The 72089-nt window shown below is 43.5% G+C and overlaps 1 protein-coding gene across 1 annotated transcript; it reads left to right on the top strand.

The window, feature by feature from the left end:
* The first annotated feature begins 31515 nt into the window (after positions 1 to 31515).
* Positions 31516 to 60775, top strand: LOC143963098 (uncharacterized). Its single transcript, XM_077472662.1, has 10 exons — positions 31516 to 31524; positions 34677 to 34765; positions 35927 to 35989; positions 48385 to 48441; positions 49974 to 50024; positions 50812 to 50877; positions 52622 to 52672; positions 58516 to 58548; positions 60080 to 60180; positions 60614 to 60775. The coding sequence occupies exons 3-9, from the start codon at positions 35963 to 35965 to the stop codon at positions 60161 to 60163; spliced, it is 369 nt and encodes a 122-aa protein (XP_077328788.1). The 5' UTR covers positions 31516 to 31524; positions 34677 to 34765; positions 35927 to 35962; the 3' UTR covers positions 60164 to 60180; positions 60614 to 60775.
* The last annotated feature ends 11314 nt before the right edge of the window (positions 60776 to 72089 follow it).

The raw sequence follows: 72089 nt of genomic DNA, 5'->3' as shown, positions 1-72089 counted from the left end.
ACCCTCACCCCTTGGAGTCATCTTACCCGCCACTGGGAATGATCTGGTCTTAGGGTGGAAAGTCCGTGAGTCCCTGGAAGAGGTGGTCAGGTTCTCTGTAGCCAAGTACCTCTCAACCAGATCCACAAGTTTATCTGCATTTTCTGTGTCTCCATGGCTTACCCATTTTTGGATGGCAGTAGGAAGAGCTCTCAGGAAACCATCCATAACAACATGTTCCACAATATTTGGTGCGGTCAAAATCTCTGGCTGCAGCCACTTCCAGGTGAATGAGATCATACATTTGAGACCTGGGGGGTTTTCCAACCTGAAAAGTCCAATTATGCACACGCTGAGCCCGGACGGCCAGGGTGACACCCAGCCGTGCCAATATTTCTGTTTTTAGCACCACATAGTCTTTTGCTTGGTCAGGCTCTAGGTCATAATAAGCTTTCTGCGATTCCCCAGTTAACAGAGGGGCCACCAGTCCAGCCCACTGCTCCTTAGGCCACTTTTCCTTTTCAGCAGTCCTTTCAAATGTGGTCAAAAACACCTCCGGATCATCCTCTCCAGTCATTTTTGTCAATAAACGGCTCACACCAAAGGATGCGGTATTAGTGTAACCACTTGCCTCATTGGTCTGCGGACGTTGCTGTATTAATGTCTTTATTTGCTGTCGAAAAACTCTGCTCTTGCTTCTGCAACAGGTCTATGAAGCGGGCTTCAGATTGCTGCTGGGCTTGTTGCTGAGCTTCCATACTCTGCAGGTGAGCTTTCTGCTGAGCTTCCAGACTCTGCTGCAAAGTTGCATTTGTCTGCTGCTGGGCTTGTTGCTGGGCTGCAAGGCTCTTTTGTAAACCCGCATTTGTTTGCTGCTGATTTGCATTTGCTAGAGCCAGCTGTCTCAGTATCTCCTCCATGCTGGCCTTTAAAAAAAAAAAATTCTCCACCAACTGTGAGGGGTTAGCTCGGCAGCGGGTGTGTGTGACCCCCTGGATGGGTTCACAACACAAAATCAGGCACAGCAGACAGCGTTGTAGGTGCAAAAAAACAAAAGATGCAGTTTATTTATGCTACATGCAGTGAAACATATAACAGCCAAACAAAAATAAAACATGAAAATAAATCCTGGTCAGCTTGACCTCTAATTACACACTTAGATTCCCTGTCTAACAACTGAGTGCAGCCTTGTGCTGCACCAGTCCCTGTCTCTGTTGTAGAGGTTTGCCACACAGGCGTTAACTCACCGCACAGAACAGGTGTCACACTCCCCAGTCTATACAAACACAAAACTGGTTCCAGGATGAAGCATCTCCCTAAGCATGCTGGGGTTTTTTGTAGAGGTCTTCATGAGCCCACTTACTTCAGCTGGGCTCATTAACTCTTCCCCTCTAGTTGTATAAGTCCGCATAAAGCCTGAATCTAGGGCATACATATTTTCCATCCTGGATACAACCAGGTGATTTTACCTGCCTGCTGCCACAATATATATATATATATATATATATATATATATATATATATATATATACTTCAGGTGGTGTACACAGAATATAATACAGTGCAGCCGTTGTACACTTTCTAATACAGTGCAGGCGGTGTATACAGTATCTAATACAGTATGTACAGTATCTAATACATGTGAGGTGGTGTATTAATAATTAATTTATATTATATATATATATATATACACACACCACCTGACGTGTATTAGAAACTGTACACACTGGATATATATATATATATATATATACTCTGCATTCAGTGTAGCCTATATCTACAGTGCAATCTGTGGTGTATACTTTTTAATACACTTCAGGTGGTGTACACAGTATCTAATACAGTGTGTATAGTTTCTACTACACTTCTGGTGGTGTACACAGTATACAATACAGTGCAGCCATACAGTTTCAATATATATATATATATATATATATATATATATATATATATATATATATATACATATATATATATATATACAGTGCATTCGGGGGTGTATACTTTCTAATACACTTCAGGTGGTGTACACAGTATCTAATACAGTGGGTACAGTTTCTACTACACTTCTGGTGGGGTACACAGTATATAATACAATGCAGCTGTTGTACAGTTTCTAATACAGTGCAGGCAGTGTACACAGTATCTAATACAGTGTGTACAGTTTCTAATACATGTCAGGTGGTTTGTATACATATATATATATATATATATATATATATATATATATATATATATATATATATATATACTCTGCATTCAGTGTAGCCTATGTATACAGTGCATTCGGTGGTGTATACTTTATAATACACTTCAGGTGGTATACATAATACAGTGCAGCCGTTGTACAGTTTCTAATACAGTGCAGGCGATGGACACAGTATCTGATACAGTGTGGGTAGTTTCTAATACACTTCTAGTGGTGTATACAATACAATACAGTGAAGTCGCTGTACAGTTTCTAATACAGTGCAAGCGGTGTACACCGTATCTAACACAGTGTGTACGGTCTCTGATATACTTCTGGTGGTGTACACAGTATACAATACAATTCAGCTGTTGTACAGTCTCTAATACAGTGCAAGCGGTGTACCCAGTATCTAATACAGTGTGTACAGTTTCTACTACACTTCTGTTGGTGTAAACAGTATATAATACAGTGCACCCATTGTACAATTTCTAATTCAGTGCTAGCATGTACACACAATCTAATACAGTGTGTACAGTTTCTAATACATATATCAGGTGGTGTATTATATATATATATATATATATATATATATATATATATATATATATATATATATATATATATATACAGTCTACAGTATCTAATACAGTGTGTACAGTTTCTACTACACTTCTGGTGGTGTACAAAGTACACAATACAGTGCAGCCGTTGTACAGTATTGAATACAGTACGAGCGGTGTACACAGTATCTGATGCAGTGTGTGCAGTTTCTAATACACTTCTAGTGGTGTACACAATACAATACAGTGAAGCCCTTGCACAGTTTCTAATACAGTGCAGGCAGTGTACACAGTATTTAATACAGTGTGAACAGTTTATAATATATTTCTGGTGGTGTACACAGTATACAATACTGTGCAGCTGTTGTACAATTTCATTAGGGAGGAGCCGAACACCCCCCGATTCGGTTTGCGGCAAAACATGCGAACAGACTGAAAGTTTGAGCGAACACTGTAAAGCCTCACAGATATTCTTGTTGAGCGCAGGAACGGGTCCTGCTGGGAAATATTAGAGCAACTATTGTAATTACATGTCCCTGTTAAACAGGGGCAGAAAAATTGGGTGTTATGCACTGGCGGGGGTACCTTAGCACTGAAACGCCTCATAGATACTTTAGTTGAGTGCAGGAACAAGCCCTGCTGTTAAATACTTGATAAAAAATTGTAATTACACGCCACTGTTAAACAGGGGCAGAACAATTGGGCCTCAGGCACTGGTGGTGGTGCCAGAACACTGCAACCGCTCACAGACACTGTAGTTGAGCGCAAGAACGAGCCCTGCTGCAAAATATTACAGCAAAAATTGTAATTACATGCTACCGTTAAATGGGCAGAAAAATTGGGCCATAGACAATGGTCGTGGTGCCCTGAAACAAAAATGTTCTTAGAAGCTATCAACATGAACATTGAGGAGAAATAGGATAGTCACTCAGCATAACAGGATAGTCACTCAGCATAGGCTGTCTTCAAGGGTTATAGAAAAATTAATCGGTTACATCAGCATCAGGTGCTTGGTAGCTGGTGATCCAAGACTGATTCATTTTTATGAAGGTGAGCCGAACAACTGAGTCTGTGGACAGGCACACTCTGTGATCAGTTACAAAGCCTTCAGCAGCACTGAATGTGCATTCAGAAAGAATGCTGGATGCAGGACAGGCCAGTAGCTCAATTGCATATTGTGCAAGCTCTGGCCAGTGATCCAGTAACTCAGTGTATTTTCGGTTGGAAAGGCTGCGGACTAAAGAATTGTCTGAACGCTTCAGTCAGACAGCCACCTTCGCCTGAGCAACACGATGTCCAGGAGGACCAGGAAATTGTAATCTCCCAGGCTCTGGAAATGCATTGCACAAACCTTTCTGCGAGGCCTCCTGAAGATGTTTCATCCTCATGCTCCCTCTGCGAAGGCTGGATAAGTTCCGCAACCTTACCCTTGTAACGTGGATCAAGAAGGGTTGCCAGCCTGCTAATGATCCCTCTCCTTGATACCACAAATCCAAGAGTCCTTTTGCAGGCTTTGCAGGATCAGGGAGGCCATGCAGCGAAGGTTTGCTGAGGCATTCAATCCGGAGTCCTCTGGGCCACTAAGGATGACATGATCTACAGCCACCTCCTCCCAGCCACATAAAGTCCATGGATTTCTAGGGACTGAAAATTATCCTGTGAAGACTGCTGCTGATGCTGAGTGCTAGGCTCTACTTCCATGCTGACACAATCTTCATCCTCCTCCTCCTCCTCTTCCTGTGTGTTATCGGCGGGCTTGCAGGAATACTGTCTGGACAAAGGGGGCCTTGAGAGGTGAGGAAGTCCTCCTCTTCCTCCCTCTGTTCTGCCTGAATTGCCCTGTCCATTATTCCATGAAGCGTGTGCTCCAACAGGAAGACTAGAGGGACAGTATCACTGATGCATGCACTGTCACTGCTCACCATCCTAGTGGCCTCCTCAAATGGTAACAGAACAGTGCATGCATCCTTGATCAGTAGCCACTGGCGTGGCAAAAAAAAATCAGAGCTCCCCTGACCCTGTCCTGGTGCCATACTCACACAGGTACTCATTGATGGCATGTGCAGCCGCTTCAGCATGGCCAGCGTTGAGTTCCACCTGGTGGGCATGTCACAAATGAGGCGGTTCTTGGGCAAGTTGCATTCCTTTTGAAGGTCAGCCAGCCAAGCACTGGCATTATATGACCGGCAAAAATGCCCACAGACTTTCCTGGCCTGGCCCTGGAGATCCTGTAAGCCCAGGTACCCGCACAAGAACCACTGCACCACCAAATTAAGGATGTGAGCCAAACAGGGAACATAGGTCAAGTGTCCCTGTCGGAGAGTGGAGAGGAGGTTGGTGCCATTGTCGCAAACCACCATTTCTGGCTGAAGCTGGCGTCAACCACTTCTGAGTCTGCCCCTGCAGAGCTGACAGAATATCTGCCCCAGTGTGGCTCTTGTCCCCTAAGCAGACCAACTCAAACACTGCATTGCATCTTTTTGCCTGAGTGCTTGCGTAGCCCCTTGAACGCCTACAGAGCCCCGCTGGTTCTGAGGAGAAATCTGCAGAGGAAGAGGCCATAGACGAAGAAGAAGAGGAGGGGGTGGAGGAGGGATGTGTGGCAGAATCACTACTTTTAGCATTTTGGAGGCGTGGTGGCGGAACAAGCTCCAACAATACCGCACCCTGTCCTGCATCCTTCCCAGCTGCCAGCAGAGTTACCCAGTGCACCGTAAAAGAAAAGTAATGTCCTTGTTCATGCCTGCTGGACCATGAGTCAGTGGTAATATGCACCTTACCACTGACCGCCGAGGCCAAGACATTGCCTTCCACATGCCGGTAGAGAGCCAGACTGGCCTTCCATGAAAAGAAATGGTGTTTGGGAACCTGCCACTGAGGTACTGCACATTCCACAAATTCACGAAAGGGGGTCGAGTCTATCAGCTGAAAAGGCAGCAGTTGGAGTGCTAGAAATTTAGCCAAGTTAGCATTCAGCCGCTGAGCATGTGGTTGGCTGGGACCAAATTTCTTTTGATGGTTTAGCAACTGGGGTAGGGAAAATTGCCTGCTACAGTCGGATGTTGGTGTAGTGATAGCAGATTGCCCACAAGTACTTGGCACACCTAATTCTACACCTTCAGTCCTCTCAGTGCAGCTTTCTGAGAGGACTGAAGGTATAGTGGGGTTGGAGATCTCAGCTGATGAGAAGCAAGGAGAGGTCCTCCTTGTTCTTTGGTGTAGGTCTTTTAAGTACTGTTGCCAATGGACTGCATGGGAGGTCGACATATGTCTGGTCAGGCGGCTGCTGTTTTGGCCATGCTTGATACGCTTCAAACATATGTTGCAAAGAGCAATGGTACGATCTGCTGCACATGTATTGAAAAGGGCCCACACCAAATAACTTTTCAAACTACGCGGGGAGTCAGCAATGCCCTGCACATGCGGAGCTCTGTGAGTGTTGCAGTCGGGTGGCTGCCCTTAAGCTGGCCCCTGGAGGACATCCTGCCTCATTGGAGATGTACCACCTCCTCCTCCTTTCTCCTATCCGGCACCCATGTAGAGTCAGTGACCTCATCATTCCCTCCCTCCTCATCACTGGAGCAAACCTGGCAGTATGCTGCAGCTGGGAGAACATGGCTGTCAGTTTCTTGTCCTTCTTGGGCACCTCCTCTCTCTGGGCTCACGTTTCTGCCTTCCTCAACCTGGGTACCATCATCGGAGCCTTCAAAAAGCTGCACATCCTCCTGCAGCATGTACCCGCCACTGTGGTCGAACAGTTCGGGGGACTCCTCCATGCATGATAGTAGGGCTAGGGAAGGAGTGACTGATGACATTGAGCCGATGGAATAGGCCGCTTTGGCAGCTGCATTGGCAGGCAAACTACTCTGAGCCTGGGTGACAGAGGATGAGGAGGATGAAGACGGCTTAGTTATCCACTCTACCAACTCTTCTGAATGTTGTGGATCAACACGGCCAGATGCCGAAAAAAAGGACAAGCATGTCCCACGCCCATGTGCTGAGGATGCACCGTGTCCATGACCAGCACTGTTGGCTATAGACACAGAGCCAACTTGCCCACTTTTAGTGGCCTGTGAGCATCTGCCTCTCCTTGGTGGCCTTCCAGACATGCTTTAAAATTTTATTAGCAAAACACCACCTTAAGTTCTGAAGTTTACTAGAAAAAATACACAAGGAATGGCATGCAGTCAGATATAGGCTTGGCTAGACTAGAATGCAGTGGATATATATATGTAGGAGACTGTATATATATTTAATGCACTGCAGATCACTGAATCGCCTGCCTGCCTGCCTGAAAGTATATTTGAAAACGTACACCAGGAATGGCCTGCAGTCAGATATAGGCTTGGCTAGACTGGAATGCAGTGGATATATATATGTAGGAGACTGTATATATATATTTAATGCACTGCAGATCACTGAATCGCCTGCCTGCCTGCCTGAAAGTATATTTGAAAACGTACACCAGGAATGGCCTGCAGTCAGATATAGGCTTGGCTAGACTGGAATGCAGTGGATATATATATATGTAGGAGACTGTATGTTAGAAGGCTGGCCTGTAGGTGGGTGTGGGCAGGTGGCATCAATGGAGGGCCCGCATTGGATGCCACCTGTCCTGCTCAGGTGCCGGTCTGAGCTCAGTGCGGGGGGTCGTCCCGATTGCAGGGGAACGTTGGCTCAAGGGGGGCTGTCCTGGACGTTACTTCAGGCTGTTTGCTGCCCCAATCGCTCCCTCTTGTGCTGCAGAGGCAGCGGATAGGGGTGTCCACATGTCGCAACATTTAGCAGGCAGTACTGCCTGCTTAAGCGTTGCCCATTCACCTGCATGGAGCCACACCGCTAGTGCTCTGACACTGGGTCTTCAGGGGTTAAACAGGCAGACATAACACCTTCCCATTGCCTGTCACCCATTTTCATTCTATTCTGTGTCCTTGGGGGGCTGTGTGGTTCCAGAAACATTCATCAGCAAGCCTGTAATTTCTGAATGCCGTTCTGTGAGCACTTGCATTGGTTGTTCATGGATTCCTTCCTCTTTCCGCCCGCTTCTCTCTCCTTGTGCAGTTCCGGCTCCATGAGGGGGGCCGCCCAAACGATTCTCCCTCTTATGGAGCTCCTTACTTCAGTTTGGTCATCTGCTGATCAGAGCCAATCGTGCACAGGTCAGGGGTCAGGACACTGCAATACTTCACTGGCCGCATGCTTGTTTCTGCTCATTGACCCGACAGGTAGTGACAGAGCAGCAAATGGCCCCCGGGCCCTTCCCTTCAAAGACAAGTCAGCAGAGACTGTCCCCTGGATCTTTCTGGGGGGGGGGGGGTTATTTTCCATACTTGCCCACCATTCCTTCAGTGCCTGAAACATGTTGCGCTGGCAGAAGGTGAGAGCAGGCTGATCCTGCTGAAGTCATACTACAGACATGCCCACCGCCAGCATGATCTCTGGTGTGCTGGGGATTCTGGGTAACACAGATGGTGCTGCTCCTTAAATATCAGTAGGTGCTGTCACGTGTTGAGTCATAGCTTCCTGTCATAGTGTGTCACTGCCATAGCGGGTGCTGTCACACATGTTCAGTCATAACGTTCCAGTCTAGCTGGTTCAGTCTAGTGGGGTCAGGCAGCACATCCATCCTCAGCATCTTAGAGTTCCTGTCGGGGACCGTCATTTAGGTGCTGGCAGCAAGCGCTGTCATTAGGCATTCAGTCTCAGTGTTCCTGTCGCTGCATGTTCAGTCATAACCAGTGCTGTCACAAGCAGATTCCAGTCTCAGCAGGTCAGGCACAGTGGTTCAGTCATGGCATTTTCCTGTCATAGCCGATCGCCCAAAGCAGTTCTTGTCAGCATGGTCTGCAGTCCTGTCATAGCAGTTCTGTCACAGTGGGTTTGTAACAGCATTTCGGTGACAGCGTTCCTGTCTCAGCATTTTCTGTCACAGCATTTTTCTGCCATTTCCTGATGTAGTTTTTCGTTTGTAGCGATTTTTTCTGTCGTATCGTTCTTCCTGTCACAGCATTTTCCATGGTAGCTTCAGTCGTAGTATTTCCTGTCGTAGCATTTCATTTCTAGTGTTTTCCTGTCATATCAATTTTTCTGTGTTGCTTTCATTCGTAGCATTTAGTTTGTAGCGTGATCTCCTGTTGTAGCGTGATTTCCTGTCGTGGGTTTCATTCAGCATTTCCTGTCATACCGATTCTCCCGACGTAGCGATTTTCCCTTGTAGCTTTCATTTATAGCATTTCCTGTCCTAGTATTTTGTTCATAGTGTTTTCCTGTCACAGCATTCTCCCGTGTAGCTCTCATTCATAGCGATTTCCTGTCATAGCTTTCCTGTCCTAGCTTTTTTCCTGTAGTAGCATTTTCCGTGTAGGTCTCATTCATAGCGATTTCCTGTCATAGCATTTTTTCCGTAGTAGCATTTTTCTGTGTAGGTTTCAGTTGTAGCATTTTTCTGTCGTCATTTTTCCCCATGTTAGTATCCATTCATTACATTTCCTGTTGTAGCATTTCATTCGTAGCGTTTTCCTGTCATAGCAGTTCCTGTGTAGCTTTCATTCGTATCGATTTTCCTGTCGTAGCAGTTTCCTGTGTAGCTTCAGTTGTAGTGATTTTCCTGTAATAGCAATTTTCCTGTCTAGAATTTTGTTGTTTGTTGCATTCCGGTCAGCTAGTGCTCAAATCCAGGGTCTGTCATGTCTATGGATCCATACGGGCTGAGGTTTAGTTTTTTAAATGTTTGGCCACAATCTTCTCGCCCATATACATACGTCATACAAGGCACGTTCATTTCATTACAACTGTATGACTACCCACCACGGTCTGTGGGTACGCTAGCCCTGAGGGTTTCAGTTTGCTACCTGTCATTGTTTTCTGTCGTAGCCTTTCATTTCGTAGCATTTCTGTTAGCTAGTGCTCACATCCAGGGCCTGTCATATCTACAGGTCCATACGGGCTGAGGTTTCGTTTTTAATTGATTGTCGTCCCTCAATCTTCTCGCCCGTATACCATACGTCATACATGTACATTCACCTTTACACCTTTACTACTACCCACTACGGTCTGAGGGTACCTCAGCCCTGAGTGTTTGTTTTTAATTACCTGTCTTGGCGCTGCAGGTTGCTCGGGCCTCACTTACTGCATACACTAGTGTGGTTGTCATTTTGGTCTTGTCATTCCTGCACCTACATCCTCATACTTGTCAGGTACAAAGGGGTGTTGTTGTCATGGGTTGGTTGTTTGTTCTCTTTTTTCTAGTTTGTGTTTCCTTAGATCAGGGCGTGATGGGCGTTCCTGGAATTGAAAAATCCCCTTCATCGCTCCATCATCGCATGGGGGTTCAGTGCATGGTAGCACCCCATCAGATAGGGGTGGGACCATACCAAACTCATAGCTGAGTTTGTCACTGGTGTACCCCTTTCCTGGCCTCAGCTGGGGGGGGCAGTATTCCCAACTTCGTCCCAGCCTCTACCATCCATCAGCACAGAACATGTTTCATGCATGGTTCTTAACCCAGTTTCATGCGGTACTTAATGCGCTCTTTACGTCCATGCTATCATTGTTAGACAGGATGAAGGGGATGCAGCCCGTTCGACTAGAGCGGAGGTGTCAGCTGTGACCCCGGCTCCTGCTCTTCTCAGTGATGTTGGTATTTCTTCACAGTGGCATGTGGAACTAGGGGCTAGCTTCGTCTCAGGTGATCAATCTGGCCAATGGTTCTTTATCCAGAGTATTCCGAGGGCTTCTACCAAGGGTGGGAAGGTTTCACAGGTTCATGTCGCACACTTTTGCTGCATATTGCCTCTACAATTTGCCCATCTGCCAACACTATCAAGTATCTATCAGGTGACCAGCATTTTAGGCCCCTACAAACTCATGTCAGTCTGTCCATTTTTGCAGCTCACCCTCTCTAAGCCATGAGAAGGGTAGTCAGGGATGTTCTCTTGGCACGGCTACAGTTACCAGCCAGGGTTTCGTGGTGTTTGTCTTCCTGTCTCCTACCCTTGACACAGTTACCAGTTAGTGCTCTAGGCAATTCCCTTTTGCTACACTTACAACTTCTCCACATTAGTATAAAGGAACAAGCCAGGGGTTTCGTGGTCATTACCGTACCACTGGAATGGTATCGGATTTAAGTATACGTCCTTCTCTGTAATATTCCTCTGGTCAGCTCTTTCTCCCTTCCCCATGCATCCTCTTACCATGAACAGTTTGTTCTCATGTCCAGGTTTACCTTCCATATTAGGTTCATATGCTAAACCTTTTTCTGGATATTCGTCGGGATCAGAGGCAACTTTTGTGGGTCCCGAACAAGGGGTCCCTTCTTTCATCATCAGGTACATGGGGCGCTGGAGTTCCTCCTGTTTTATCTGTTACATACTTAATCCCCTTTTGTAGTCATCCAGGCTTTCGCTATTTTATGGACGGATGGCTGTTGCTGGCCCTTTATTGAAGCTTTCACATCATACCTACTTTGTGTCTCTTTTTGCCCTCTTTTAGGCATACTGACCAGCCAGGCCAAGGCACACCTCAGGTCTTGGTAGTTAGGATTATAGCATTTCCAAGTGAAGATTCTGACTACAAGCTAAAAGACTGGCCGCAGGCTAGCCTGAATTTGTAGGAGGAGTCTGAGGCCTATATATCCCTCCTCCTCCTCCATGAGATCCTTTGTCGGATCATTTCCGGGTTCCCATCCATCCGTTCCCCATACTTTTATTATTTCATTTACATTTCATTTATATTCACTCAGGGTATGTCCTCTTTTAGGCATACTGACCAGCCAGGCCAAAGCACACCTCAGGTCTTGGTAGTTAGGATTATCGCATTTTCAATCTCTGACTACAAATATATTTTATGCACTGCAGCTCACTGAATCACCTGCCTGCCAGAAGTATATTAGAAACAGTACACCAGGAACGGCCTGCAGTGAGATATAGCTAAACTGTATGTAGTGGATATATATATATATATATATATATATATATATATATGAGATTGACTGTATACATATATATATATATATATATATATATATATATATATATATATATATATATATATATATATATAAACAAAAAGGGATTGCTGCACAATCAAGAGTAAATTTATTGATAAAAATTTACATTACATCAGGTATAATTCAGGTGATGTTTCGGGCTAAACATGATATCGCCCTTCCTCATGACCACATACCTGCAATGAAAAATTTAACAAACTCCGTATATAAAACCTTATGGCTAACATATGCCACTAATCAATTAATTAAATTCAGCTGGAATCGTTCTCCATAATAAACCCTTTGTGTTTCTTATACATCATTTTATATCTATAGGTATAGAACAACAGCTGAAAAATGGGGACGAGATCTTTTACTAATGCACAGAGGGGTACTTTTTTGGAGCAAGGTCTCCCAAAATCAAAAGCAGGAGGCGAGGAGGCAAGAAACGCTGAAGGTACCAGGAACACCAGATCAATTGCTACCAGAACCAGGAACCGACAGAGGACTTGAATGAGGACATGGTACATAATATTTCCTCTGTTTCTTTGAATGCCACAGAGATTCGGGTCTTAAATAAGGGCCTGAGTTTCTAGCCTAAGGAGAGGATGGATGTATTTAGGCTAAAACAGGATTTGTATCATTTTTACAGAAATATACTGTTGAAAGCCTTTTATTCATCTCGCCCTATGATGAGCAATAGCAGTTCCTCAGCACTATCTATTTCCAATTTGCGTTTGAGAAATCAAAGTATGTTTGTACCTCCAACTTCATGTGCTTCCGCGGAATTGTTCATCAATAGGGTTAAGACTGATATTAAATTGTTTTTGAGTGATCACACAAAGAGAGACCATATAAAATCCAATCTCAATCGAGAGGAGATTGATGCATTGTCTTTGCTCTCTAATAGGAAGGAGATTGTAATAAAACTGCCCGATAAAGGCGGATCAATAGTGGTGATGGATACTTCTCAATATGAAAAGGAGATTTTTAGGCAGCTTAACGATATTAAAACCTATAGACGATTGGACAGTAATCCAACTTAACAGGTTTCTAATAAAATAAAAAAGGTAGTAAAACATGCGGTACAGACAGGCATTATAGATAATAATACGCAGACATTTCTCGTTTCAGAATTTTCTTCCACTCCCATATTCTATGTATTGCCTAAAATCCATAAGGATTAAAAAAATCCTCCTGGACATCCCATTGTCTCTAGCATAAATTCTATTACCACACCATTAGCAAAATATGTAGACAAGTGTTTATCTCCTTTGGTCTCTAATACCCGTTCTTATATTCGTGACACTAGGGATTTCCTAGAAAAGGTTGAGAAGCTCAATGTACCTCTGGTGGCTATATTAGTCACCTAGGATGTATCAAAGTTGTACACAGCTATCCCACATAAGCTATGAATTGAAGCATGTAAGAGCCTTTTAAATCGATCGGGAATGTATGGTTCTGCCCAAGTAGAATTCATTCTAAAATTATTGCGGATTGTATTGGAAGAGAATTTTTTTCTGTTTAAGGATAAATATTATTTACAATTAACAGGCACAGCGATGGGTTCTAATGTGCCCCCCCCCCCCCCCCATATGCCAATGCATTTACAGATATGTTTGAAAACGCATTTGTTTATCATTGAAAATTGTTTAAAGATAATTGCTTGGCATATTTTAGATTTATTGACGCATTACGCATTTGGCATATGGGTGGGCGACAGTGAATCACTATGGCTATTCAATGAATACCTTAACCGTTTGGTTCCTGGTCTAAAATTTAACATGTCGTTTGCAGATGAAAATGTTCCTTTTCTGGACACTTTATTATATGTTCAGGAAGGGGGGATTGTTAGCGATATTTATCGCAAACCAACAGACTGTAATCAATTACTACACTATTCTAGTTTGCACCCCCCAGGTGTATTTAAATCCATTCCAAGAAGTCAGTTAAAAAGAGTTGCTAGGATCGCTGATAAATCTATCCATAAGGAGGACAGACTGAGTGAGATGGAGGTGAGGTTCCGACAGCGTGGTTATCCTGGTGATATAGTACATCTTGAATGTACTAATTTAGATAAAGAAAAATAAAAATAAAATCCTGTCTCAGGCTTCCCTTTATCTCTCAGATTCATCCTTTTTCTAATAAAGTTAATAATATTATCAGAAAGTATTGGTCCATACTAAGTAAAAATTATCCTTCTGTCCCTGAGTTTCGTTTCTCCCCTTTAACATCATATCGTAAGGGTAGGACCATATACAATCGATTGGTCAGATCTGACCAATATAGGGCACCTAATTCGCGGGTCACATTTTTGGGACCCCCTAATTTTGGTTAATTTCCTTGTTTATTATGCATTCAATGCACTAGTATGATTAAGGAGAAATCCTTTAATCATCCCACTCAAGGTTATAATATCCCTATAAAAGATCATTTTACATGTCAATCGACATATGTTATATACATAATTAAATGTGCGTGTGGTTTAATCTACGTAGGTGAAACTACACAAAAGGTTAAAGCTAGAATAGCTAGACATAAATATTCTATTAGGGATATAAATGATAAATTACCTCTTTCTAGACATTTTTTTAGAAATGAACCATACAGTTTCTCAATTAAGATACATGGTAAGCAAAGGTATTCCAAGTAACAGACGAGGGAGTAACAGAGAATTGGAATTGAGAAAAAGAGAAGTTTACTGGATAAATCGCTTAGATTCTTTGTATCCTAAGGAGTTAAACACGGATTTTGATCTTTATTTATTTTTATGATTATTTGATATTGACTGATACGATCCCACATTGTGAGATTGTTTTGGACATTTTTTTTGTTTTTTTGTACATATTTTATTGTTTTTTCTATAGTATGTAGATATATAAATTAATCTTGATCATGAATTGATTATGTTTTTGTGTATATTTTTTATAGATGAACTATATTATCAAGTATATTATCATCTAGGGAAGGATCCTTTTGTCCCATTTTTCAACTGTTGTTCTAAATACCTATAGATAAAAAATTATGTTTCTTGATCATACATCACGGGACACAGGAGCTCATTACATAGTAGGTTATATAGTCACCTCTGGTGATTGGACACTGGTTAACCCCAATTAAGGAGAATTCCCCCCCTATATAACCCCTCCCATATGGGAGGCACCTCAGTTTTGTCGCCAGTGTCTATGGTGGTTGGTCACGTAAAACATGTGCTATGAAGAAAGCTCTGTGCAGGTTCCTGCGGGGACCTAAGGGCTACAACAAACCGGATCCATATCTCGGGCCGATATTTGACTCCCAAGATAGTATGGTACCCGGGCCTCGTCAGCCGAAGAAACGAGGTTTGGCCTGTAAGTCCTCTCCTATTGGAAGACTGGGCTCTGGGAAAACCAGACTTGGTGTACTGTTTACACAGAGCGCATGAAAGTTTCTGGCAGAGTCTTTTACAAGGTCCAGGTAGGAGGCTCTTCTGAGAAAGAGCCCCAGATAAACCAGAAGGTTGGCTAACACTGTCCGCCGTGATGGGTGAAGGCTGGAATTTGTCTGTTTCAGCAATTCCTGCGGCGAGGACAGGTAAGGGAAGTTAATCCTATATATAATTATATGATGGATTTCTTCATTTTGAGTAGTTGTATGTCTTACCTGGTTTCCACCACTAGAGGGAGTAAGAGCAGCCTGATGCATACTTACATGCCTTTCAGTACACACGCTCAGTGAAGCCTGGTTCTCCAGAGGTCTCACGTCTCCACTGCAGTCCCTGCCACAACAAGGTAATACAGGGCTCCCTCGTAGTCTGGGGGTCCCACGCAGCTCTGATGAGACTCCTTTTCCCCCCCTGGATTCCGGCGGTCCTCGTGCATGCACGCAGGCGCGTGCATGCGTGCTCCTGGGCTAATGGAGGAGGGGGAGTGTGGTTGTGAGCCGTGCATGTTGGTGTGCACGGCGCTGTACTGCGCAGGCGCCAGGCGGCAGTTTTTAAAAGCCAAGAGCGTCAGGGGACTGTAAGTGAGAGACACATGAGCTGTGGGCAGTAAGCATCCCAGGGGATTGGATCCAGGCAAACCTTAGACACCTACTCAGCATCAGGTTGTGCAGTATTAAGCATATATATGTTATTGTGAGACTTTTAGCACAACAGTGATTGCACTTTGTACTAGTACCTCTGCTTTGTAGCTTAGGACTATGTCTCCTCGTAAGAGGGTCTCAGGGGGAGGTAACAAAGGCACTGGTAAATCACCGCCTAGGTCCAGGGGTTCTAAAAATGCCTGTAAGTTACCATCCCCCCCTGCAAGACTGGAGCCAGCCTCACAGGACGAATCAGTGCCCCTGTCAGGTTTTGCAGCCTCTCCTAATGTCCCAGTCCCGGTATATGTCACTGAGGACTCCCTTAGGGCTACATTGGAGGGTTTTGAAGGGAGAATCATGAATTTTATTTCTGCTTCCCTGAAAGATAGCAGGAAATAGGGTAGATCCCCTCCCTCTGCTGAGATTCCTCTCTCAGATGATTCTTCTGACAATGAGGAGAGATCCCTATCTTGGGACAGGGATCTTGAGCAGTTGGAGGAATCAGAGGAAGAGGAGAGAGTCCCCTCCTCCCAGGCGCTCAGAAAACAGGTGTAGTATTATACTGAATTGGTGCGTACCACATTCAGAATGCCTGCTGCTGAAGTCGCTATGTCCTCTGTTTCTTCCCTAGGAGTCAGGAAAATCCCACAGACTGCTTTTTCCTTCCCAATTCATCCCTTAATGGATAAATTGATGTATGAGGATTGGGGACATCCCGATAAACTGTTTACTCCTCCTAAAAGGTTTTCTATGCATTATCCTCTGGAGGAAAGTTTCACCAAGAAATGGGGGGTCCTATCTGTCGATGTGGCTGTTTCTTGTGTGAATAAAAACCTGACCTGTCCTTTGGATAATGCTCCGGTATTTAAAGATCCAACTGATAAAAGGTTGGAAACATTATTAAAAGCCTCCTTTTCCATGACTGGCGCTGTAGTGCAACCTACAGTCGCAGCCATGGGGTTGTGTCAGTTCCTCAAGGAACAGGTTAAGCGGATGCTTGGCCTCCTTCCCAGTGAGGAAGTGGAGAATTATGCAGAAATACCTCAAATTCTGTGTTTCATGATTGATGCGATTTTGGATTCTGTCCAACAAGCATCTCGTTTATCTCTCCTGTTGGTACACATGCGAAGGGCCCTATGGCTAAAGAATTGGGCAGCTGAGCTATCGTGCAAGAAGCATTTGATTGGGTTCCCATTTAAAGGGGAACGCCTGTTTGGAAAAGAATTGGACAAATTCGTCCAAAAAATTTCAGGGGGTAAATCTATTCTCCTTCCAGTCAAAAAGAGCAAACGTCTGTCATTTAGGCGTTCTCTCTCTCCCGGAGCATCAAGCTCTAAGCAATGGCGACGGCCTTCTCAACCCTCCTCTACAGGAAAGGCTCAGGGCCGGGCCCAAGGGCAGAAAAAGACTTGGGGGCGGAAGCCTGCCAAGCAGAGCCCGAAAGCTTCCTTGTGAAGGGGCGCCCCCCCTCGGCCGAGCGGGGGGAAGGCTTCGGCAGTTTGCGGAAGCCTGGCGGGAAGAGATCCGGGACAAGTGGGTGATCTCTTCGGTGTCTCTGGGCTACAAGCTAGAGTTTCAGGAGATTCCACCTTCTCGCTTTCTAAGGTCAAGGATCCCCAGGGATCCAGTAAAGCAAAAACCGCTATTTCTGGCCTTGGATCATTTACTATCCCAAGGGGTGATAGTAGAAGTGGACCCAAAGAACAGGGTTCAGGGTTTTACTCGAATCTCTTCACCGTTCTGAAGCCAAATGGAAGTGTCAGACCTATACTGGATCTGAAGGATCTGAACAGTTTTTTACGCATCCGGTCCTTCCGAATGCAGTCAATTCGCACTGTGGTCTCCTCCCTGCAAGGGGGAGAGTTTATGGCATCAATAGACATCAAGGATGCATATCTCCATGTACCATTTTTTTTCTCACCAAAGGAATCTAAGGTTTGCGGTAGAGCGGCGCCATTTTCAATTTGTGGCCTTGCCGTTCGGGCTCGCTACGGCCCCTCGAGTCTTCACAACGATTCTGGACCCTCTCTTGGCAAACCTAAGAGCTCAGGGTATAGCCGTCATGGCTTATCTAGACGACTTGCTTCTCATGGAGAAAACAGTAGCATTCCTGAACCACAGTGTTTCCAGAACACTAGAACACCTGAAACGCCTAGGTTGGATTATAAACCTAGAAATGTCGTCCCTACAGCCTGCTACCAGTTTGGAATACCTGGGTATGTTTATCGACACCGCTCAGGGCAAGGTGTTTCTTCCAAGGCCAAAAGCCTTGGCCATCGGGGATCTGGTGTGCCTAATTCTGGGCAGGAGATCTTCCCCCATTCGGTTATGCATGAGACTGTTAGGGAAAATGGTCGCCTCCTTCGAGACCATTCCATTTGCCCAGTTCCACTCAAGGCTTCTGCAAAGATGCATCCTTGTGGCCTGGAACAGGAAGCCCCAATCCTTGGATCTTCCTATGCGTCTATCCCCAGGGACATGCAGGAGTCTCGTCTGGTGGTTACAAACCGAGAATTTGCTGAAAGGCAAAACCTTTCTTCCTCTTCCATGGAAGGTTATTACGACAGATGCCAGCCTGACAAGCTGGGGAGCAGTGTTAGAGGAGACATGCTCGCAGGGGAAATGGTCTGCGATCGAGAGGCTGCGATGTTCCATGCCTTTCTGCAGTCTTCATTCCAGGAGTGGAAAATTGGGAGGCGGATTTTCTGAGCCACCAGCAGTGGTGCCCAGGAGAATGGGCTCTGCACCCCGACGTGTTTTGGGACATATGTCGCAGGTGGGGTACTCCAGACGTAGATCTGTTTGCGTCCAGGTTCAACAGAAAACTGGACAATTTTGTGTCAAGGACAAGAGATGCACTTGCTCAGGGGTCAGATGCTCTGACAGTTCCCTGGGATCAGTACAATCTGATTTATGCTTTCACCCCGTGCCTGCTTCTGTCGCAGTTCCTGGGAAGTCAAGAGGGAAACAAAGTCGGTCCTTTTGGTAGCCCCGGCTTGGCCCAGGCGACCGTGGTACGCAGAGATCAAGAAGTTGGCCGTAGGCAGGCCATGGATCTTCCCTCTCTGGCCAGATCTGCTCTCACAGGGTCCAATCTACCATCCTGCTTTACACAGTCTGAATTTGACGGTTTGGCTGCTGAGACCCACATTCTAAAAGACCGTGGGCTTTCGGGGCCAGTGCTTTCTACTCTCGTTAATGCCAGAAAGCCGGCCTCCAGGCTTATTTACTAAAAAATCTGGAGAGCATATGTTTCCTGGTGTGAACTCAGGGGATGGCATCCTAGAAAGTATGTCATTAGCAGGATCTTGGCCTTTCTCCAGTCAGGCCTAGAAATTAATTTGGCCGTAAGCACTATCAAGGTGCAGATTTGGGCCTTGTAAGTATTTTTTCAGAAGCCACTTGCATCGCATTGCCGGGTGTGGGCTTTCATCCAGGGGGCTATGCGGATAAGGCCGCCAGTCAAACCTCCGGTATGCCCATGGGATCTAAATTTGGTTCTCTCGGCTTTGCAGGGGCAACCTTTTGAACCTTTGCATCTGGCTTCATTAGTTCTTTTGACCAAAAAATTGTTTTTCTTGGTTGCCATTTCCACGGCTAGAAGAATGTCAGAACTAGCAGCTCTCTCCAGCAAAGAGCCGCATCTAATTGTAAGGACCGGGTGGCCATGCGCCCCAACAGGTCCTTTCTACCTAAGGTGGTTTCGAGATTCCATTTGAATCAAGATGTAATCCTACCATCCTTTTTTCCGGACCCACAGTCCGCAGAAGAAGAATCCTTGCACACTTTGGATGTGGTTAGGGCAATCAGTATCTATCTTCAAGCAACGGCTCAGATAAGGAAAACTGATTGCTTATTTATTTTGCCGGAAGGCCCTAGGAAGGGCCAGGCTGCATCAAAATCCACTCTCTCAAGGTGGATCAGACAGATTATTTCTCAGGCCTATAGTGTTAGAGGGAAAATCCCTCCTTTTCAAGTGAAAGCGCACTCTACTAGGGCTGTAAGTGCTTCTTGGGCAGTGCACCACCAGGCCTCCCTGGCTCAGATCTGTAAGGCTGCAACTTGGTCATCAGTCCACACATTCACCAGATTCTATCAGGGGCAAGAGGATATCGCCTTTGGGCGCAGTGTACTGCAGGCTGCAGTTTAGATCCTCCGGCCCATGGTGGTCTATAATTATGATCTGTGTCTCCCTCCCCTCAATCTGAGCATTGCTTTGGGACATCCCACTATGTAATGAGCTCCTGTGTCCCGTGATGTATGATCAAGAAAATAGGATTTTTATATACAGCTTACCTGTAAAATCCTTTTCTTGAGAGTACATCACGGGACACAGGGCTCCTGCCCCTCTTGGGTTTTACGTGGTTTCCTATTGCTTTGCTACAAAACTGAGGTGCCTCCCATATGGGAGGGGTTATATAGGGGAGGAATTCTCCTTAATTGGGGTTAACCAGTATCCAATCACCAGACTATATAACCCACTATGTAATGAGCTCCTGTGTCCCGTGATGTACTCTCAAGAAAAGGATTTTACAGGTAAGCTGTATATAAAAATCCTATTATAAGAAACACAAAGGGTTTATTATGGAGAATGAATCCAGCTGAATTTAATTAATTGATTAGTGGCATATGTTAGCCATAAGCCTTTATATATGGAGATTGTTAAATTTTTCATTGTAGGTATGTGGTCATGAGGAAGGGCGATATCATGTTTAGCCCAAAATTTCACCTGAATTATACCTGATGTAATGTAAATTTTTATCAATAAATTTACTCTTGTTTGTGCAGCAATCCCTTTTTTTTTTTTTTTATATTGAGTTTCTGGGAAGGACTTGATTGCTGGCACATTTGTTTGACTGATCGTTTGTGCATCTTTCCCACCACCTTTTTTATATATATATATATATATATATATATATATATATATATATATATATATATATATATATATATATATATATAAATTAAATACACTGCAGCTAACTGAATCACCTGCCTGCCTGAAGTATATTAGAAACAGTACACAGGGAATGGCCTGCAGTCAGATCTAGCTAAACTATATATATATATATATATATATATATATATATGTATATATATATGTATATATATATGTATATATATATATATATATATATATATATATATATATATGTATATATATATATATATATATATATATATATATATATATATATATATATATATATATATATATATATATATATATATATATATATATATGTATATATATATATGTATATATATATATATATATATATATATGTATATATATATATATATATGTATATATATATATATATATGTATATATATATATATATATATATATATATATATATATATATATATATATATATATATATATATATATATATATATATAAAAGCCTGGATGAATATACAAGAATGGATGAATACTTTCTCTCGGTCAACGGCAGCAATGCACTACACAGGGCCGGCATACAGGTGGCCTTATATAGTGTGGGGTGTGGACTTAACCCCCTGAGCCATAATTCAATATACATACATACATATACTCTGCATTCAGTGTAGCCTATACATACAGTGCATCCCTGATCATGCCGCACTGGCATGGTGAGAAACAACTGAGCTCCCCTGACCCTGTCCTGGTGCTGTAGTTGCACAGGTACTCATTGATGGCCCTCTGCTGCATGTGCAGCCACTGCAGCATGGCCAACGTTGAGTTCCACCTGGTGGGCATGTCACATATAAGGCAGTTCTTGGGCAGGTTCAACTTCTTTTGGAGCTCAGCCAGCCAAGCACAGGCAATAAATGATCAGCGGAAATGCACACAGACTTTCCTGGCCTGCTTCAGGACATCCTGTAAGCCTGGGTACCTGCCCAAGAACCGCTGCACCACCAGGTTAAGGACGTGAGCCACACAGGGCACATGGGTCAGTTGTCCCTGTCAGAGGGCGAAGAGGAGGTTGGTGCCATTGTCACAAACCACCAATCCTGGCTTAAGCTGGCGTGGCATCAACCACCTCTCGGCCTGCCCCTGCAGAGCTGACAAAATATCTGCCCCAGTGTGGCTCCTATCCCCCAAACAAACCAACGCAAGCACAGCATGGCATCGTTTTGCCTGCGTACTTGCATAGCCCCTTGAACGCCTATGGAGCACCGCTGGTTTAGAGGACAGAGCACTGGAAGAGGCCATGGAGGAAGAAGAAGTGGAGGGGGTGGAGGAGAGAGGTGTGTCACAACCAGTAGTAGCATTTTGGAGGCGTGGTGGCGGAACAACCTCCAACACTACTGCACCTTGTCCTGCATCCTTCCCAGCTGGCAGAAGAGTCACCCAATGGGCCGTGAAAGACAGGTAATGTCCCTGTCCATGCCTGCTGGACCATGAGTCAGCGGTAATATGCACCTTACCACTGACCGCCCTGTCTAGCGAGGCAAGGACATTGCCTTCCACATGCCGGTAGAGAGCCGGAATCGCCTTCCGTGAGAAAAAGTGGCGTTTGGGGACCTGCCACTGAGGAACCGCACATTGCACAAACTCACAGAAGGGGGCCGAGTCTACCAACTGAAAAAGTAGCAGTTGAAGTGCTAGCAATTTAGCCAAGCTAGCATTCAACCCCTGGGCATGTGGATGGCTGGGAGTGAACTTCTTTCTACGGTCCAGCAGCTGGGGCAGGGAAATTTGCCTGCTACAATCGGACATGGGTGTACTGCTAGCAGAGTCCCCGCAAGCACTTCGCTGTGACACACCTAATTCTACACCTTCATTCCTCTCAGTGCAGGTTTCAGAGAGGACTGAAGGTCTAGTGGGGTTGGAGATCCCAGCTGATGAGGAGCAAGGAGAGGTCCGCTTTGTTCTTTGGTGTGGGCCTTTGAGGTAAGCTTGCCAACGGGCTGCATGGCAGGTCAACATATGTCTGGTCAAGCATGTGGTCCCCAAGTGGCTAATGTTTTGGCCACGCGAGATATGCTTGAGACATATGTTGCAAATAGCAGCGGTGCGATCTGATGCACTCATCTCAAAAAAGGCCCACACCAAAGAACTTTTAGAATAACGTGTAGAGGCAACGCCCTGCACAGGCGGAGCTCTGCGGTGTGATAATAAATAATTGTTAAACATATATTTATTTGTTCCTTTGACAATAGTGATTTTACAGATCTATGACGGTAAGTAAATGCATAGTTACAAATTTTAATAAAACATAGTTATGACATAAATAACATGACACATAGCATAACATGATATGGATGAATGATCTCCATGACAGAATTCCCTATAGGACTATATAACATGTAGGGTCTAAAATATATTGCATTAAAAGCATGGTAGACCGTCTGTAGGGCAAGGTGCATCTGTGTAAGCCCGATGCATTTTGTGGGACAATGCCGACTCTTCAGGGGCTGATGCAGCATCATTCTATAGAAATACAAATGTATATAAGTAGCTGAGTGTAATGAGTATACCTTTTTCCTCTCCCATAGACAAAAATTAGAAGTTAACCGTTAAGCAGTGTATTTATTATAGTTGTGTTATGCATATGAGCTGAAGTATTAGGAATAGTTAAGTTTAATCATTCTGCTGCATCTGCTCCGTTGTAGTTTTACTGCGGCAGGTTGGCTCGGCTGGGTAAATTGACGTTACCTTACGTCGCTTTGCCTTTTTGGTCACTAGGGGCATGCCCGCAGCATGTGCCTGGAGCCGCTGCGAGTGCCTAGCGGGGACGCAATGACTGCCGGGCACCAGTGATCGCTCATGATAGAGCGAGAACCAGGATCTGTGTGTGTAAACACACAAATCCCAGTTCTTTCACGGGAGTAGAAACAGATTGTGTGTTCATATTAAGTATGAACACCAATCTCTCTCTCCTCCTAGACAGTCCCACCCCCCCCCCCCACATTTAGATCACAGTGAGGGAACACAGTTAACCCATTGATTGCCCCCTAGTGTTAACACCTTCCCTGCCAGTGACATTTATACAGTAATCAATGCATTTTTATAGCATTGTCACTGGTCCCAAAAATTTGGCAAATGTGTTCAATTTGTCCGCCGCAATATCACAGTCCCAATAAAAATCACAGATCACCGTCATTACTAGGAAAAAAATAATAATATTCATTTGAAGCACATAGTCACCTTTAGATTTTGTTTTTATTTTTTCATTCTCAGATATATTTACGATATGATTTTAAAAGAGTGCTGCACTGATATTTACTGGTTGTTTGCATTACCGTGTTTTAGTGATCCCTCAGAAGTGTTTAGCAGATCTTGATACAGTATATAAGCATTAGTATTTTTTCTGTTATTTTTCACGATTCTAGTAGTGCAGGGGTACATATTTTATTACATTTAATATTATTTATGTGTATTGCCTGGACCGATCCTTAGCCTTTTTGCTGACCATGTCTTTGCCTGCCATCTGAACTGACCCCTCAGCTCACCTCCTAGTGACTACTTTCCTGCAAGACACCAGTTACAGTCATTCCTTGTGGACAATTGCACAAGTGTAGAAGAATACATTTTGGCCCACATTCACAAAGAAGGAGTATCTATTTGCAAAGTTTTATAACAGAATTTTTTTTTCCAATATATAGCACAAATTAGAATAATTTTAAAATGATTAAATACCACACCAAAATAAATCTCTATCTATCTGCATCAAAAATGATATCAAAATAATTTGGGTACAGTGTTGTATCATTTTCATTTAAGGTATGACAGCACAGAAATCGAAAAAAATGCCTTGGGCAGGAGGGAAGTGAAACAGTCAGAAATTGAAGTGGTTAATAATTTAAAGAGGAGCTGCACCTAAAAAAAAAATATTAAAAGCCAGCAGCTACTAATATTGCAGCTGCTGACTTTTAATAAAATCACACTTACCTGTCCCAGGTTCCAGCGATGTCGGCGGCAGATGACGAGCGATCGCTCGTCTCGCTGCTGCCACCGCCGCCATCCTCTGTCAGGGAATTGGGAAGTGAAGCATGACGGCTTCACTGCCCGGTTCCCTACTGCGCATGCGCGAGTCGCGCTGCGCGTCTCTTATGGTCCCCCGCTGTGTCTCTGGGAACTGTGTGTTTCCCAGAACACAACGGGGGGGGGGCGGAGCGTCTGCGGGGGTCTGCGGCGGTCTGGCCGGAAGTGGGTGCAGTTACCTGGATTATCCAGGTAACTGCACCCCCCTCCCCCCTGAAAGGTGCCGATTGTGGCACCGGAGGGGGGGAGGGATAAGATTAGCGGAACTTCCCCTTTAGGGTGAAGAACCGCTTTAAGTTAGCCAACAAAGAGTATCTAAACATTCTGTATGAATAAATGTCTAACATGGTGCAACTCTCTACTACTGTCATCCTAGGCCTTGCATAGACAGCTTTAGGTGATCATATGCTGGTGTTTTAATTTCAGTCATTCATTTTGAATTAGGATAACAATGTGAAATGCTTCTCTAATAAGGCTGGGAGTGTAACAAGTTGCAGGAAACTTACAGAAACATTATGCAATAGTAAAAATCTTTTCAAGGGACCCCTTGTAGGTTAGTTAACCTCCCTGGTGGTATGATTAGTTCTGGTTTTAGGTGCTGAAAGCGGTACAATTATTTTGCATGGAAATTTGGCGTTTTATATTGTAGTCCTGTAATTCTTACGAATAACTCTCTTAAATCTGTTCAAACCAGAGTCTAGCAGACATCCCAGGTATGATAAAGTTTATAATATAATAAATAATAATAAAAATTATTCAATAATGTAATCAAATCCAAAAACACTGAAATTTGCTCATTTGCAGAATTGTCGCTGTCATTAGATTTAGTGTTTGATGACGAATTTCTCCACAAATCGCTATCGCTCAATTCTGCAAGTGATTATAATTTAAAATCACTGTTTTCTAGTTGGTCTAAAATCACTTTTGACATAAAGGGACACTTTTTGGTTGCTATGGACAGTCTCCAAATTCCAGGCAGAAAAAACAGTATTTATAATATAAAAGTGCATGCAGGGCACTGCACAGACCACTAGGGACAAAGGGGGTGTGTCATTTTTTTATACAGTACTGCAATCTTACAGATTACAGTACTGTGTGTGTTTTGTGTGTTTTTACTTTTTTTTATTTGGCGCCGATCTCCGCTCCCGTGCACCGTAACGTCGCAGAGAATGGAGCTCGGTGGCATTCAGGCACTGTGTGAATCGAGCGGAGGACAGCTCAATCACATCGCTGGATCCAGGGGACAAGGTAAGTAACTTCTCCCTGTGTCCTCCCTGTATCCAGCGATGCGATCCCGAGTCTGGCTCGGGGTTACCGCTTATGTTGCTAAAATCACAACCCGAGCCAGGGAGGTTAAGATGCAATTTTTCTTATAAACATAATGGAGCCTTTTAAATGCTGCGCTACAGACTGTCTAGACATTAATCTTTCCATCTCCTCAGGTAAAGTCTGGGTGTCACCCTCAATAGCACAATATCTTTCCAAGCCCACATCAGTATGTCACTCAGTCAGCATATTTCCATCCGTTTCTCACACCCAACATAAACAGCACTGCCATTCTCATTCACAATCTGGTTACGTCTCACATAGATTACTGTAATTCCCTTCTTTTTGGTCTCAATTTCAAGTCCCATCATAAACTGCAAATGTTTCAGAACTCTGCTGTTTGCATCATCACTAGGATCCCCTGTTACTTACTTTAAGCCTGGGTTAACACTGATGCAAATTTACAACGTGTTTGATGTGTTTAGAAACACACAGATGCACAGGTCATGTAAAAAGCATTGTATTCCATTTTTCTTTCATTAACATCTATGCGTTGCAAATTTGGTGTGAGGAAAAAAAGGGTCCTGTGCGTGTTGATGCAAATTCCTATGGTGCAGTGTGAATTTTATCTTCATAGGCTTCAATTGAACTTGCAGTAAACTTGCAGCACACAGTTCACATCTCTGTGAATTGTTTACTGTCTGCCTCCTGAAATTTACAGTAAAATAGTGGTAAATTTGCAGTAAATTTGCACCTGTCCACTTCAAAATGCAAGGCAAATTCGCACCTCACACAGGACAAAAAAAAATATCAAATTTGCAGTAAATCGCATCTCAGTAGTGTGAACCTAGGCTTAAGGTCATTCATAACCTCACTTCTCCGTACCTTTCTAAACTCCTGCATATCAACATACCCACTTGCACTCTTAGGTCTTCTTCTTCCATTCATCTCAATTATCCATCTGCCTGCTTGACCACTTTGGGATTAAGAGCCTTTAGGTGCTCTGCCCCTCGACTTTGGAATACCCTGCCACCTGACATCCGCAAGCATTGATTTCCTACCCATCTTCAAATTATATTTTTAAATCCTTCTTTTTAATCTAATATACTCTGACTTAATCAATTTGGCTTTGTAATTCAGTGGTTATGTAATGTATTTTATTTCCTTTATTTATGTTTTAGTTGCTTTGTTTTTATCTTTGTAAGGTGATCTTGGGTGTTCTGAAAGGCATCTATGAATAAAATGTATTATTATTATTGTTATTATTATTATTATTAATAATCAATCTGGTTGAATTACTAAAGACAAATTGTTGGTGCACTTTGCAAGTACAGTTGCACTTTGCAAAGGCATTTGCTCCAAATCTTAGTAAATGACGGGAAGCTATGCTGACTTCCAACATCCAATTATGCGCAAGCAAAAATGCTGTTTATTTATTTATTTATTTTTTTATTTTTTTTTTATTTTTAAGTTTAAAAGATGTTTATTGAAACCAAGACAATACATATATCAAATTGCTCTCACGTAGGAGAGACAGCAGTAAGGCACGTAGTAAACAACAAAAGACAATATGCCAAAGGACAATGAAAAGGGGGATGATGGCGCCCGCGAACCAAAACTACAAGAATACTGGTCAAAAATGCGGGGCACATGTGAATTGGGGGGGAGCGAGTGATGCACACGGGAGTCCCCAGCTAAAAAGAAGTCCAGGGAAGGGGGAGAGGGGAACGGTTTCAGTGGTAAAGGGAGAATTCAATTTCTTTTGGGGAGCCCGGCTTCCAGACACCCCACATGGGCTCAGACTGTGCCCGGAGCTCTGAGCCCCCCAAACCCCTAACCCCCTAGGACTACCGCGTGCATCAAACCTGACATAGAACAACTTAACAAGAATAATGTCAACCAAACGAACTCAGGGACTGAAAACGTAGTAAAAAATGCGATCCGACTCTGAACCCTCCAAACAAGAAACAATGGGAGGGGCCAGAGTAGGGAAGGCCCTATGGGCCACAAGATAACAGTGTCTATGCAGGCCAAAAGGTAGGTCAATCTTGCTCAGTCCAGGCTCCAAACTTGTGCCGCATATCCAACACCTCCCGACGAAAGATTTCGAGGGGAGGGACGGAGTAGAGAGAAGAAGAAAGACAGGACAGAAACAGAGGGGACAGAATAGGGAAAGGGAGAAGGGAAAGGAATGGGTAGGGGAGGTACCCGTGCCAGGGGGAGCTCCTAGGGGAAGGCAGGGATCTCGTTGTGATACAGGTTGTCATGCTGTTTATTTATTTATTTATTTTTCTTGCACGTGATTGGATATTCTTTGCACAGTGAAGTTTCACTTCATTTACTACACTCTGGAGCAACTGCACTTGCAAAGTGATCAGTCTATTTGCCTTTAGTAAATCCAACTCACAGAATCATGTAAATTAGGGTTGCTTTAGTAATGGAGTAGTAATTGTTCTCTTCACTCTTTACGGTAAAGGTCTGTTCACTTCAATCAACCAATTATATATAAAGCAAAATCATGTTTTTCCTGTTTTTTATTTTGTTTAATTTCGCCTGGGCAAAGTTAACACAATTGACCTTTTTTTTTTATCTAAGCTTAATGAGCATTCACTAATTTTAAGTAAACATTTTTTCTTTTAGTAAACTTTATTGCTTCAGCAGATTTATATTATACAGTTCATATTTATTGCCAAGAGGCATTAGACTGATAAAAAGTTCAAAAGAATGTAGTATCAATGTATTATATGAAATTACCCACTTACACCATCTCTATTTGTCCTAGTGAAAATTGTCAGTTCAAGAGATTCATGATAGATTCTAAAATGTTTGCTTTGTCTCCGAAACAAGATTTGAGGATAAATCTTTTTCCTTTGATTTTAGTTGCATCTTTGGGACAGGGACAAGGAAATCTCTATAACACCACACAGACAACAGATAATAATAATCTGTGGGTAAACACGGGCCGAATGTTGGGACACATTGGCTGGATAAAAAAAAATTTGTCCGACCTCCGGCTCGTCTATGTTGGTCTGTCCGACAGAAGCTGGCTGTCCAGCCGGCTTCTGTCGGATGTGCATACTGAAAAACCAGCATCTGACCAGCTCCCGATCAGTGCTCTCCACCAGTGAGAGAGAGCACTGATTGGAGTGTTCTGGTGGGGGGCCGTCTCCCTTTCAGAACACAACAGCTCAGCAGGGGAGATCACTGAACTAACCTTGCATGGCTAGTGCAGTGGCTCCAACCAGAGTTGACAGTTTTTTTTTTCATTTAACCTGCTTGGTTGAGTGAAATTGCTCCTCTAGCACGCACATGCGCTGTGTGCATGTCCATGGCCGTGCAAGCGCGTGGTGTGGGCGGACGGACCCCCGTGACGTCAGACGCCGTTGTTTAGCAGTGTGCGCCTGACGCCGGAAGGGTTGGGAGCTTAAATAGTGGTCTGTGTTAGACCACTGTTGAGCAGTTTCCAGGACTCCACATGCCGGGTTGTGTTGTTGCACATGTTTATACAGATTAGTGTATTGCTGTTTTGGTACCCGATTACTAGGACCTCTAGTACCCTAGGTCTCCTAGTCTTATCTTACTTTATCACTTTTTTCATATGTGCTTAAGGTGATTGCTCTGTGTGTACCCCCAGAGATGGCGATCAATGCCCAGGTTCTTGTTTGTTTCCTGGCTACTGAATTACCATATCAATTATCAGGATTACCTGGTGTGCTAACCTGCAATACACCTGCGGTGTCCATCTACAACAGCAACCTGTGCATACATGCTTACCAGTTCCTCTCTTTGGTGAGTGTATCATATATATAGTAGGTGATACTTGCCCTGCAAACTATTACATTTGTATTATTTGGCTACTATGGTGTTGCCCTGTTTTATCTACTTCTATGAACATGGGTGGTGTGCACTGGATAATATAGTCCAAATGGTATGTTTGGCTTTCATTTTCACTTTTATCTCACTTATATCCCTTTCCCCATATCCTTTGTGGTGGTTTCCCTTTTTCCCCAGATTCTTTATTTCTTTTTCCTCCTCTTCTTCCTAACTTGGTTAGGTTTTTTGGTATTTTTTTGTATGTTTAGGACACCTTAGGATGTACAATTAAGCACCCCTTTTTAATAGGCTCTTTTTATAGCCCTTATGCACACAGTCTATTTTTCACCTCTTTCCACCTATATATCGCTCTTTAGGTGTGTATAGGTTAATGTCTCATCTTACTTTAACTCTCATATCATATATATCTGTTTAAATTTGAAGAGTCCTTTACAATCCCCCACGTCTGCCGTGGGAGGAAACCGATGGGTCCTGTGATCTACTGCTTCCTCCTTTGTGGGTGAGCTGATCCCCTCACTATTTAAATTATTGTGAATCTTCTGTTATGTCATTATATGATTCGCTGCTATTTGATTATTTGCAAATATTTTTATCTATTCTGTAGACTAACCTCCTGAAGAAGCAGTTTGCCGTGAAACCGGTAGAGGAAACATTTCTATACCCGTCTTTAATAGATACCTTACGGGGTTACCCATCGATAGTTTATTAAATTGTGGTGTATACGATTTTAGCAATATGGAAGTTTTGATGGATTTAATTTTTTTGCCCTTATTAAATTATTTGTAATTTTTTATCATAAAGTCTTCTGTGAATCTTGTATTTAGTACCGCAATAGTCCCCTTAACAAACATTTTTGGGTGTGGATATCAAGGGAGCAGCCTCAGCAACTGCCCCGATATCCTTAGAATTCCAAATTCTTGACAATTATCAATTGGGATGATGGTATTGTTATATGTATTACGTATATTTTGTAGTTGAGGCTATACTCAGTCTATGGCTGCTTGGTTGATTGAAAAAAAATCTAATAGTGTGTACCTGGCTTTAATCTAAAAAGTCCTTTAAAAGAGCTCATCTTTTCACTAAAGCTTTGAATGGCACAGGGAGGCTCAAATTACCAAAATTGTAAATGGTTTTAGTTGTTCATTTTAGTTTAAAAAAGCACCACATTATGTGATCATATGTAATAAGTAGAATGGTAAATATCACAAATAATGTATTTATATTGCTTGTTATTTGCAGATCTATAAACACAATTTATTCCATAACATTTGGCAAATAGTAATGTAAGGATAATCTGGCATCGCTAAGTGGTGTGGCTTGGAAACTTTTCAGAAGTGCACTGCTGACAAAATGTTATGTGGAATGTCACCTGATGATATAACTACTTCTTCCTAATATTATAATAATAATAATAACAAAAAAATATCATTTATATTAATATTGGTTCATGAAATCTAAGGCAATCCCTACATATTCGTCAAGAACCCCAATACCCACTGTCACCATGAAAACAGCAGTTGTCATTCTATTAGTTACTCTAAGATGTTGCTTTGGTAAACCAACATGAATGCAAAATTGGCAATCTCTAGGTATACATTAAGAACCCACAAAGCCACTGTCATAAAACCGCAATTAGCTTTTTATGGGTTATTTTAAGCTGTTGCTTTGGTAAGCCAAAATTAATATTGATTCCATAACATTTGGTAAATTGTAATTTAAGAATAATCTTTGCTGTGGCTTGGAAACCTTAAGTACTGACAAAATGTCATGTGAAAGGTCACCTGATGATATAAGCATCTTCCTACAATATAAATACCATCTAATTTAGCATTGGCTCATCAGATCTTGTGGCAATCTCTAAGGCCGCGTACACACGGGCGGACTGTTCGCCCAACTTTGTTTGTCAAACAATCCGACAAACAGTCCGCTCAAAATTTGCATGAACGGACTTGACCACACACGATGAACGAACAGTCCGCTGAAAGCGTGCGCGATGACGTGAACGGCACGTACGACGGGACGAGAAATTCGATGTCCAATACACTGCAATGCAACCTTCGCCGTGTAAATCCTTTCTGAGCATGCGCGAAACTTAGTTTGTCGAACAAGCCTACACACGAGCGGACTGTCCGCTGAAACCAAGTTTCAGCGGACTGTCTTACGGAAATTCCGAAAAACTTTGTTCGTCAGACTGTCCGCTGAAACTGTCCGCTGAAGCCCACACACGAGCGGACTGTCCGCTGAAACACTGTTCAGCGGACAAAGTTGGGCGAACAGTCCGCCCGTGTGTACGCGGCCCAAGGCCGCGTACACACGGGCGGACTGTCTGCCCAACTTAGTCCGCCGAAACACATTTGAGCGGACAGTCCGCTCGTGTGTGGGCTTCAGCGGACTTTTTCAGCGGACTGTCTGACGAACAAAGTCTTACGGAATTTCCGTAAAAGTGTCCGTCCAAACTTGGTTTGAGCGGACAGTCCGCCCGTGTGTGTGCCAGTCCGCTGTACTTTCGAAATGAGTGGACTTTTCCCGCCCGGAGAAAAGTCTGCTCATTTCGAGCGCGTCTCCAGGTAGGCGGGGCCCGCGAAGGAGACGTCGCGGGCCCCGCCGCCTGGTATGGACTTAAAGGGGAACCCCAACGCCGAAAAAAAAATCTAAAATATTTCTCTTAAGAATAACTTTTAATAATTATGTTTAACTTGATGTTACCCACGTGGCAAAATCAGATTTTAGAAATGAATGTATTGCATAAGCGGTCTTAGTTATTCAACTAAAATATTTTATTTTAATTTAATCTGTTCTGATTTTAACTTTTAACAATTATGTTCTAGTTTTAAATTATTAGATTGTCAGATCTCATATGTTTTTATGATGATCTTCATAAAAGTATTATTTGACGTTTCTCATTTGTGTAAAAATATTATTCTAGATTGGTTGGTTTATTCAATCTAAATAATTCATTAGTAAACTCTGAAAATTCAATGCTCTACTATTTGTGAGGCATATCTTTTATTGAAAATATAAAAACGTGTTTAATTCATTATTATGCATACATTTTGATGCATCTATCCCCATTCCAGTTAAAGGTTGTAGAAATCACTGACATAGAGTGAAGATCAGAGATGTCTTTGCATGTGTTATGATTTACTGCAAGTAACATAATTTTCATTAAACTAGTTGTTGGATATGTCTGTCACATTCTTGTAAACTTCAATTCATGCATTGACACCTAAAACTGTAGAAGCCTACAGGAAATGCTAGTGACAAGTTCTTTTTTTCTCGATTTACTTTTTTGATAACAGCTTCTATGGTTTAGATCCTCTTTAAATGTGTTTCTGCATTATATCCATTGTGTCAATACTAAAAGGCAGCTGGGGGACATAAATAACTCATGCTCAAGGACAACATTTGATGTAAGAGTCTTTACTTGCATTTCAATGCAAGAGAAAGGCCCTGGTCAGATGTTGCTTGATTACACATTAATATGACATTATCAAACCGTTCAACACAGTGGTGGACAAAGTCACCAGGGTGCCCCACATTCAAACACTGTCCATATACAAACTCTTATGTATTGTGAATAGATAGATAGATAGAATATGAAAAGTAGCCTTTGCTACCAAGAACCCTCTCATAATATTCTACTAGGGTTGAAGAATGAACACTCCTTCTAGAACAAGGGGAAATGGGAGAAGTCTCCTGCATATCTCAGTGCCCATTAGACAGTAATGAATGTGTTTGCTATGCTACAACATTTGGTCATTGCAAACCAGGAACACAGTTGGAGAATATGAAGAATGATTTCCATGCCTCACCTTTCTAGACAGGAGGAGACACCAGATCCAAATCTCATAGATGAGGCCCTAAGTTTCAGAAACCTTTGTACAGTTGCTCAGTCTTCACAAATTGTATATCTAACCCAGGGGCCAGAGAAGAATGCATTACAACAATGCCCATCTAGCCTGTTGATGTTAAGTAAACAGTACTAATAATATACATGATACACAATCATTTGTTAACCTTGCAAATCTTTTGGGGGTTGTACTTTACAATTATTTAAAAGCTAAGTGCTTTGAATAGTATCTATGAGGGATTGTGCTTCACAATTAATGGAAAACTGAGTGTTTTTTATGAATTAATGTTTTCCAATGCAGATTTATTTGAAAATATAGATTACTAATAGGGGAAAATATTGTCCTTGGCATACTGCATTCAAGACTAATAAATCTACAGAAGCATGCAGTAATAATAAATTGCTTTTGCTTATCATTTACCATAAAGCCCAGTTGAACCTTCCTGTTTAATTATGTCAACAAAATAAGGTTACATAAGAAATGCAAGTGCTTAAGCTTTTGTTTACAAAGCACCTCCAGCTCTCATAAACAGTCTGTCCCCCATCAGTGGTCTGCAGAGCAGGACTGTGCAAGAACAGATGTCTCTCTGCAGAGGTCCAACACACCCCCTGTGAAACAGTTAGATATCTCCAATCAGCAGGAAGTGTGAGCTTTGCTAATTGCACAACTTTAGCTCAAACACACAGGGGACATGGAAGACTGCTGCAGAAAGTCTCACAGACTGTATAAGTTCTTCTATGAAAACTATGGGTGAGAGACAGTTTTAAGACAGCTGTATCAGCTTTACAAACAAAAAAAAAAGTGAGGCTTGCACACTTGTTATTTACATAATTTATTAGGAGGATTTAATTGAGCTCTAAATTAACAATAGCACAAAATAGAAATGTGAAATAGCAGTAATAATTATAATAATAATAATAATGAAAATGACATCACCCTTATCCTTGTCATTATCTATTTGTTTTGCAGACATCCCTGCTGCTTCTAAAACTCATGGAAAACATACTCACCCTGCTCCCAGTCCCGTTTCACCTGACTGCATAGTAAGATTATTAAAGGTATGTCAGATTAAGATCGTATGAGAAATGGCTTGGTTGGTTGGCTGTTTGATAATGCCAAAATTAAGATAATACCCAAAGATATCTGTGTTAATAGCTACAGTTAAAAATCAATAGTTCTATTAAATTCACAATCAATAAATCTTTATGAGAAAAATAATCACTTGTTGACTGACTTCCTGTGTCAGTTCAACTTTCAGTATGCATCTGCTTAAAGTCCAACTTTACGCACCTTTTAAACAGTTACCCAACCAGAGTAAAAAAAAATAAATCAGCTCTAGCTGCAATATTTACCTCCTTATCTGTTGCAGCCCCCCACAGGACATCTCAGTCTTGTGGACTAAATGACACCCAGGTATTTAGCCTGAAAGACTGAAGGTAACCCGTGAGAGCAGAGCATCATGAATCACCTACCAAGGTGCCCTGAACTCATGTATAATGATGCAGAGATTGGTGGTGACATCATCACATAGTGCTGTTCTCTGCATCACTGGGGACCACCCACCACTGTAGAGGATCAGAAAAAGATGAAGACCCAGCCCATCGGACCAATTAGAAAGCAGTAGGGAATGGGCTGTAGGGAGTGAAGTCGAAAGGCTTCACTGCCGGATTCCCTTACCAGGAATGGCATATATAAAAAGTCAGCAGCTGCAGTATTTGTAGCTGCTAACTTTTAATTTGTACATGGGGGGGGGGGGGGGGCTGGACCTCCTCTTTAACAAGAAGCATGCTGATAGAAAGATTAAGCAACAAACAAACGAGTTTAACACTGTGCTGCTTCTCCATTTACTGTCCAATGCCCAATGTTAAGTGATGCTGGCCATCAGACTGGGGACATCTAGTGGCAAAAAAGTTCTATGGGGACATTTCTGGATTGAAGGTGAATAACACAACAAAAGCTGTTTTTTATTTTTATTTTTTTATTTTAATGGGTTATTGATTTTGTCTTGTTATTTTTGGCTGAAGTGTATTACACGTATATCATCTTCCATTCAGGTGAAATCGAATGAAACTAGTGCATGCGTTTCGGTGATGTGAAACCTCATTGAAAACAGTTTTTTAATTTGGCAGAATATAGATCAAAGTGTCAGTATTGTTATATAACTTCTATCATGCCATTCAGCAAAATGCATTAAAATAAATCATTTTATATATTTACAGAGTTCTCTCCCCGACACTCTTATCAGACTCCAGGAAATGTTGTGCTGGTTTTCGCAAGCTGAGGTAAGGGTTTTTTTTTCTTTTCTGTTACGGTACACTGACCATTAAGAAATATAATTTCAAAATACACTGCATATTGAATAATAATATTAGCAATAATAATAATAATAAAAGTTATCAGTATCATTAGGATTAAGGAAACATATAACTGCTTCAAGTTATCTTAAACCTGATCTTCAGTGAGGAGCTTAGAACTAGCGAAAGGCATATACTGTACTTTCTTTTTAATGTGCTCATCCTGGAAAAAGTATATGTCAGGGACTGACTGCTGGACTACAGAACTCTTTTCCCCCTCCATATTGATTTCTTGCCAGTGAATCTTTACTGCTTTGCAGGCCACACACAGGGGATGATTTACTAAAACTGGACAGTGAAAAATCTGGTGCAGGTGTGCACGATAGGCAATCAGCTTCGAACTTCAGCTTGTTCAAGCAAGATTGACAAAAAAAAAATGGAAACTGATTGGTTTCTATGCAGAGCTGCACCAGATTTTGCACTTTCCAGTTTTTGTTTTCAAAAATCATCTTATTATACCCTTTTATATGTGCACAAGCCTGTCTAAATTTTGTCATCTTTGCTATTTTATGTACTTCTCAATCATGGCTGTTGCTGCACAATATAAGAAGCGCTTTCCCAAACTTCAAAAGGGGAACCCTAAATGATGGAATGAATAACTCAAACACATTGCAAAAAAAAAAAAAGCATCTACAATGTAACCCCTTACTTTATTTTATTTTAGTGTTGAAAATATTTTTATTGAAACATTTCAAGTAAAAACAATAAAACAGTAACCATCATGAGGCCAATGCAAGCAGGAACAGTAACAGGAGTACATTTACGGGGGGCCGGCTAATGACTATCGGCCACAGCCGGTCCCTGATGGGAAGCTTGGAGAGTAGGGAAGACGGCCTGCTCTCCAATCCATGAGGCCACAGTAGTGAAAAATACTCATGGGTTACTACATGAGACAATATTTAATCAATAACATAAAGAAGATAGAAAGAGAGAGAGAGGAGGAAAGGGAGGAGAGGAGCAAAATAAAGAGGAACAAAGTGGTAGAGGGGAAAGCTACATAGCAAGAGGAGAGGAGAGGGGAGGTAAGGGGGGGAGGGGGAAGGGGTATGGGGAAGGGGTGGTAAGGAAGAGAGAGCCCACAATGTCCTTATGCGTTCAAGATTTGGTTCTTTAAGGCGTCAGAGGAGGAGAAGCGGAGCCAGATCGACCATTGAGATATAAATTTGGTGTAAGTGTCATTGTCCAGTGCCAACATCTCCTCCATTCTCATGGTGTCATTCATAATCGATACCCACCGTGACAATGGGGGAGTATTCGTCATCTTCCAATAAGCAGGTATCAGTTGTCTAGCAGAGGACATAAAAAAGCGGAGCAATCTCTGTCTCTGCGATTTAATAGACCTGGGCAGTATGGAGAGTAATGCGATTTTCGGAGAGATAGGAACCGGAACATCAGATAGAGATTATAACATTCAAAAACCTGCGTCCAGAAGGGGCGGATCCTCTCACAGTCCCACCAGACATGTATATAAGTTCCGACTGAAGCTTCACAGCGCCAGCAGGTGGCTGGTGTAGACGGGAAGATTTTGTGTAAAGTAGCAGGGTCTCTGTACCATCTGGACAATAGCTTGTAGTTCTTTTCTTGAGAGTAGCAGGAGATAGTAGACTTATGTGTGAAATGAAAAGAGGTTTGTCATTCCGGCACAGAGATGTCTTCACCCAAATCCGCAGACCACAGCCTAGTGTAATGTGGGAGTTGATCATGTGCTAAAGTCTGCAGTAGGTTATATAAGGATGATAGTAGGTGTTTGGGAGTTTCTGGGAGCGAGCACAGTTCCTCGAAGTTGGTAAGCTTGCGATGTATTTGAGAGGAGGAGTGTAGGCGTTTGGTAAACGTGGACACATGTAGGGCCGTGAGCCAATCTCCGGAGTCTGCCGCGGGGAACGAGGTCCCTTGAGAAGGATGCACAAATGTGCGAGCTTGCCGCCACTCCGTACGCTTAAAGGGTCCTAGGGAGGCTGCCCCCGTACTTTGTGGTAAGGCAGGGTGGTCAAAGAGGGACCTTAGGGGGCCCGGATCAGAGGAAAGGGTGGTGTTTAGCCCTGTCATATACCACAGCTTCAAGGAGGCCAAGGTCAGTGGGGATAAGGAGGTCATACGAGAGTAGTCTTGTTTGTATCCCCATAGAAGAGCTCAGAGATCTACAGGAGAAAGGTCCTGTTCAACGGACACCGAGGCCTTGCAAGGAGGACGGGGGAACCATTCTATGATGCGGTACATATGAGCAGCTGTATGGTAGGTCTCAAAGTCAGGGAGGCCTGTTCCTCCCATAGTCTTCGGGAGTGTAAGCAGTTTAAATTTAACTCTGGGGAGGCCCCTGTTCCACATGAATCTGATAGCTAGCGAGCGTAGGGAGATAAAAAATGATTTGGGGACGTGGATGGGGATCGTTTGAAATAAATACAGGAACTTGGGTAGAGTGTCCATCTTTAGGATATTAATCCTTCCGAACCAGGGCAAAGGAGATCCCCCCCACTCCTCAAGGTCCTTCCGTATACGGCTAAGCAGGGGAATATAATTCAGGGAAAACAAATCAGCTAGGTTGGAGGGTATAATGACCCCTAGGTAAGAGATCCCCTTGGTCTGCCATTTAAATGAAAAGTTGGACTTTAGAAGGGACAGCGTGGAGGGGGTGAGGGATATGTTGAGGGCTTCTGTCTTAGAGATGTTGATCTTAAAGTTACTATGGATACCAAAACGTTGAAATTCTCTGAGTAGGGATGGTAGGGAGATGTGTGGATTCTGAATATACACAAGGAGGTCATCAGCATACAGGGAGAGTTTTTGAAGTGCAGACGGAGTTTGAATACCGAGGATGGAGGGGTTTTGTCGTATGGCACAGGCCAAATGTTCAATGATGATGACAAAGAGGAGGGGGGACAGGGGGCAGCCCTGTTGGGGGCTGATGTGGTACCGTTGACCAGGACCGCAGCTGAGGGTCGAGGATATAGGGACATAACTTTAGAGATGAAGGGAGCTCCGAGGCCAAGTTGTTCTTGAGACAGCTGTAGAAACCTCCAACTGACCCTATCGACGGCCTTTTCAGCGTCGAAAGATAAGAGGCAAGCTCTTAGGTTTTTACGTTGGATCAGGGATATAAGATGTATCGTCTTGGTGGTGTTGTCCCTTGCCTCCCTGCCAGGGACAAACCCCACTTGATCATTATGAATAATTTTAGGCAGTAAAGGGGACAGACGGGTAGCTAGAACTTTTGCGAATAGCTTAATATCTATGTTGAGCAGGGAGATGGGCTGATAGCTACTGCATTGGGATGGGTCCTTGCCTGGTTTAGGGATAATAGAGATGTTAGCAGATAAATAGTACTTGGAAGGGATGTTAGAACTGTCTACCGAATTAAAGGCTTTTGTCAGAAGGGGTGCAAGTTGGGGGGCAAAAGTTTTGTAAAACCGGGGTGTAAAGCCGTCAGGGCCCGGACATTTTCCCACTTTAAGGGCTTTGATAGCCTGTAAAAATTCAGAGGTAATTAGGGGCTCATCCAAGGCCGTTGCGTCCACATTGTCAACAGTAGGTAGGGCGGTCTCCAAAATATAAGCGTGCGTGGGGTCAGAAGATGGGGGGGACCTATCTGGAGGGGTTGCATGTGGAAGGTTATAAAGCTGTGAATAGTATTGCCTGAAGGATGCAGATATCCCAGAGGTGTTAAATGTTTTTGTATGGTCCGCTTGAACGATGAAGGGGATAGAATGTCGCGGGGGTCTAGGATGGATAATCCTAGCCAGGTGCTTACCACATTTATTTGCCAGTGAGTAGAAGTGGTTCCGCGCTTTATCCCTGGCAATCAGGGAGTGCGCGTCTAGGAGCTGGAGTAGGTCCCTGCGGGCGTTGGAAAGCTGAACAAAAACAGCAGGATCCAGATCCTTTTTGTGAAGGGGTTCGAGGTCCACAATGGTAGTAAGGAGTGTGCGTATGTCATGGGCTCGGGCCTTTTTAAGGCGAGAACCGTGTTGTATAAGGGTACCCCGGAGCACACATTTGAGTGTGTCCCATTGGTTCATAGGGGAGGTAGTGTCAGCGGAATGGTCATCTATAAAATCTTTAATGGCTTTAGAGACATCCACCATACACACGGAGTCCCGCAGCAGATTGTCGTTAAGTCTCCAGCTCGCTCCCCGGCGGGTAGCAGGGGGGCGGACCAGAGTCAGGTAGATGGGGGCATGGTCGGACCACAGAAAGTTACCGATCGACGTTTGGAGAGGCGTGTCTAGTAGTGATTGTGATATGAGAAAGTGGTCCAATCTACTGTAGGAGTTGTGTGCAGTTGAGAAGTAACTGTAATCCCTTTCCGTGGGATGTAGACATGTGCAGAGTAAAATATTTCGTTTCGAAATTTCGTTTTCGTCCGAAAGCTTCATTTATTTAGTTACTCCCGAAATTCGTTTTTATTTATTTCGTTTTTCGTTCAAAAATTGCATTCGTCCGAAAATCCACATGAATTACGGTCGAATCTGTCTTGGAAGGCTTATGGTGTCTGTCGAATGTATAAAGAAGATTCGACGGAGCTAACTATATAGCATACTTTAGAACCCTATTAAAGTCTATGGGACTCCAACGTTCAAAATCTAAAGTGCTAATTTTAAAGGCTAATTTGCAAGTTACTGTCCTAAAAAGTGTTTGGGGACCCGGGTCCTGCCCCAGGGGACATGTATCAATGCAAAAAAAAGTTTTAAAAACGGCCATTTTTTCGGGAGCAGTTATTTTAATAATGATTAAAGTGAAACAATAAAAGTGTAATATTCCTTTAAATTTCGTAGGGGGGGGGGGGGTTGTCTATAGTGTGCCTGTGAAGGGGCGCATGTTTCCCGTGCTTAGAACTGTCCCAGCACAAAGTGTCATTTATGCAGGAAAAAAAGTCCTTTAAAATCACTCGCAGCTATTATGAATTGTCGGCTCCGTAATACAGAGAACACTCATTGAAAGTCATTGATAAAAAAATAAAAAAATAAATAAATAAATAAATAAAAAAGCGTGGGGTTCCCCAAATTCAATTACCAGGCCCTTCAGGTCTGGTATGGATATTAAGGGGAACCCTGCCTCAAATTTAAGAAAAAATTTGACGTGGGGTTCCCCCTAAATATCCATAACCAGACCCTTCAGGTCTGGTATGGATATTAAGGGGAACCCCGCGTCAAATTTAAAAAAAAATTGACGTGGGGTTCCCCCTAAAAATCCATACCAGACCCTTTATCCGAGCACGCAACCTGGCAGGCCGCAGGAAAAGAGGGGGGGACGAGAGAGCGGCCCCCCTCCCTCCTGAACCGTACCAGGCCACATGCCCTCAACATTGGGAGGATGCTTTGGGGGTCCGTGACCCCTCAAAGCACCTTGTCCCCATGTTGATGAGGACAAGGGCCTCATCCCCACAACCCTGGCCGGTGGTTGTGGAGGTCTACGGGCGGGGGGCTTATCAGAATCTGGAAGCCCCCTTTAACAAGGGGACCCCCAGATCCCGCCCCCCCCCCTGTTTGAAATGGTAAGGGGGTACAAAAGTACCCCTACTATTTCACAAAGAAAGTGTAAAAAATGGTTAAATAAAACAAACACACTTTTGAAAAATTCCTTTATTAAAAATAAAAAAATAAAAAAAAGATTCCAGCGGCGGTAATCCACTCTTGCTATCCAGCGACGGACGATCATCTCTCCAGCGATGTCTCATGTCATCCAGCGCAGCGAATCCATCCTTCTTCTGTCTCCGTGGAGGAGACACTTCAAGGATTCCGGCGGCTGACGTTTCTTATATACAGAGGGCGGGGCCACCCGTCACCTGACCCCGCCCCCCTCTGACGCAAGGGGAAACCCGGGGTTCCCCGTGACGTATGGGTGACCCCGCCCCCCTCTGATGTAACGGAAACCTGCCTGTATTACATCAGAGGGGTGCGGGTCACCCCTACGTCACAGGGAACCCCGGTTTCCCCTTGCGTCAGAGGGGGGCGGGGTCAGGTGACGGGTGGCCCCGCCCTCCGTATATAAGAAACGTCAGCCGCCGGAATTCTTGAAGTGTCTCCTCCACGGAGACAGAAGAAGGACGGAGGATTCGCTGCGCTGGATGACATGAGACATCGCTGGAGAGATGATCGTCCATCGCTGGATAGCAAGAGTGGATTACCGCCGCTGGAATCTTTTTTTTATTTTTTTATTTTTAATAAAGGAATTTTTCAAAAGTGTGTTTGTTTTATTTAACCATTTTTTACACTTTCTTTGTGAAATGGTAGGGGTACTTTTGTACCCCCTTACCATTTCAAACAGGGGGGGGCCGGGATCTGGGGGTCCCCTTGTTAAAGGGGGCTTCCAGATTCTGATAAGCCCCCCGCCCGCAGACCTCCACAACCACCGGCCAGGGTTGTGGGGATGAGGCCCTTGTCCTCATCAACATGGGGACAAGGTGCTTTGAGGGGTCACGGACCCCCAAAGCATCCTCCCAATGTTGAGGGCATGTGGCCTGGTACGGTTCAGGAGGGAGGGGGGCCGCTCTCTCGTCCCCCCCTCTTTTCCTGCGGCCTGCCAGGTTGCGTGCTCGGATAAAGGGTCTGGTATGGATTTTTAGGGGGAACCCCACGTCAATTTTTTTTTAAATTTGATGCGGGGTTCCCCTTAATATCCATACCAGACCTGAAGGGTCTGGTTATGGATATTTAGGGGGAACCCCACGTCAAATTTTTTCTTAAATTTGAGGCAGGGTTCCCCTTAATATCCATACCAGACCTGAAGGGCCTGGTAATTGAATTTGGGGGACCCCCACGCTTTTTTTTTAATTTATTTTTTTTTTTTTTTTATCAATGACTTTCAATGAGTGTTCTCTGTATTACGGAGCCGACAATTCATAATAGCTGCGAGTGATTTTAAAGGACTTTTTTTCCTGCATAAATGACACTTTGTGCAGGGACAATTCTAAGCACGGGAAACATGCGCCCCTTCACAGGCATACTATAGACAACCCCCCCCTACGAAATTTAAAGGAATATTACACTTTTATTGTTTCACTTTAATCATTATTAAAATCACTGCTCCCGAAAAAACGGCCGTTTTTAAAACTTTTTTTTGCATTGATACATGTCCCCTGGGGCAGGACCCGGGTCCCCAAACACTTTTTAGGACAGTAACTTGCAGAATCTTTTCTCTCTGTCAAATCTTTTTTCTCTGTCAAATATTTTCTCTATATAATCTTGGACTAATAGAGGTAAGGTTAGGCACATTCGACCACAGGTTCTATAGACAGATTGTTGTCAGAGTCATGTCGAATCTCCTATTCTATATCGAACTGTTGTAACAATGAAAACGAAAATAAAGCATTTATTTATGTCGAATCTTTCGTTTTTCGGATTTTGTGCTTTCGTTATCGTTTGTCAAAACGAAAACGAAAATAGCTGAAATTCGGACGAAAATGCATTCGGACGAAAACGAATGCACATGTCTAGTGGGATGCTGGATTCGCCAGGCATCCACCAGATGGGATGAATGTAAAAGTGATTTAATGCGTGTCAAGGTGGAATAAGGAAAGGAAGACTTACCCGAGGATGTGTCTGCGGATGGGGAGAGGGCAATATTGAGATCACCGCCAATAATGAAAGCTGACCCTCCAAAGGAGGATAATCTGGTGAGGACCGAGGAGAGGAACCGAGCCTGGCCCACGTTCGGCATGTAGATGTTAGCCACTGTGAAAAGAAAATAATTTAGTTTCAGTTTCAGAAACATATAGCGACCCGAGTCATCTATGAGAGAGTCTAGAACCTCCGGGTTAAAAGATTTATGAAAGGCAACAGATACCCCTTTAGATTTGGCCTGAGGATTAACACTGTGAAACCATTGCGAGTAATACCTATTGCGCAGGGCTGGGATAGCTCCCGCGCGAAAGTGTGTTTCTTGAAGCAGCAGAATTTTCGCACGCTTCTTGTGAAAATGGTAGAGTGTCTGGCTCCGCTTCTCAGGCGTGTTGAAACCTCTACAATTAAAGGAGGCAAAGGTTATGGAACCGTCACTAGCCATGGGGGGGTCGTAGGGGGGAGCTCAGAATCAGCATGATAAGTGTCACCATGGGCGAACCCTGTTGGGGTAGGGAACGGGAATAGAGGCAGGGCAGGGGGGGCAGGGGGAGAAGGGTACAGGCAGAGAGAAGACGGAGGGAAGAAAAAAGGTAAGAAGAGAGAGAAAAGACAGTATAACAACCTTGTATAGGGAGTAGCAAGAATTATAGGCATGGTGACCCGCTCCCAGTAAAATAAACAGGGGTACATGGAATACAATAACAACATCAATCGTGGGAGACAGGCCCAAGAGGTCATGTAAAAAAAGTAGTGAGTAAGACAAAAACAAAAACAAAAAAGGCCACTAGGTGGCTCCAAAAAGTAAGCAGCATGTAGAAAAAAAGCCTATCATAAAGGCAAAAATCGGTGCACCCCACAGTGATCATGGGAACACCGTGGGGCGCACAGCAAAAAATAAAAATAGAAAAAACAAACAAAAAAACCCGTAAGGGGGGGGGGGGGTGGAGCAGAATCACCGAGCCGGGCAGCTCCCGGCCCCCGGGTAAACCGGATCCAGTTGCGACCTAAAAAGTAAACCAAATAACATAACAACGAAAATTATCTTAGCGGTCATCAGTAAATGCGTTAGTAAACCGGCATGAAATAGAAACATCTATGAGGCATAGGGGAAAGGATATGTAACAGGCCCCAGGGAGGGGGCAGACCAAACATAGCAACAACGGTTAAGTATGGCAAGGGCAACCCAGGGGGGGCTGCTGCAGATAGTGGGGTGAAGGGACAAGTCCTGAGATCATTCCATGAACGGACAAAAAAGGCATAACAGAGCACCCCAACTGTAAGGATATGGGGGGGATGCACAGCAACAGAGGGCATAAGATATATACAAAAAACCTGCAAACAAAAGGGTTAATCAGCAGCAAAGCTATTCGACCCGTTCGGGTCCAAGCACATCACGGGGGAGGACCCCAGAGGTGGAGAGAGAAAACAGGCCCGGGTGGGCCCACAGGATCAGGTCAGTCGTTGGGGTCCTGAGGCAGCGGAGATCGAGGGGTGCTCCTGCGACCCTGTTTCTGCCACTGCGGGGTGTAAGGTAGACCAGGGGTGGTCGGAGCAAACGGCCAATCGGGCAACGCGATTTGAGGCAGTTCAAGCGTACTGAGAAATGTAGGCAAGTCCCCCAATGTACGAAATATGGCGGTTTTACCCGCGTGGTGCACTCGAAGATGGAACGGAAAACGCCATTGGTACTTGATCTGCCTCGCTTGTAGGAGTTGCGTGAGGGGTCTCGGGGATTTCCGCATTGCTAGTGTTTGGCGGGAGAGATCAGGAAGGAGCATGATAGGTGTTTCGTTGAATAGAATCGACTGCTGAATGCTGGCGGCCCTCATAATGTCCTCCTTTATTTTGTAGAAATGGACACGGCACAGAGTGTCACGGACGAAGGAGGGGTCAGGGGTGCGGGGACCCGACGTGCGGTGTACCCGATCCAGTTCAATTGGGTCATCTTTGGGGCGTTGAAGTATTTGGTTAAAGATAGCCGTCACAGCAGCAGGTAGATTCTTGTGGTCAACCGACTCGGGAATCCCCCGTATACGTATGTTGTTGCGGCGACTACGGTTTGCGAGGTCGTCTTGTTGGTATGAGAGCTGCTGGAGTAGGACAGTGTGGGTATTAAGGATCCGATCATGTGATTGTACAGTGTCCCGCAGGCCATCTACTGTTGTATCCACATCATCAAAGCGTACCCCCACATCTTTTCTCAGATCAGAGATCTCTTTCCGATACGTTTCCTCGATCCTATGCACACAGCGTTCAAAGTTAGCATTAGTAGGCAGAGATCTCATGTAACTGTGCAGGGATCTGATCTGCGATTCCATGTCCCATCCATCTCCCGATCCCAGGGAGGCATTAGAACGGCTTCTGGTAAGCCTGGGGGAGAGGGCAGAGTCCTCAGAGTGTGAGAGCTGGCTGTGGGGATGCACCTGAGATTGCAGGGCTGATTCAGAGCGCGCCGGGGATGGAGGGGCCGGCGTCCCTTTAGATGCTGATCGATGCTGTGAGGACAATCTGCCATGGCCAAAATAATCATCCAGGTCCCCTCCTGGGTGACGGCCATTGCCGCCCTTGTGTGCTTTGAGCTTGTCTTTCCCCATGGAGCTACGTTTGGTCCGGATTACTGTCCGAAATGAGGGCCGTGGGGCCGGGGGAGCCGGGAGCTGAGTGTAGGTCTGACCTACCTCTCCATATGTCAGGTCAGGCCCTTATAAGTGAAAGTCTAGATCATTTAGGAGGGGCTTGCATGCGGTAAGATGCGGTCATGCGGTTACAATCATGAGATAGTTCAAGATGACAGCCACCGCAGTAATTCTGGGAGGTATTTTGGCTTATTATCTGAGAGGATTGAAAGGCCATCCAGGTAAAAGCAATGTAAAGTTGTCAGTCCCCTGCTGCATTAAGGTGAATGAGTACACATTGATAGCCAGAGCAGAGTCTGTAATCAGAGGGAGTATGAGGCTGCAGGGGATGCTTGTAGCAAGGATGTCTGCCTGAAATAGTGGGCCAGGAGAGCAGGCTGGGTGTTACAAACAAACGTGGGTGGAGGACCGCAGGTAGATGTTGATAAAGCAAGTCTCCGTGAGGGGGGGGTGGGAAGGCAATCAGGCCAGCGCAAGGAGGCAAACCGCGGCCGCAATTGTAGGCCGGAACGGCCGTGGAGCACTGTCCAGGGCAGCAGCTGTAGGAAACCCCGGGGATCCTTAGGCCTCAGTAGGCCGCACTAGGCCGGAGCCGGCCGCGGGCTCCCCGAGGACCGCGGAAGTCCGAAACTGCCCCAAATGAGACCCGGGCGGGGGGGGGAGATGACAGGAGGGGACCGATGGCAGCCCCTTACCTCTCCCGCCGGCGTGGCTCCGGCGTCCTCAGGTGATCCCGGAGGCCAAAGATGGCGGCGGCTGGCGGAGGATTCAGCGGCAGGTCCAGACGGCTGGGAGCCTCAGTGCTGGGAGATAAGTGTCCAGATCCCCGTGGCGGCACAGTGCGGTCCGGGTAGGGCAGTTTTGGAGGCAGATTGTGTGCGGTGGTGGGTGGATGGCGATGGATAGCTCTGTGAACGGCTGGAGCTCCTCAGCTACACGTCCGCCGCCATTCGCGTCAGGCCACGCCCCCCACTTTATTTTATTTTAGGCAATTATATCTTGAAGCAAAGTTTTGCAGTTGTGCTAATAAACTAAAAGCTGCAATAAGAATATCACTAGGATACTACAAATATTTAGTATTTTCCTTTATTTATGAAAACCTACAAAATATATGTATTTCATTTGTTTATTAAAATGAAACTGCCATTTTTAAAAATATCAAGAATAATAATAATAATAATAATAATAATGATTTGTTAAGATAGACAGAAAAAAAAATAGCTGATGTAATCGTAAGTAGGAAAAAGTGATTTGGTATTATCAAAAGGCAAAGAGTTTGGGAAGTAACTGTTGACTCCATTTACAAATAAGGACAATTAGTGATTCCTAACAAATCAGATACATTTGTATGCACTTGCCCTAGCAGTTATTAATGATTGGTTGGTGATTGGCTTTTGGCTGATTTTAAAGCCCCTTGATTGGCTTGATTGGCTTTAAAACAACCTATCTGTGCCACCATTCTTGGTCAGGTATATAAATACACCAATGAATGCAGTTATTTATTAAAAATTATTAAAGGTATTTTAAATGCAACTAGTGTAAATATCTAAACGTTACTCAAGTAATCCCCCTGTGGGGATTGGGAGAGACAGTCCAGGAAGCCAATGATTGCCCTACACCCATATGTGCTGACAGAAGGTGACAGCACAGACATACCCCATCAGACTGTTACTGTTTTTAAAGTCCAATCACAAGCCAGTGGAAGGAAAGTGACAAAGCTATGTTGCTTAATGGCAGTATGTGTAGCAGGGCTGAGTAAATCACAGGACTGGAGGGACAAAATTCCAAATGCAGATACAGTAAGACAGATACTCCGTGGGTTTATTTTACTAAAGACAAATAGGCTGTTTACTTTTCAAAGGAATTTTAACTTAGATTACTGAATGGGGTGAAGCTTTGCTGACTTCCATCATCCAATATTTTAAGTAGAGCAGAGAGAAGTGATACAACTGACTTGGCTAGCTTAAACCCAGCCATCATGCTACATAATTACAAATACATATCTATTTATATCAATCAATCAATCAGAAGAGGGATATTACATTTGTCTTTGCTCAATGCTGTGCATTTTTTTATAACATGTGTTTGCTCTAAAAACGGTTATGTAAGAATTGTCATTCTGTAACAGAAAACGAACAATGCAGAGTTATATCGAAAGTTCCTCACTGCATTCCACCAACTTCTGGTAAGATGCTTCTGTTATTTCCTCCCTTAAAACTTTTTTTAATTTATTTTTTAAGATAACTGTGCTGGGAAAAAAGTATTATCAGAAAGAAGGCAGCAATGGCAGTTTATATATTTCACTCAGATAGCTTCCTTTTAAAGCAATATAGCCAGGGCTGCTGTTAGAAATCACAGGGCCCTGTTCAGGCTACCAAACCCCTCCATCACCACCAAATAGAATCAAAACAATATTTTCACAAAAAATTTACTAAAATCATTATTAGTGGACACAAACACAGCATAACATACACAATTCATGCAAAGTGATAAGACTGTACTGAGTTAATAAATCAAGATCTATGTGAATGAGATCTTGGGGCTTGGTCACATGGGCACTGTGGCCTGCACAGTTTTAACTAGTGGTTTGTTTATGTGGCTGGAGCTGCCTGTAGCTTTGTGCAAGCCTATGTTATGCTATGGGGATGCAGCAGTTGTATGAACACAGCCACAGGTCATAATTTGACAGGTGTCTGGGTGCAAGTGTACGGCCCTGAACACAGACATTGTGCATTCAGGGCCACTGAGTTATTCCTGCATTTACAGTTTCTGCGTCTCCATAGAGTAATAGGCAACTCCAGTCACATGGACTGACTCCTCATTCACATGGCCAGAGTACCTATGTGAGGGAGAGGAGTAGAAGCTGGCTATGCTGCAAGGGGAGTGACAGGGGAATTGAATTTAGCAATAAAGCAATACAGCCAGCCATTCTGCTTGTAAGGTGCCTGGGCCCCCTGTTGAACTGATGGGGTCCGGGCCCTGCACAGGAGAGCTGCCTGTAGCCCTAAGTATAGCTTAGTATTTGCTAACAGAATAATTACATCAACAGATTATGGGGATTTTTTAGAAGAAGGGTTAGGTTTTAAGAAAAGTAGGGTAAATAAAGTTGAAACCAGAAACAATAAATACAATCTCATCTGTTGCTTTTCCACAATAGGTAATTAAATAAATAAATAATAACTATTGGATACATGGCTTAATGCAGGACAATTTTTCACAATTACTCGTTTTAATTGCTGATTGTTGCAGCAAAGTGGTTGTTAACTCACATAGATTAATTGTACCTATAGGTAAGCCTATAATCAGGTTCATCTATAGCTACTCTAAATATCTCCTAAACATGCACCATTTAGGAGATATTTACTGTATATGTAGCCAATTACATCATCTACGCACACGATCTGAAGGAACAGCCACCCATGCCGTTCCTTCAGAGCCCTATGCCATGACCGGCAGCTCCTGTGCTCATGCTAGGAGTGACGTTAGGCAGCTTGGGCTAGTCACACAGCTCACCCTGGAAGGATGACGAGTCCGCGCACCCGGAAGGAAGACGGGTGAAGATGGATGCATCCTCCAGCGGTAACAACGCATAGGTGGAGGGCTTCTTTTGCAGGTAAGTTTCATATTATGCTTTTACTTTGCAGGTCAGAAAAAAAAAAAAAAATAACACTGCAGTTTACTTCCTCTTTAATATGGTATTTTATCATATCTTAACAGAAAGATGCTGGATGTGGTGTGGATCAGCTTCTGAACATAGAAGACGTCTTGGTAAAACAGATTTTGATGGAGATGATCATATCATTTCACAATACACTTGACTGTTGTATATAATTTCTTACGCTGCCAATACAACAATTGGTTCTCCTAATCACCCACCCACCCCCCCCCCCCCCCCACCCCCCATTTGCATACTCTTATTTTGTTTATTCATCAGCTACTTGGTTCAGCTGCCAAAAAAAAAAAGTTTTATATAAGTTCCAAACTTGTTTTAATAGGCCATTACAACAGATTTTGATGGAGATGATCATATCATTTCACAATACACTTGACTGTTGTATATAATTTCTTATGCTGCCAATACACTCATGTGACATGGCTAGGCCAATCACAGAGTGAAAATCACATTCTTCTCTACAAACAGGCCTAAAAAAAGGCACAGCAAAAAGTACTGAAAAAATACTTATGTGCAGATTTTAGATGTCAGCCAGCCATGCATGCACAACCTCAAATGGTGTTTTAAACAATTGGTCATTGTGTAAATATGTACATTAAACAGTAAACATTTGTAGATCTGTAGTGGAGCAAACACTTGAGGCGTGGCTTAATGTGAGAGAAAATATAGTGATTGTTTTGTCCTCTAAGTATGCTATCTTTAATGGGACATGTCAAGAAGGGTCAAATGGTCCCCGATCTTATCATAAACCATCAGACCAGGCAAACAATCTCTTATGTCTCTAGGCACCTCTATTTTCAATACTATTAACTTCTCATCATATAATGAGTAGACATACACTGTACATACCATGAAATATACTAACATTTATATCTTTGATAGGAAAACGTTGGTGATAAACTTGGAGAAGTGTGTCATAAAATTGTTAAGCAAGTTCTAAGCTGTGCGGTAAGTTGCAAGTATCAAAATAATTATAATGCTATGTAAAGCTGCTCAACAGAGTGAAGCAATTGCTACAGTTTATTGAAAAATAATTTCTTACATTTTTCATTGAACATTGAATTTAATTTTGTATTGAACCAAATACCTCAATACAGTTACATGGTCCCCATATTACTTCACTATAAATGTAGCTTCCATTATAGAGCTAAGCAATTAGATGACCATACCGCAAATAAGAACACTGTGCACTGGCATAGTGTAAGAATTTGTGTAAAAATGAATCTCTAGGCATTCAAATGGTTGGCTTATCTGGTTTTAAGGAACAATTTGGGATGACTGCAGCTCATAGACTGCAGCATTCGATCTATCCTCTGCAAAGAGGTGGTAAACAAGATGCTTCATGTTCACTCCTGTCAGTGGCTCCACCACATCAAGTAAGTAGCTAGGGAACCATTCCACCTCTTAACAGGAGTATCATGGGCCAATCCCACCAGGTATTCTTTCAGTTAGTTTCAGTCCCCCACCTTATTTTTTCATTTTTCTCCCTTCCCTTCAGATTCTTCTTTCTGGACTTTCTCCCTGCTTTACATCTCTAATCATCACTAACTGCTTCTCTCTCTTAGTCTCCAAGTATACTCTTTTACATAAAAAAAGACAGCCCTTTGACGTGTCTTCTCCCTACAAAATATAGGTTGCCCTTATGGTTAATACAAGGCATCCAGGCACCTATTAATTTAGTCTGGTGTTACTTTATAATCCCATCCCTTTCTTTTTTGTGTTTTTATTCATTCTGGATCTACCTGCTTTGCATGTCTTGCATTTTAGACATCATCCACTCAGTATCCCCCTCTTTCTCCTCCGTGTAATCCACCAGGTCATTAATGGTGGAAGCATATTCTCCCATATTGTGTTCTATATGCTCCACTCTGGATTCTACAGCATGAATATGGTGTTAAATTTGTGCATATACGCCTGTAAGGAGCTTCTGAGGGGAAGAAGCATGTCTTTGAGAACAGTGTCTATCACTGGTTGATGTGTGGTTGGGAATGATTCGATAGAATTAGGCAGCTCCCTCGTGTCATCCCCCTGAATCCTTGATAGGGATAGGTGCCAGGCTGCATCCAGCTCAATCAAGCCTGAATTTTGCTCTGTCCGGGCTGCGGTATGCTGGGAAGGGAGGGTAGGACTTGGCACTGTCTGGGGAGCCACTATTATGTGAGGATGCCCCTGAATTTGTGTTAGTTTGGACTCGGGCCACTGGTGTAGATGCCAGGCCACCGCCATCATGCCTACCTCCATGCTGCCTTTTAATAAAAAAGTCTGTCAATCTCTGCGGCTTCCGTTGCTCCTTTCCTTTCCTGGTCATCTTCCCCGGATGTCCTGGGACCGGATCACCTGGAGAAGCGGATGAATCTGTGTCCCGGAGGGTCTCTATATGCCGCGGGATCCCTGTGGCAGCAGGAACTCTCAGATCAAGCTGCTATCCATCTCTGTAGAAGGCCATGCCCCCTGCCATTCAGTTTTATTAATCGTTTTTAGTAGGGTCCATGTAGAACTAATTCATAATAATCATTTTATATTTTTGCATGCTTCTTGTGTTGACTATATATACTGTATATGAATATTGCTTCTTATGCCTTTTCCAAAGGTAACCAAATGTTAAGTATGGCAAATTCTTGCAATTTGTTTTAGTAATCTGTACTTGTATTGTAATAAACCAATGTGTTTTATTTTTTTATGAATTTTATAGGAGGACCTTAAATTAACCGAAAAGCTGTTTGAGTTCCTATGCCAACTGGCAGTAAGATACATTTTATTATACAATCTAAATTTTTTAGCATGTATTCTGTAAATAAACCAGTGGATTGATAGTGTTATGTTTTGTCATGTTGTAGAAAATGTTATTTAATCATATATCTTAGGTTCTGTTCACATCTTGGCATATGGGGGCGATAATCGCGGTAAAAAGCGCAAATACAAACGCCGGACACCATTTTCCCAAAAGAGGCTCATGTACTTCTTTTGGGAGACAGGTTTCCATGTTGCCATATTGTATAAAGTGTTATCTCATCATATATCTTAAGCTCCATTCACATCTTGGCATACGGGGGGGGGGGGGGGAGATAATCGTGGTAAAAACGTGCAAATATAAACGCCTAATGCCATTTGCCCAAAAGAAGCTCATGTACTTCTTTTGGGCGACAGGCATCCCACAACTCTGTTCTGATTGTCACCCGATGAATCGTGGGAAGATCGCGGCGTGTTTGGGGTGCTATTGAAATTGACGGGTAACGCACCAGGATGCACGGGTGTACACCATACCCAAATAAATATATATATATATCTATATATATCTATATATATATAGATATATATATATATATATATATATATATATATATATATATATATATATATATATATATATATATATATATATATATATATATATAGATAGATATAATTTTTTTTTTTTTTGGTCAGAGATTTCTTTTGGTAGTTTTTATTAACTATATATGTAAAAAGACTAACATTTAAAACAAGAAGTTTCCCTTACTTTCTTGTAAAATAAAAAAGTTAGGATAATTTGAACACTTCAAAATTACTCCTTTTTAGAAAGTAAGTACCCCAAGGTGGTCTCTTTGTTTTGCCACAATTTTCAGATGGTATGGTGGTATTGAGTTGGTAATGGTGCACTAAATATAGTGCATTCAGGTCATGCATAGAGGAGGTGGTAAAGGGGTAATGTACACATCACATGTAGTGGGAGGATAGAAAAGATGGAGTTCATGTGCAGATGTGAGGATAAGGGAGGTATAGGGTTTATATACAGGGAGACACGGTATGGACATCAGATGCACTGTATGGGGGTAAAAAAAAATGTTACTTGCATCTGCTGCTGCCTTGATCTGTACAGTGATCAGGAACTAATAAGTGACTCATTTATTAGTTCCCCTTTCCTCCCCATCCTCGGTTGTGAGAGGAAAATGTAGGGAACACAGATGAAAACACTACAATGCTTACATCTGTGATAGCTCAGCTCACAGTCATAAATTGGCGTACTGGCTACCGGATTTTTTTTTTTTTTTTGCTGTGCCATTTATAAATGATGCTGCAGAAATTAGCATCCAGCACTTAGCTGTTTAAAGGAATACGGTAGTAACCAAGTAGATAACTAAACAATAGAATTGAATTTGCAAAGTAAATGTTTTATTAGCTTACTGACTATTGTGGGCATGTCTTAACTTCAATCCATGGGCACACAAAAGTATTATTTTTATTGATTACGATTTTTTTTAAATACCTTTTTTACATAAGTAAGTTTTCATACAAATACACTCAACTAAGTGAATATTTACTTTGCAAAATAAACATTTTCTGCTCTTTTGGTGAAATAACCCCAGAGAGTTTTTATTAGCTCATTTTGATTCTGTTAGTCAAGTCATCGAAAAAAATATATACAGAAACACTGGGTTTGACTGACCAAAGCAGAGGCTTTTCACCCAGCAAAGTAAATGTTTTTTTTTTTTTTACAGTCAAACAAGGTTTTATTGAGAATATTGTCAGTTTTACAATTAGCATAGAGTTTTACATGTTACCAACAACAGATTGTGTATATACATTGATACAGATAGATAGCGGTCGTGTTGTAACCAATATCACATTAGAACAAGTAATGGGAGCAAAAAAGAAAAAAGAAAAAAAACACATAAAGAGGGATAGAAATTAGTAGTATCACAGGGTAGGTTATGAATTTGGGGAAGGATGAGAAATGGTACAGGGTAAAAGGGATTGGTATTCAGGGAGGGGGAACCATCGCACTAGGGTTCGTTTTCTTAGCTTAAGTGTTTATCTAATATAGACACATGTAACACAGCCCTTTTATTTGTTTCTGTCTATATCATTTTCCTCTTTAGAGTGGCGTAGAGGGGAAATTCAGCTCATAAGTAATCGGTAATCTGAGGAGAGGGTAAAGGCCAACCAAGGCTGCCAGGTTTTGTTAAAGGATGCACTGTTCTCTTTTTTCATAGCCACTAATTCCTCCATTTTAAAAATGTATTGCACTCTGTTTAACCAGTCCTTAATTGTTGGGACTGTGGGGGCTTTCCAATGGGTGGGTACAAGTGTTTTAGCAGCAATGAGTAGGTGTCTGGAGAGTGATTTTTTGTAGCGACTTAAGGTAGTTGGGACTAAATTAATCAGGCAGGCGGCTGCATTTAGTTCTATATTAGTTTCCGTTATATGTTTTGTCCAGAACTTAATTCCATCCCAGTATGTGCTGATGAGTGGACATTCCCACCAGATATGTATAAATGAGCCAATGCAACTTTGACATCTCCAGCATTTATCTGAGGTGGGGTGGGACCATCTCCCGGTCTTTTGCGGTGTCAGATACCACTGCGTGAGGACCTTATAGGAAATCTCTTGGTATTTGGAGCTTAGCGAACATTTGTGTGTCAGAATACATGCCTTTTCCCATTGCTTTTCAGAAATATTCATTTTAAGATCAAGCTCCCACTTCCTTTTGTGCTTATTGTTATCCGCGTGTGGCACACAGATTAGCCATGAGTATGCAAGGGATGTGGTATGAGCTACCGGTGATCTTTGTAAGCATATGGATTCTAGCTGCGTCAACGGGAGGCAGAATTTGGATTTGTACTTACTGTTTACCACAAAGTCCCTTAGTTGCATGTAGAACCACCTACCAGGAAAGGTCTCACCCACCTCGGAGCTGAGTGCGTCTAGTGGTTTGAGCTTCGAGTTTGTCATGCAATGATGAATAAGGAGGTCCCTTGGTAATTTATGGTGCATACCCGGTGGAAAATCAGGGTTGTTGGCAAGTGGTGTCAGTGGACCCGGGATGGATGCGATTTTATGTAAACTCGCTATTTTGTGCCAGATATTGATTGTGTTTACAATCAATGGGTGGTCTATCTGTTTATCTTTTTTGGAGTGTGTGGACCATGGGTAGTAAAGTGTCTTGTGTGCAGTTAGATTGCTTTCCAATTGGACCCAGTCTTTGTTAGGGCCATGACAGTGCCAGTCTATGAGTCTGGTGATGTGTGCAGCCTGGAAGTATTTCTTAAAGTCAGGGATGCCCATACCCCCCTTGCTTTTGGGGCGCGTTAGTAGAGTAAAATTGATTCTGGGCTTTCTATCTCCCCAGAGGAAGCTCCTCTGTGCTTTGAGGAGAGTGCTAAAAAAGGTTTCCGGAATTTTTATGGGTAAGGCATTAAATAGATACAATAGTCTGGGTAGTATCGTCATTTTCAAAATGGACGCTCTACCAAACCATGAGAATTTTTTTGGGTGCCACCTTAGTAGGTCTTTCGTTATTGCGGATAATAGGGGTTTGTAGTTGGAAGTGTATAAAGCGTCGGGGTTGCTAGTCAAGTTTATACCTAAATATTTGAGTGCTGTCTGTTCCCATTTATAAGGGTAGTTGTCTTTCAATCTCTTAAGTTGGTCAGGAGGAAGGGTAAGGTTGAGTGCTTCAGATTTTGATTGATTCACTTTAAAATTGGAGATGAACCCAAAGGTTTGAAACACTTTTTGAAGGTTTGGTAGGGATATATGCGGGTTGGTGATAAAGAATAATAGGTCATCCGCATAGGCGGCTATTTTGTATTCTCTATCGTTTACAGTAAAGCCCTGAATATCTCTGTGTAAGTTGATTGTTCGTATTAGGGGTTCTAAGGTGATGATGAAGAGGAGTGGAGATAGGGGGCATCCTTGGCGTGTTCCATTGTGGATCGAGATGGGGTCAGAAAGTGTGTTATTTACTTTAATTTGGGCCTGGGGGTTTCGGTAGAGGGCTGAGATCCATGACATCATATTTTCCCGTAGTCCAATATGGGCACAGGTGTCCATCATGTAGTCCCAGGAGACTCTATCGAAAGCCTTCTCTGCATCGGTAGAAAGCAATATTCCGGCTGTGTTAGAGTTTTGAGCAAAATGAATTAGATTCAGTGCCTTAGTAGTATTGTCACGGGCTTCTCTACCCGGCATGAATCCCACTTGTTCAGGGCCTATAATCTTTGCTAGGAGGGGTTTTAATCTGTTGGCGATTATTTTGGCCAGGATCTTGAGATCCACATTTAGAAGTGAGATGGGTCTAAAGTTTGCACATTCGGAGTGGTCCTTGTTCGGTTTGGGGATCACAGCTATGTGTGCCATTAGGAATGAGTTGGAGTCATTTCTGTTTTTTGCTAGGAAGTTGAAAGCAGATCGAAGGGGTTTCAAGAGAGATATTGTGTAGGTCTTGTAGTATTGTGATGTAAAACCATCAGGGCCAGGGCTCTTTCCTGTTTTTAAATCTGATATTGCGTCTGAGATTTCTAATAAAGTGATAGGGTCATCTAGCTTATGTGTATCATCACTTGACAGGGATGGTAACTTACTGTTTCCCAAGAAGTCTTTGATTGCTTCTCGTTTTGTCTGTGTAATGTGGGGTGGTGTGTGTTGGGCCGGAAGGTCGTACAATTTGGCATAATAATTGTGAAACAGGTCTGCCATTTCTTTTGATTTGTATTTCAGAGTCCCCTCCTTATCTTTTATGGCGTGAATATGACTTGATAGCGTTGCTTCCTTCAAGGCCCTAGCTAATTGTTTCCCACTCTTGTCCCCTTGTTCATAAAAAATATTTTTTCTAAAAAAAAGGGATCGTTTTATTTTGAGATCTAGTAGAAGACGCAGTGCCGTTCTACATTCATTCAGTTGCTCTTCTACCTGAAGAGAGTGAGAGTGTTTGTGTTGTAATTCCAAATTGGCAATTTGTTGGGATAGCTTCGTAATTTCTCCTTCTCTTTCCCTTTTCTTCCTGGTGCCCCATTTTATAAGTTCACCCCTCACCACTGACTTGTGTGCTTCCCAATTATTTAGCGGATTCGTATCCGTGTCAGTGTTGTTGTGAAAGTATGTATTGATTGTGTTTTGGATGTCATCTTTCACTATTTGGTCTGTAAGGAGTGTGGGGTTGAGCCTCCAGTTAAAAGCAGGTTTGCGTTGTGTACCCAGTTCTATCGAGATAGCCGTGGGTGCATGGTCAGAGAGGGCAATAATTCCTATCTCGGCTGCGAGTAAGTTGCCTAAGTCTCTTTGTGTGACAAAGATCATGTCAATTCTTGAGTAGCGTTTGTGGGGTGCGGAAAAAAAGGTAAAGTCCTTCTCCGATGGATGCACGGATCTCCATGCATCAACCAGAGTCAGAGACTGTAGCAGCGATTTCATTCGTTTAAGAAGCCTATAGCTGACATGGGTATGTCCAGTAGAGGTATCTTTGAGGGGGGAAAGAGGGATGTTGAAGTCTCCACCCAATAGGATACACCCCTCAGCGAACCATTTAATCTCTTCAATTAGCAAAGTAAATGTTAATGAAAAAAAGATGAAGCTAAGTTTGCTTTGCATAATATATCATAAGCAAGTGAGAAACTTTTTTAAAAACTTCCATAACACATGATCGGTATTCAAGTTGAACACAGCATCACCTTTTTTACCTAAATTTGCTTACTCTACTGACTCTAGTTGTTTTGAGTGTTGAATGATTTCACCTTTGGATGACTGTGTAAACTGCAATCCTGTTTTGTTCTTATAGAAATATATTTGTGCGTGGCTACATTTTAATTTATAATTATTTCCCTCTAGGGTGACGTTCTCATAAAGCTGAGTGAAGCCCTTGTAAGTTATTTATTTATTTTTAATGATGTGAGAAAAATTATTAGACATATATATATTTCGTAAATAGCAATAGGCACACAGGCTAGGGACTAAGGATGAGCCGAACACCCCCCGGTTCGGTTTGCGCCAGAACCTGCGAACAGACCTAAACTTTGTGTGAACTCTAGAACCCTATTAAAGTCTATGGGACTGGAACGGTCAAAATCGAAAGTGCTAATTTTAAAGGCTAATATGCAAGTTATTGTCCTAAAAAGTGTTTCGGGACCCGGGTCCTGCCACAGGGGACATGTATCAATGCAAAAAAAAGTTTTAAAAACGGCCGTTTTTTCGGGAGCATTGATTTTGATCATGCTTAAAGTGAAACAATAAAAGTGTAATATTCCTTTAAATTTCGTACCTGGGGGGTGTCTATAGTATGCCTGTGAAGTGGCGCATGTTTCCCGTGCTTAGAACTGTCCCTGCACAAAGCGTCATTTCTGCAGGAAAAAAAGTCATTTAAAATCACTCGCGGCTATAATGAATTGTCGGCTCCCCGTAATACAGAGAACCGTCATTGAAAGTCATTGATAAAAAAAAAGCGCGGGGTTCCCCCAAATTCCCGTCAAATAAAAAAAAAAATGACGTGGGGTTCCCCCTAAAAATCCATACCAGACCCTTTATCCGAGCACGCAAACTAGCAGGCGGCAGGAAAAGAGGGGGGGGGGCGAGAGAGCGCCCACCCAACTGAACCGTACCAGGCCACATGCCCTCAACATTGGGAGGATGCTTTGGGGGTCTGTGACCCCTCAAAGCACCTTGTCCCCATGTTGATGAGGACAAGGGCCTCATCCCCACAATCCTGGCCGGTTGTTGTGGGGGTTTGCGGGTGGGGGGCTTATCAGGATCTGGAAGCCCCCTTTAACAAGGGGCCCCCCAGATCCCGCCCCCCTGTTTGAAATGGTAAGGGGGTACAAAATTACCCCTACCATTTCACAAAGAAAGTGTATAAGAATGTTAAAAAAGACACACACACCGTTGAAAAAGTCCTTTATTAAAAATAAAAAAATTGAAAAAAGATTCCAGTGGTGGTAATCCACTCTTGCTATTCAGCGACGGATGATCATCTCTCTGGGGTCCAGCGATGGCTGATCTGATCCAGCGAAGGGTGATCTCTCCCTCCAGCACAGTGCAGTCCATCCATCCTCTGTCTCCACTGGTGGAGACACTGCGGGGATCCCGGCAGCCTGACATTTCTTATATGAGGAGGGCAGGGCCACCCGTCACCTGACCCTGACCCCCTCTGATACAAGGGGAAAGCCTGGCTTCCCCAATGACCTGTGTGTGACCCTGCCCCCCTCTGATGTAACAGAAACTTTGGCAGCCTGGCACTTTGTTGCTGTGTAACCAATGGGTAATTCAGCCTACTACCTGTTTTGTATATTCATGATTTAAATATCAGTTGAGATTAGTTATTAGTTAATTAATGATTCTTATGTTATAATTAAACCAATTCAAAATGGATTCTAATTAAACAATACTGCCTCCTCTTTAGAAAGGGCTGGATCTGGAAATCGTCACAGGCTTAACAAGTCAGCTTGGTGTTGGGGGCAAAGGCAAAATTCTTGGCGTCCTTTAAGGAAACAAATTCATTTTGTAAGTGCCAACAGTTTATCTTTAATAATATGTCACTAAACAATATTTATCATGTGAAGATGAATGAAGATTATTTAAAATTGTATATAATAATTTTTTTGCTACTACTATATGCAAGTCATGAATAGTATTAATAATAGTAATAATATAATGAAATGCGTATATTACTGACACTGACATGTTTGAACTTAGAAAGCTGCTTGGATGTGTTGTGAAATAGCTTCAACCATTCTAAACTAGTCCAGGTTATTGTGACTACCACTAACTAAACCTGATATATATATATATATATATATTTTTTTTTAACTTGACTGGGAAACATATATAATGGTAACACATGAAAAAAAAAAAAAAAACAGAAATGTGATTTTTGTTTATTGTACAGCATAAGTACATTTAAAGAAAATAATTTTTTTGATTTTTTTTCTTTCAGGGATGTCTAAAATTGGAGGTTGTTTAAAAAAAACAAGACTTATTGGTAGTGATCTTTATTTTGCTGTATGCTGGCATATATCTATTATTCTGTAACTATTGACATTTGATTATGTACTTAGTTCACTTTCTATCTAATAAAATACATTCTCATTAAAAAGTATTTCTTTTGTATTTATTTTTTAGAAATAGACAAAGTTTTAAGGTAGAAAATTATAAAAATAATAGGGAGATATATGACGGAACAATTATTTATTGCAAATCGTACACAAGCAAAGGCAGAGGCTATGGGCTGATAGTGGAGTTATACACAGGCCAGGGATAAAGAAAGAAAGACAAGCCTATGTCAACTAAGCAGATGTGTAACTTAGGTTTGATAAGGGATGAGGAAAGGATAAAAACCCCAGGTAAATTAAACTTGTCACACCAGTAAATCGAATAAATTTGTGTACAAACTTACTGCATCCATATGGGGACTAATGATGAGCTCAATGTTTGGGTCAAACATAAGGTCGACCCTTACATCGGGTGTTCACCCGTTCCCAGAACAGCAAACACTATGGACTATGGAACGCCCCATAATGCACTGCGTGATCGCAGTGCATTGCTGTATGATGATTGGCCAAAGCATGCGTTGGCCAATCACAGCATGCTCTGATGAAAGAGCCATAATTGGCCAAGGGCACCCTCAGGGGGACTAAGTCCATGCCCCACACTATATAAGGCTGCTTACATATCAGCTGCATGTAGTGTTGTAGGAGTGGACAGAGAGATAATAACTTGAGTTAGATTAAGCAGGCAGGTTATTCAGTTAGTGGTAGTATATTTGATATATATATAGTCAGTCTAGTATATATATATATATATATATATATATATATATATATACAGTGCATTCGGGGGTGTATACTTTCTAATACACTTCAGGTGGTGTACACTGTATCTAATACAGTTGGTACAGTTTCTACTACACTTCTGGTGGGGTACACAGTATATAATACAATGCAGCTGTTGTACAGTTTCTAATACAGTGCAGGCGGTGTACACAGTATCTAATACAGTGTGTACAGTTTCTAATACATGTCAGGTGGTTTGTGTATATATATATATATATATATATATATATATATATACTCTGCATTCAGTGTAGCCTATATATACAGTGCATTCGGTGGTGTATACTTTATAATACACTTCAGGTGGTATACATAATACAGTGCAGCCGTTGTACAGTTTCTAATACAGTGCAGGCGATGAACACAGTATCTGATACAGTGTGGGTAGTTTCTAATACACTTCTAGTGGTGTACACAATACAATACAGTGAAGTCGCTGTACAGTTTCTAATACAGTGCAAGCGGTGTACACCGTATCTAACACAGCGTGTACGGTCTCTAATATACTTCTGGTGGTGTACACAGTATACAATACAATTCAGCTGTTGTACAGTCTCTAATACAGTGCAAGCGGTGTACCCAGTATCTAATACAGTGTGTACAGTTTCTACTACACTTCTGTTGGTGTAAACATTATATAATACAGTGCACCCATTGTACAATTTCTAATTCAGTGCTAGCATGTACACACAATCTAATACAGTGTGTACAGTTTCTAATACATATATCAGGTGGTGTATTAATATATATATATATATATATATATATATATATATATATATATATATATATATATAAATATATTTATACAGTCTACAGTATCTAATACAGTGTGTACAGTTTCTACTACACTTCTGGTGGTGTACAAAGTACACAATACAGTGCAGCCGTTGTACAGTATCGAATACGGTACAAGCGGTGTACACAGTATCTGATGCAGTGTGTGCAGTTTCTAATACACTTCTAGTGGTGTACACAATACAATACAGTGAAGCCCTTGCACAGTTTCTAATACAGTGCAGGCAGTGTACACAGTATTTAATACAGTGTGAACAGTTTATAATATATTTCTGGTGGTGTACACAGTATACAATACTGTGCAGCTGTTGTACAATTTCATTAGGGATGAGCCGAATACCCCCCGATTCGGTTTGCGGCAAAACATGCGAACAGACTGAAAGTTTGAGCGAACACTGTAAAGCCTCACAGATATTCTTGTTGAGCGCAGGAACGGGTCCTGCTAGGAAATATTAGAGCAACTATTGTAATTACATGTCCCTGTTAAACAGGGGCAGAAAAATTGGGCCTTATGCACTGGCGGGGTGCCATAGCACTGAAACTCCTCATAGATACTTTAGTTGAGTGCAGGAACAAGCCCTGCTGTTAAATACTTGATAAAAAATTGTAATTACACGCCACTGTTAAACAGGGGCAGAACAATTGGGCCTCAGGCACTGGTGGTGGTGCCACAACACTGCAACCGCTCACAGACACTCTAGTTGAGTGCAAGAATGAGCCCTGCTGCAAAATATTACAGCAAAAATTGTAATTACATGCTACCGTTAAACGGGCAGAAAAATTGGGCCATAGACAATGGTCGTGGTGCCCTGAAACAAAAATGATCTTAGAAGCTATCAACATGAACATTGAGGAGAAATAGGATCACTCAGCATAACAGGATAGTCACTCAGCATAGGCTGTCTTCAAGGGATATAGAAAAATGAATCGGTTACATCAGCATCAGGTGCTTGGTAGCTGGTGATCCAAGACTGATTCAATTTTATGAAGGTGAGCCGATCAACTGAGTCTGTGGACAGGCACACTCTGTGATCAGTTACAAAGCCTTCAGCAGCACTGAATGTGCATTCAGAAAGAATGCTGGATGCAAGACAGGCCAGTAGCTCAATTGCATATTGTGCAAGCTCTGGCCAGTGATCCAGTAACTCAGTGTATTTTCGGTTGGAAAGGCTGCGGACTAAAGAATTGTCTGAACGCTTCGGTCAGACAGCCACCTTCGCCTGAGCAACACGATGTCCAGGAGGACCAGGAAATTGGAATCTCCCAGGCTCTGGAAATGCATTGCACAAACCTTTCTGCGAGGCCTCCTGAAGATGTTTCATCCTCATGCTCCCTCTGCGAAGGCTGAATAAGTTCCGCAACCTTACCCTTGTAACGTGGATCAAGAAGGGTTGCCAGCCTGCTAATGATCCCTCTCCTTGATACCACAAATCCAAGAGTCCTTTTGCAGGCTTTGCAGGATCAGGGAGGCCATGCAGCGAAGGTTTGCTGAGGCATTCAATCCGGAGTCCTCTGGGCCACTAAGGATGACATGATCTACAGCCACCTCCTCCCAGCCACATAAAGTCCATGGATTTCTAGGGACTGAAAATGATCCTGTGAAGACTGCTGCTGATGCTGAGTGCTAGGCTCTACTTCCATGCTGACATGATCTTCATCCTCCTCCTCCTCCTCTTCCTGTGTGTTATCGGCGGGCTTGCAGGAATACTGTCTGGATAAAGGGGGCCTTGAGAGGTGAGGAAGTCCTCCTCTTCCTCCCTCTGTTCTGCCTCAATTGCCCTGTCCATTATTCCATGAAGCGTGTGCTCCAACAGGAAGACTAGAGGGACAGTATCACTGATGCATGCACTGTCACTGCACACCATCCTAGTGGCCTCCTCAAATGGTAACAGAACAGTGCATGCATCCTTGATCAGTAGCCACTGGCGTGGCAAAAAAAAATCCGAGCTCCCCTGACCCTGTCCTGGTGCCATACTCACACATGTACTCATTGATGGCATGTGCAGCCGCTTCAGCATTGCCAGCGTTGAGTTCCACCTGGTGGGCATGTCACAAATGAGGCGGTTCTTGGGCAGGTTGCATTCCTTTTGAAGGTCAACCAGCCAAGCACTGGCATTATATGACCGGCAGAAATGCCCACATACTTCCCTGGCCTGGCTCTGGAGATCCTGTAAGCCCAGGTACCCGCACAAGAGCCACTGCACCACCAAATTAAGGATGTGAGCCAAACAGGGAACATGGGTCAAGTGTCCCTGTCGGAGGGTGGAGAGGAGGTTAGTGCCATTGTCGCAAACCACCATTTCTGGCTGAAGCTGGCGTGGCGTCAACCACTTCTGAGTCTGCCCCTGCAGAGCTGACAGAATATCTGCCCCAGTGTGGCTCTTGTCCCCTAAGCAGACCAACTCAAACACTGCATTGCATCTTTTTGCCTGAGTGCTTGCGTAGCCCCTTGAACGCCTACAGAGCACCGCTGGTTCTGAGGAGAAATCTGCGGAGGAAGAGGCCATAGACGAAGAAGAAGAGGAGGGGGCGGAGGAGGGATGTGTGGCAGAATCACCACTTCTAGCATTTTGGAGGCATGGTGGCGGAACAAGCTCCAACAATACTGCATCCTGTTCTGCATCCTTCGCAGCTGCCAGCAGAGTTACCCAGTGCACCGTAAAAGAAAAGTAATGTCCTTGTTCATGCCTGCTGGACCATGAGTCAGTGGTAATATGCACCTTACCACTGACCGCCGAGGCCAAGACATTGCCTTCCACATGCCGGTAGAGAGCCAGACTGGCCTTCCATGAAAAGAAATGGTGTTTGGGAACCTGCCACTGAGGTACTGCACATTCCACAAATTCACGAAAGGGGGTCGAGTCTATCAGCTGAAAAGGCAGCAGTTGGAGTGCTAGAAATTTAGCCAAGCTAGCATTCAGCCGCTGAGCATGTGGATGGCTGGGACCAAATTTCTTTTGATGGTTTAGCAACTGGGGTAGGGAAAATTGCCTGCTACAGTCGGATGTTGGTGTAGTGATAGCAGATTGCCCACAAGTACTTGGCACACCTAATTCTACACCTTCATTCCTCTCAGTGCAGCTTTCTGAGAGGACTGAAGGTATAGTGGGGTTGGAGATCTCAGCTGATGAGAAGCAAGGAGAGGTCCTCCTTGTTCTTTGGTGTAGGTCTTTTAAGTACTGTTGCCAATGGACTGCATGGGAGGTCAACATATGTCTGGTCAGGCGGCTGCTGTTTTGGCCATGCTTGATACGCTTCAAACATATGTTGCAAAGAGCAACGGTACGATCTGCTGCACATGTATCGAAAAGGGCCCACACCAAAGAACTTTTCAAAATACGCGGGGAGTCAGCAATGCCCTGCACATGCGGAGCTCTGCAGAGTGTTGCAGTCGGGTGGCTGCCCTTAAGCTGGCCCCTGGAGGACATCCTGCCTCATTGGAGATGTACCTCCTCCTCCTCCTTTCTTCTATCCGGCACCCACGTAGAGTCAGTGACCTCATCATCCCCTCCCTCCTCATCACTGGAGCAAACCTGGCAGTATGCTGCAGCTGGGAGAACATGGCTGTCAGTTTCTTGTCCTTCTTTGGCACCTCCTCTCTCTGGGCTCACGTTTCTGCCTTCCTCAACCTGGGTACCATCATCGGAGCCTTCAAAAAGCTGCACATCCTCCTGCAGCATGTACCCGCCACTGTGGTCGAACAGTTCGGGGGACTCCTCCATGCATGATAGTAGGGCTAGGGAAGGAGTGACTGATGACATTGAGCCGATGGAATAGGCCGCATTGGCAGCTGCATTGGCAGGCAAACTACTCTGAGCCTGGGTGACAGAGGATGAGGAGGATGAAGACGGCTTAGTTATCCACTCTACCAACTCTTCTGAATGTTGTGGATCAACACGGCCAGATGCCGAAAAAAAGGACAAGCATGTCCCACGCCCATGTGCTGAGGATGCACCGTATCCATGACCAGCACTGTTGGCTATAGACACAGAGCCAACTTGCCCACTTTTAGTGGCCTGTGAGCGTCTGCCTCTCCTTGGTGGCCTTCCAGACATGCTTTAAAATTTTATTAGCAAAACACCGCCTTAAGTTCTGAAGTTTACTAGAAAAAATACACAAGGAATGGCCTGCAGTCAGATATAGACTTGGCTAGACTAGAATGCAGTGGATATATATATGTAGGAGACTGTATATATATTTAATGCACTGCAGATCACTGAATCGCCTGCCGGCCTGCCTGAAAGTATATTTGAAAATGTACACCAGGAATGGCCTGCAGTCAGATATAGGCTTGGCTAGACTGGAAAGCAGTGGATATATATATATATATATATATATATATATATATATATATATATATATATATGTAGGAGACTGTATGTTAGAAGGCTGGCCGCAGGCTAGCCTGAATTTGTAGGGGGGAGTCTGAGGGGTATATATCCCTCCTCTTCCTCCATGAGATCCTTTGTCGGATCATTTCCAGGTTCAGGGCATTTTGCGTCATTTCCGGTTTCGGCTAGCTGAGCAGCAGCACGGTCGACTGCAGGAATCTCGTCGGTTCCTTCTCTCGGTGGTCACGGTTCCGGTAGGTGTGGGCAGGTGGCATCAATGGAGGGCCCGCATTGGATGCCACCTGTCCTGCTCAGGTGCCGGTCTGAGTTCAGTGTGGGGGGGTCGCCCCGATTGCAGGGAAACATTGGCTCAAGGGGGGCTGTCCTGAACGTTACTTCAGGCTGTTTGCTGCCCCAATCGCTCCCCCTTGTGCTGCAGAGGCAGCGGATAGGGGTGTCCACATGTCGCAACATTTGGCAGGCAGTACTGCCTGCTTAAGCGTTGCCCATTCACCTGCATGGAGCCACACCACTAGTGCTCTGACACTGGGTCTTCAGGGGTTAAACAGGCAGACATAACACCTTCCCATTGCCTGTCACCCATTTTCATTCTATTCTGTGTCCTTGGGGGGCTGTGTGGTTCCAGAAACATTCATCAGCAAGCCTGTCATTTCTGAATGCCGTTCTGTGAGCACTTGCATTGGTTGTTCATGGAATCCTTCCTCTTTCCGCCCGCTTCTCTCTCCTTGTGCAGTTCCGGCTCCATGAGGGGGCCGCCCACACGATTCTCCCTCTTATGGAGCTCCTTACTTCAGTTTGGTCATCTGCTGATCAGAGCCAATCGTACCCAGGTTAGGGGTCATCACACTGCAATACTTCACTGGCCACATGCTTGTTTCTGCTCATTGACCTGACAGGTAGTGACAGAGCAGCAAATGGCCCCTGGGCCCTTCCCTTCAAAGACAAGTCAGCAGAGACTGTCCCCTGGATCTTTCTGGGGGGGGGGGGGTTATTTTCCATACTTGCCCACCATTCCCCCAGTGCCTGAAACATGTTGCGCTGGCAGAAGGTGAGAGCGGGCTGATCCTGCTGAAGTCATACTACAGACATGCCCACCGCCAGCATGATCTATGGTGTGCTGGGGATTCTGGGTAACACAGATGGTGCTGCTCCTTAAATATCAGTAGGTGTGGTCACGTGTTGAGTCATAGCTTCCTGTCCTAGTGTGTCACTGCCATAGTGGGTGCTGTCACACATGTTCAGTCATAACGTTCCAGTCTAGCTGGTTCAGTCTAGTGGGGTCAGGCAGCACATCCATCCTCAGCATCTTAGCATTCCTGTTGGGGACTGTCATTTAGGTGCTGGCAGCAGGCGCTGTCATTAGGCGTTCAGTCTCAGTGTTCCTGTCGCTGCATGTTCAGTCATAACCAGTGCTGTCACAAGCGGATTCCAGTCTCAGCGGGTCAGGCACAGTGGTTCAGTCATGGCATTTTCCTGTCATAGCCGATCGCCCAAAGCAGTTCTTGTCAGCATGGTCTGCAGTCCTGTCATAGCAGTACTGTCACAGTGAGTTTGTAACAGCATTTCGGTGACAGCGTTCCTGTCTCAGCGTTTTCTGTCACAGCATTTTTCTGCCATTTCCTGATGTAGTTTTTCGTTCGTAGCGATTTTTTCTGTCGTAGCGTTCTTCCTGTCACAGCATTTTCCATGGTAGCTTCAGTCGTAGTATTTCCTGTCGTAGCATTTAATTTCTAGTGTTTTCCTGTCATATCAATTTTCCTGTGTTGCTTTCATTCGTAGCATTTAGTTTGTAGGGTGATTTCCTGTTGTAGCGTGATTTCCTGTCGTGGGTTTCATTCAGCATTTCCTGTCATACCGATTCTCCCGACGTAGCGATTTTCCCTTGTAGCTTTCATTTATAGCATTTCCTGTCCTAGTATTTTGTTCATAGTGTTTTTCTGTCACAGCATTCTCCCGTGTAGCTCTCATTCATAGCGATTTCCTGTCATAGCTTTCCTGTGCTAGCTTTTTTCCTGTAGTAGCATTTTCCGTGTAGGTCTCATTAATAGCGATTTCCTGTCATAGCATTTTTTCCGTAGTAGCATTTTTCTGTGTAGGTTTCAGTTGTAGCATTTTTCTGTCGTCATTTTTTCCCATGTTAGTATCCATTCGTTACATTTCCTGTTGTAGCATTTCGTTCGTAGGGTTTTCCTGTCGTAGCAGTTCATGTGTAGCTTTCATTCGTATCGATTTTCCTGTCGTAGCAGTTTCCTGTGTAGCTTCAGTTGTAGTGATTTTCCTGTCATAGCAATATTCCTGTCTAGAATTTTGTTTGTTGCATTCCGGTCAGCTAGTGCTCACATCCAAGGTCTGTCATGTCTATGTATCCATACGGGCTGAGGTTTAGTTTTTTAAATGTTTGGCCACAATCTTCTAGCCCATATACATACGTCATACAAGGCACGTTCATTTCATTACAACTGTATGACTACCCACCACGGTCTGTGGGTACGCTAGCCCTGAGGGTTTCAGTTTGCTACCTGTCATTGTTTTCTGTCGTAGCCTTTCATTTCGTAGCATTTCTGTTAGCTAGTGCTCACATCCAGGGCCTGTCATATCTACAGGTCCATACGGGCTGAGGTTTCGTTTTTAATTGATTGTCGTCCCACAATCTTCTCGCCTGTATACCATACGTCATACATGTACATTCACCTTTGCACCTTTACTACTACCCACCACGGTCTGTGGGTACCTCAGCCCTGAGTGTTTGTTTTTAATTACCTGTCTTGGCGCTGCAGGTTGCTCGGGCCTCACTTACTGCATACACTAGTGTGGTTGTCATTTTGGTCTTGTCATTCCTGCACCTACATCCTCATACTTGTCAGGTACAAAGGGGTGTTGTTGTCATGGGTTGGTTGTCTGTTCTCTTTTTTCTAGTTTGTGTTTCCTTAGATCAGGGCGTGATGGGCGTTCCTGGAATTGAAAAATCCCCTTTATCGCTCCATCATCACATGGGGGTTCAGTGCATGGTAGCACCCCATCAGATAGGGGTGGGACCATACCAAACTCATAGCTGAGTTTATCACTGGTGTACCCCTTTCCTGGCCTCAGCTGGGGGGGGGGGGGGGGCAGTATTCCCAACTTCGTCCCAGCCTCTTAGATCCATCCGCACAGAACATGTTTCATGCATGGTTCTTAACCCAGTTTCATGCAGTACTTAATGCGCTCTTTACGTCCATGCTATCATTGTTAAACAGGATGAAGGGGATCCAGCCTGTTCGGCTAGAGCGGAGGTGTCAGCTGTGACCCAGGCTCCTGCTCTTCTCAGTGATGTTGATATTTCTTCACAGTGGCATGTGGAACTAGGGGCTAGCTTGGTCTCAGGTGATCAATCTGGCCAATGGTTCTTTATCCAGAATATTCCGAGGGCTTCTACCAAGTGTGGGAAGGTTTCACAGGTTCATGTCGCCGACTTTTGCTGCATATTGCCTCTACAATTTGGCCATCTGCCAACACTATCAAGTATCTATCAGGTGACCAGCATTTTAGGCCCCTACAAACTCCTGTCAGTCTATCCATTTTTGCAGCTCACCCTCTCTAAGCCATGAGAAGGGTATTCAGGGATGTTCTCTTGGCACGGCTACAGTTACCAGCCAGGGTTTCGTGGTGTTTGTCTTCCTGTCTCCTACCCTTGGCACAGTTACCAGTTAGTGCTCTAGGCAATTCCCTTTTGCTACACTTACAACTTCTCCACATTAGTATAAAGGGACAAGCCAGGGGTTTTGTGGTCATTACCATACTACTGGAATGGTATCGGATTTAAGTATACGTCCTTCTCTGTAATATTCCTCTGGTCAGCTCTTTCTCCCTTCCCCATGCATCCTCTTACCATGAACAGTTTGTTCTCATGTCCAGGTTTACCTTCCATATTAGGTTCATATGCTAAACCTTTTTCTGGATATTCGTCGGGATCAGAGGCAACTTTTGTGGGTCCCAAAAAGGGGGTCCCTTCTTTCATCATCAGGTACATGGGGCGCTGGAGTTCCTCCTGTTTTATCTGTTACATACTTAATCCCCTTTTGTAGTCATCCAGGCTTTCGTTATTTTCTGGACGGATGGCTGTTGCTGGCCCTTTATTGAAGCTTTCACATCATACCTCCTTTGTGTCTCTTTTTGCCCTCTTTTAGGCATACTGACCAGCCAGGCCAAGGCACACCTCAGGTGTTGGTAGTTAGGATTATCGCATTTCCAAGTGAAGACTCTGACTACAAGCTAAAAGGCTGGCCACAGGCTAGCCTGAATTTGTAGGAGGAGTCTGAGGCCTATATATCCCTCCTCCTCCTCCATGAGATCCTTTGTCGGATCATTTCCGGGTTCCCATCCATCCGTTCCCCATACTTTTATTATTTCATTTACATTTCATTTATATTCACTCAGGGTATGTCCTCTTTTAGGCATACTGACTAGCCAGGCCAAAGCACACCACAGGTCTTGGTAGTTAGGATTAGTGATGGACGAACGTTTCGCCCGGCGGTCGTTTCGCGGCGAATTTCCGACATTCGCGGTCCGCACGTTCGAACGCCTTTTTCCGTCGTTCGCCGCGGCGGACTTACGTGTTTAATGTATACAAGAACTTTAACCTTTGGTGACACGTTTATCATGTGATACAGGACAGCCAATTGAGACATGACAGCACATGGACACTTGGACATTCCCCCTAACCTATAAATACACCCGATCCGGTGGCCATTTTACATTCTTTCTTCTGTTACGATAGGGACAGGTTCCTGTGTGGAGTAGGGAGAGATAAACCACTAGCTATTTGGTACACAAAAGTTCTTTTCAGGACTGGTATAGGTGTTAGGTGTTGATAGGTTTGCTGTGCTGCTGATTCTTGCAGCAGCCTGAGTGTCTTTTGTTAGTTTAGAGAAAGGGAAAGGACGGTGTATGCTACAGGGACAGCCAGATTAGTCTTTCATCATCATCATCATCATCATCATCATTAGCTGTTACTATCAAGGTCCACAAAAGAGCTGTTCCAGTAACCACTAATCGTTCTCTTTTTTTGCCAATTTGTATAGGGACAGGAAGGAAGCAGTGTTGTCAGGCAGTGAGGGTAATTTTAAAGACTTGCTGTTATTATTAGTTCCACAAAGGTTCTTTTCAGGACTGGTATCAGTGGTACAGTAATAGGCTTGTACATGTATAATATTCTTTCTTCCAAATATAGAAAGGATATTATACTTGACTGCTGCCCTTCTGCTGCAGTCTGCTAAACATTCACAACTCACTTGTTCCACAAAAGTTCTTATAAGGACTGGTAACTTGGTATAGGGTGCTACGGTACATAGGCTTGAGTGCGGTACAGTCTGCTGTTCTGTAAGGACCGCTATCGGTCCACAATAGATAGGGTTGACGTGCACCACTGCTGACCGCTGCCCTATACTGCAGC

Source organism: Lithobates pipiens, unplaced genomic scaffold (genome assembly GCF_037356315.1).
Source record: "Lithobates pipiens isolate NorthernLeopardFrog02 unplaced genomic scaffold, aLitPip1_a1.2 Scaffold_8, whole genome shotgun sequence".
Lineage (NCBI taxonomy): Eukaryota > Metazoa > Chordata > Amphibia > Anura > Ranidae > Lithobates > Lithobates pipiens.
This window is presented reverse-complemented; position numbering and strand designations above follow the sequence as displayed.

Bases quoted from the DNA above. Each gene is read 5' to 3' on its own strand.
- LOC143963098 (XM_077472662.1), top strand. From the start codon at position 35,963: ATGTTGTGCTGGTTTTCGCAAGCTGAG. The intron at 50,025-50,811 runs GTAAAACAGATT...TATCTTTGATAG, and splicing joins TGAACATAGAAGACGTCTTG to GAAAACGTTGGTGATAAACT. The intron at 50,878-52,621 runs GTAAGTTGCAAG...TGAATTTTATAG, and splicing joins AGCAAGTTCTAAGCTGTGCG to GAGGACCTTAAATTAACCGA.